We start from the raw sequence: 72089 nt of genomic DNA, 5'->3' as shown, positions 1-72089 counted from the left end.
GGTCTGTTCTATTACTATGATCCCGTAGGACATTACCTTTATCTTTCTAGACCCTTGCCATCTCAGCCTGCCATTGAGGTCTCGGTTCCATTATCCGTTGCTTGGGGCACCACCACTTATCATGGTGGCCAAGTATCGCCTGCACATCTTCAAGGACCACCTAATCAAGGCCAACCGTCTTACGTGCAAACCTCTCAAGGGCAGCAGTATTACGGGCAGTCTTATCCAAAGCAACCTGGGGGCCCATAAGGACAACCCTTTCAGGGACAACCTTCGTTCTCTAGTGGTACATCTTTTACCTATTTTTCTCAACCTTCTGGTAATCCGGGACAACCTTACATGCAACAAGGTCAGCCTGGTGTCTAGCAAGGTTATCCATCTGGGCAAGCTGGTCAACCTTACATTCAGCAAGGCCAACCCGCTTGTTATAGAAATTTTTGGGCACTGCAACCCCAAGCATGAAATGTCCATAAACCAAGGGCTCCTAAGTCCCTAAAAGTGTTGTTCTAACCCCTAAAGGAACAAGGTCAACTGATTACAACTTCTCCCAGAAGTTCTCCATGAAAAACTGCTCAAAACTGGTCAAAACAGGATCATTTCAGCTGCTCCATAGGCAAAGTGCGTTGCATCTCACCTAAGTACACTCTGTGGGTGCGTTACATTTCAAAAAGCCCTTCTATGGGGTGCGATGGGCGAGAAGTGACAAATGGCAGTGTTAATCCGCAAGGTGGAGAGGCATGGAATCTTCCAGAAACTTCTCCTGTGACACTTGCCTCTCTGAATTCGACCAAGGATGAGTAAGAGATCATCAATATCCAAGTGGAAGCAAGAACTATCAGAGGGAAGACACTAATCAAATCACAAGCTGACTCATCTCCCTTACAGATATCTATATATGGATCCCTCATCCTAGAGATCCAGAGGTTGGAATTTTGCATCTTGTAAGGAATTGCTGTTGGTTTCTTGAGACAACATCATAGTGTTGGGTGATCTAAGCTTTGTATGAGGTGAAGAAGGGCTTACTTGCTGAGAGGATGACGCTGGGTCAGAACAACTGGTTGTAACTCCCTTGGCTCTTTCTTGGTTATCAATAAAAGCTATTCAAGTTTTCCTCCATACTCTTGTGTCATTTATGTTTTATGCATTTGTATGGTCAATTTACATCTGATCCTAGATTGTTTATGATTATAGATCCATGTTCTTGTATAATGTTATGCTACTGTGATCCTACAGGTACTCTGTGAAGCTGGGCGTACAAGGGAGCAAGTAGCGAAAGACTATCAAGAGAGAGAGGAATCGAACTAGGAGATTAGCGCAAGACAGAGGTTGGTCTTCTTTGTTCTTCTCTCATCTATATTTCATAAAGGAAAAACGAAAGTAGCTTTACTTTGTTTGTTTCTAATGTAGCTACCACACCTTAGTGGGATAAGCAGTTCTGTGTAGACACTTTTCCCTGTAACAAAATGGTGACTCCACTGGGGACGAATTAGGTTGTTTGTTTATCTTCCTTGTTGTTTATTTTATAAACTTACAGACGGAGCCTGAAGTCGAGCCATGTAGCTTTCGAACTGCATTTTCTATGCAAATGAAAAGTAGATAAATGCCGCTTCAGTCAATCTCCGGGATTTGTTTATGACTTAAACAACTGATTCACAAACTCTCTAATTGCCCTCGTGGTAGCTCTTAGAACCTCCTTAGATCTACCCCTGATTGTTGCATTATTGATTACCATTTGCTCAGCCAAAACCCCTGAACCGAACTGCAAGCTGTGACCCGGAACCCAAGCAAAGTCTCGTCTCTAGCCCAGCATAGGCTCTGTTCTGTGAATCTGAAATTCAGCGCACTTCTCGAGTGTAGTAGGTGCGCTGCATTTCAAGTTCACTGTGTTACAGGTGCACTGATCAGACTAGGCATTGTTCAGTTTTGGTTTCTGTGATTCATTCTTTTCAGTTCTATTCATGAATTTTGCTGCCTATAATCATTATATCTCTGTTTGAAACCCCTTTTCCTTGCTGTTATTCCGCCTCCATTGTGCAAAAGAACTGTAAATGTTTTTGTGTATTTGTTGAGTCATTTTCAGTTCTCCTTTGCAAAAAGTAACGTAATTGTACTGTCGTCCCTTGATTTGAAAGTGTCGCAAGTGTCGTTTTCAGTCATAGGAAAGAGTTTGGTTGCTATTGATAGTCGATTACCCTGTTACTATTGTATTTGGTCTGAATTTGTAGTTTTTCTAGTGTCGAAAGCAAGTATTCATTTTCAAATCGTAAAGCGTTGTGATTGTCTCCATTTTGATTTTGAAAAGAAACTTGTTAGTAATTGTCACTTGAAAAGTAATTCAGATTTGCGCATTAGCTTTCTTTTTACCATTCACATACTAAGAAAGCAAAAAACAAATACATGCATGTGCATTTGCATTTAGACTGTTTGATTGGTTTGATTTAGGACAGTGCATTTAGTGTGTGCTCTTTGCTCTTTGTGAAAGAATACTGTCTCTCTTTCCTTAGTAGCTAGGATTTTCATTGCACAAAGAAGATAAAACACTTTTTATCATCTTAGATTGCATTTTAGGAATTGTACATCTACATCTCACGGTGAACCTGAAAGGCAAATTTCTTAAGCAAGATCAACTATAAAATAAATTTAATGAATCTAACAACGCTTTGGAACCTAACGCACAACATCTAGAAGTCTAGGCTAGAGACGTATTTCGGCGTCGTAAAGCCTGGTAACTGTTGTTATCACTGATGGTTGGGTGATTCCTCCACTTTGAGACGATAAGTGCCAGTACAGACTTGTGCTCCCACGTACCGTCGAGTATATTTTGGGAGACCACAATAGGCTTAATCCTTTATCCATAGGAAGTTGTGTTTGCCGCCCTATCGATCACAATGCACTGAACACAACATTCGGGAAGATTGACTGCCGTACCGTAAAAAGTATTCTGTAGTTTTGCGATTGGTTAAGTAATCCCTCTACCTAGATTTCTAGAGCAGTCCCTTTCGTTCCTCTTCAGACTCCTTAACGGAAAAGGTCCATCTGAGCACTTGTCACTTCAGGCTCATTAAAAATCGAAGGCGACTACAGTCATCTTTTGTTTTTTCTCGACTCTTTAAAATTGAAAAAACAAGTTGTGTCAAAGCGTCTAAAATTCATCTAATTCAGAAACATACTTCCCCTTGATTTTTAGTTGATCGAGTAATCCGCAATCGTGGAAGAAAGTCAATTGAAACCCTGTCGTTTGCAGAGGCTTACGAGTCAACCGTCTTTGTCTCCGGAATCGAAGCTATTACAGGCAAAGCGAACTCGTTTAACCAGTTCCAAATCTCCTGGTAAAGTTAGAACAAGTGTTCCGACAACATCAGAGACTCTGGTTACTCCAAACATTTCTGGTATCCCTGCCTTTACAGAAGAAGTTCAGCAGCCACCGAAGGACAGTAGTACTGATCCTAGTCTGAGGGTAAACACTTGTATCACTGAACTAGTTCCATCTACAACCGGTTTGGAGAGTGTTGTTCCCCAAACATCTGTTGCCGCAGATTCCATACCTTCTTCGGCACCAGAAATATTCTACGGACTTGACGGTCTACCCCTTCCACCTGGTCTGATTGCTATAGAAGATATTGTTGAAGATCCTCCATCTAGTACTCCATCGCAATTTGGAGTCGGGATCACTCTGTATCCTTCTTCATCAAAAATTAGTCTACCGCCAGCGGAAGCTCCTGTAGAATCACTAGGTAATCTTTTGGATAGACTAGAAATGTTTGAACAACCGTCAACATCTAGGACTGTGTCGTTTGACACAGCGACGACAGAACTTCCTGCTATCACTCCAACAATGTTCGCTGGTATACCATCTGTCCCAACTAGCTCTCAATCGCTAGAAGGAGCCCACTCAGGGGCTATTTCGACGGTATGGTCTGTTCCTGTTTGTTCATCCAGAATAATATCCGGAAACTCTTATGTTGAGTCTCAACAAATTGATCCATTTGGAGGTCAATTTGGGCAGTCCGGCCCTCAAGGGCAAACCATTCCCTTAAGTACCGGATTACCGCCGTATGGGGGGCAGTATACCCTTTCATTGTCCCCTCCGGGAGGACAGCCATATGGGAGTTCACAACAAAATTCGGGTTATGCTGGAATTACGTCAAGTGGTTGGGTACCGATACTATCGCAAAAACCAAGAGTTGTATATTTGATGCAACAATGCTTACCTATGTCAAGTATACCAACTACGCCAGCTATTGTGACGGTGTCGCAAGTTCAAGCGCTACCTGTTGTATGCCAACCTCAAGTTTCTCAGGTTGTAATGCAACAGCCTCTTGACCCTGCAACTCAACCACAATCACCGACTAGTGGAATGACACAGGTTCAAACGGGTACAATCACCCCTCATCTTGGTCAAACAGTTAGTATCGGGCAACAACACATGGCTTCAAAACCATGGCTAGTGCAATACCAACAACCGCAGTTCCAACAAGTATGCCAAGGTTCTGAGCAACAAATCTTTGCAAATAGTGGGCAACCGTATATTCAAAACGGTCAAAATCAACCATTCTACAATGGTCATACCCACCAACCTTACCAAAGTTACCATCATCAAATGCATTATGCTGGTATGCAAAGACCAACTGCTCAGGCAATCCCATCTTATCCTGGGCATGCTTCACCTAACCTGAATCAACAGTTACCCTTCGTGGTGACTTTAGAGTTACCTGATTTAAATCGGTTAACAAACGATCCAATCGCTTACGCCCCTTGGTGGCCAGCGATTCCGCATAAACTTCCATCAGATATTCCTAAATTTAATGGAAATCCAGGTGAAGATCCGTCAAATCATGTAATGACCTTTCATTTGTGGTGTTCATCAAACACCTTAAATGACGATTCGATTAGGCTTCACCTTTTTCAGAGGATGTTAACTGGTCTGGCAGCAAAATGGTATATCGAATTGCCCAGAGCTTCATTTGACAACTTCAGTACCCTAGCCACAACCTTTTTAACCCATTTTCAGTTACCGATACGGTATGAAACGGGAACGGAACTTCTTACCAATTTCAAACAAACAACGACCACTCACATATCTGATCATATACATGAGTGGCGACGTCGTCGTAGAATGGTAAAAACATATGTTCCCGATCAGCTTTTAGGTTAATGGTTTATTAAGTCATCATTGCCTTCCATCACGGAAGATGTGGCAAGAGGAGGATTCATCACCAAAGAGCAGGTTATCGCTCATGCGCAATATTTGGACTTGATTTACACTCAGTCTGGCATGCTCTATGATAAAATACCTGACGCTCCTAGACCAGAATTCTCAGTCCCTACTCCTCCTAAATCAAACAATGACTCTCATGCCGGCGATGGCGTGATTGGCACAACAGACACGAAATCGACAAAGGCTACATCTAAAAAGGCCCGTAAGATTTCCGGTCAAAATGCAAAAGAGGAACTTCTTGCCTCGGAAGTAAATGCCGTATCGACAAATAAAGGCAAAGAAACCAAGCAACCAGGAGGCAAGAAGAAAGGCAAAGGGAAGAAGAAGAAACAAGAAGAATCATCACCTGAAAAATATTCTGCAAACCCTCCTGGAAATAGGAAACCAAGAAATCCATGCTTTATATGCGATGAGGATCATTGGACCGCAGATTGTCCACACAGAGCTGAGCTTAAAAAATTCTTCAAGAATTCAAAAACCTCGGCAGTATTGACTGATCCGTTTCCAAATCCAGGAACAAATCTGGTTGACAGTGGAAATGCTTCCCCGTCTCAAGTGCTGATGTTGTCGGTTTCCAAACAACAAAATGATGCTTTGATAAGACAAGGAACAAAGATTATGGGAATCCACAGCTGTCGAACAACAAGGATAAAGATCAACCTAGTAGTTCGACAACAACTTCGACAGAAGTTGCGCCACCCATCATTCCTGAGTTGACAATAAAACCACCAAAGGGAGTAGTACACAAGTCGACGTTTAATCCTCGTGCTAGAGCAACACAACATTATAATATAGTGGAAGATTTGGCCCAATCGCCATCCGCTATATCGACTCTTGAGGTACTACAAAATTGCCCATCCCAAAAGCAAGCTTTATTATCAGCCATCGGTGGGATAGACCCAAAGGATTCCAATCTTGTATCCTTTGATCATAAAGGATACAATCCTCAGTTACTAGCTCAACTAGCTTTCCTCATTCAAGTGAAATCCCTCAACAAAACTGTTCATCGAACGATTATTGATGAGGGGGCATCTACATGTATTATGTCGATGAGTTGCTGGAAAACTTTAGGATCTCCAACCTTGTCGCGATCTTCGACAACATTAAAAGCATTTGACGAACGAACATATACCCCTTATGGTATTCTAAGTAACTTGAAGGTGGAACTAGGAGGGAAAACAGTGGAAATAGATGTGGAAGTAATCGACGGAAATCTCGATTACAACATCCTACTGGGAAGACCATGGATATATGCAATGGCTGCTTTTGTGTCGACCTATTTTAGGAAGATTGCATTTCCCTTTCAAGGAGGGATTACAATCGTCGATCAACAAGACTTCCTCCCCAATGGTTCTCAAGTTACGGGAAGCATTCCAATGATCCATGGAAGCCCCCATTCACTTCAAAATATCGGAGTAGGCCTACTAAAAGACCCTATATTAATGGGAACTTTTTCCCTTCCACCTCCAATCAATTTGGTGGAAGTAACGTCGGTAGGAACCTGCAATATGATATCTTCAATTAAAAAGATCTCAGGAAATGATATCAACATGGATCATGTGCAGGTATTGCCTCCAAGCCCAACAGAAATATTGTAGCAATCAATGTTCCTAGCATGGGAGGCAAACCCAAATCAACGCTCATCAAGCATTTGGATAGATAGGTCTAAGGAATATGGCACCCCTTCAGATCCTTGGTCGCGAGTGCATGTCACCGATGAAGGAATTGTTCAATCAATAATAATTGAAAGGGCACCATGGGAAGATTACCACCATCGTTCCCTTCTTTCGGATTGTGAAGAAAATACTCCTGATGACCTTTGCCATCCTTTAGTTTTTGATTTTCTATCAAATACTGTAAACATGGTGGATTCCGAGCGAAACTTGTCCAACATTGAAGAGACTATCGCCATAAATATCTCAACCAAAGCAGATGTTGTAGAGAATATTTATGTTGGCAAATTGTTCTCTTTCAGAACTGGAAATATATAACGCTCTTTTTCGCGAATTCAGAGATGTCTTTGCTTGGTCATGTTATCACTCAGGTTGTCCTTTTGGTCGACATCAAAAGGATACGACCGAGGTAACCACAGACCAATCTTGGACTGCAAGTTCTAGTCCACCTGCAATCAGAGAGGGCTCTCTCTTTTTTGATTTAGCTTTGTTGGTAATGTTTTTAGGCTAGTTATTGAGTTCAAGGGGTTTTGTTTTGTTTTTGGTGGGAAGGATGATGCTTTCAAGTAAAGAGGCAGGGACAACATGAAAGTTCGAGAACCATTGGGCGTGGAGTCAAAGAGTAGGACTGCTGGTGCGTTTTCTTGGTCACAAGAGGGAATATGGAGCAAGCTAGCTGCATATGAAACAATCATTCAAGGTAAAAGGGATGGATTAAGGGCTAAGGAATGAGGGGCAATTTAAGAATCTCTCATTCAGATTAGCAGAAAAAGACAAATGAGCCCTATCTAGGAGTAGTTAAGGATTCCTAGATAGCAGTCATTTATATATAAAAATATGTCAAACATGAGCCATAACAGAATTCATATTTATGCCTAATTCAAGAGGAAAACATTAAGAAGCCACAGAAACTGAGCATAGAGTGCAACCAAGAAAGGTCTGAGCCAATCCTTTGTTCTATGACTTGAGCATATGTGAAATTGAAATAACAGAGATAAGGAAAACTTATTGATTCATATAGCAGCACGAGAATTCCACATTCAATTCTTCAAACCATTAGACACAGAGCAGACAGTTGTTCCTCCAAAGCTTTTCAACAATCTTTGATTAAGTAAAACATCTCCGATATCCAGTGCGAGTCTCTAATGAGGATTATCAACCAACCAACCCTTTAAACAATACAGAGGGTCGGTATATATAGGGAAAATTATCAAAAACTAACTTATTACAGCCGACCTAAACAGGTCTGAAAGAAAATGATTACTTTAACCTAATCTTATCCAGAAATAAATGCATGAAAATATCTTTGGGCTGTGCTGAGGGTAGCTGTATCAAAACTTAGTTAATGTCTGTCCTGGGTAGCCCAGTGCAGTCCTTCTGTAATAACTGTGATTTTTCCTTTATCTCCACCTCTAACTTGGTTTTGCTGCTGTTTTGTTGGCATTAATGTGCACTAATCCCGACCAGATAGGCTTTTAAATGGCCTTAACTGCTTTGCTGACTTTGATGAAGGTTTTTAATTTTCACCTGATTTGATGTTGTTAAACTGATACTCTCTGCCGCTTCCTGATACTCTTTGGCGCTGATCCTGGAGTCTTTTAAAATCTTCTGAATGGTTTAGACTGTCCCATCAATCCTTCATGGTAGATGCTCGACCTTCTGTTGCTTCAAAAGGTGTGTTTGCCCCTTTCTGAATGCTTCGCGAAGAAAAACGGGTCATTCTGCGCCTTTCGGGCTTGCTGGGGGCTGTGCGATGAGGGGCTTTCCATTTTGGCCCATTTCCCATAGCCATTAGTGCTAGGCGCTAATCGCGCATGAAAAACTGCCTTAGAATCTGAATCCGGGCTTCCTAAGCACGATTTTCGCCTTTCGCGCCTTTTTGAGTGATGACGTCAGCATGACGTCAGTGGGTGGGACCCAGTACGACGGGTGACGTGGCAGGATGACGTTAGCTGTACGGCGGGTGACGTGGCAGTACACAGTGGCAGTGACGTGGCGGTACATAGTGGCAGTGACGTGGCGGGAGGCCGACGCAGGCATATGACGCAGTGGGATGATGTCACTTGGCGGAGGACGTGGCGCTGACGTCACCCAAGGGAGGGCGGTTTGGCGGTTTCGGGTGCACCGCCTTTGTACTGAAGCGATTTGGGAGGAGGGGGCTCCGCCACGCCTGGGAGGATGACGCGTGGCAGGAGTACGAAGGGAAAACCGCCGAACTCTCGGACGCTAACCCTCGACGCTTTTGGCGTGTGCAAAGACCCGCCCACCGTAGATCTTGGGCGGGCCAGATCTAACGGCCGACGGGATGGGTAAGTCGGTGGAAGATTAGGGCGGGGACCCGCCCACTATTTTATTTAATTATTCATAAGGCGGGGGGGGTTTAAACATTAATAAAGTGGGTTTTGGGTTTATATCGAGCGGGGGTTAAATAAAAGTTTAACGTTTAACATAACATTTAAACATTTAACTTTTGGGAATGATGACTGCGGAGGGTAGAGATATGAGGCTTTGATGAGTGAGGGATTAGGTACATGTTATTAGCCCAACGAGAGGTTAGGTTAATTGCAAGGTTGGGAGACAGAAGGGTTAATAGGAGCCCCAAACGGACTGCTATTTCCCGGACCTAAAGAGATATGGCTATAGTGCCAAGGGAAGGGGATATTACTATTTTTGGGATTTTATATAATTTTTGTAGTAAGTGGGGATGGGGAATAGTTAGGGAGCTACATAGTAGAATTAGGAATTAATGTGAATTTATGAAGTGAAAGTAGAGCAGAAGGCTAAGTTTCAAAAGTAAAACTTAGACATAGGGATAAATGAGGGTGAGAAGTGATTTTACACAAGAAATGTGGCTTCTTTTCATTAAAGAAAGCCAACATTTACCTTGATGTTTCACATAAATGAAGTTAGGACTTGTTGGGCAGATCCCAAGGTCCTTTAGGGGATGTTAGTAAGAAACTTTTAGGGGGAGTGAAGGGAAGTTAGACATGCTTCTAGAATTCTGCCACCAAAACACTGCTTTGCTACCTCTAGCACTGATGAGATGAGCTTTCCTTGTCGAGGCCAACACTGAAGGTGATCTTGCTTCTGCAACCCCAGGCTACCTACCCAGCCTAATACACCTAGCATTTTTTGTTACTTCAGGAAGGGTGCACTTAGACTTGCAGACCCTGCTTTACAATTTTTCTTTTTTGACTGCCCTCCTATATAAATCTATCCTTATTTCTTCCAAGGGCCTAGATTAAGCATTTGGTGTCCTTTGTTTCTCTACCTGTCTACAAATCTGCCAAGATTAAGCTGTTTGGACAGATATCACTTCTTTATATTCTAAAACAAGAAATTGAAACCTAGGGAAGCCAAGATTAAGCTGTCTGGAATTCCCTTAACAAAACGTTCTTCAAAAATGGTTAATTCATCAAAATTGGAATACAGCAGTGGCATTTGGACTGACACACTTTCATGGCCTCTTCTTTGGCCTTTTTCTGGAAATATGGAGCATTGCAGGATGCAAAGTATGACATATTTGGTATGTAAAACTGTCAATCATGAAAGATGAACACCTGTTGCAACAGGAGGCTAACAGGTCATATAATGAAATGCCAGGCATTGACTCGAGTATCGTTGAACACGAAATCAAGATGTATCCAGATGTCAAACCAGTATGACAACGGCTACGGCAGGTGCACCCCAAGAAATCCGCCGCCATCAAGGCAGAAGTTGAAAAACTTCTCCATGTTGGTTTCATTTACCCGGTTCCTCTAACCGATTGGGTATTGAATATTGTCCCTGTTATGAAAAAACAAGGAACAATTAGAGTGTGCGTCGATTATAGGGATGTAAATCAAGCTTGTCCAAAAGACAACTACCCTACACCCTTCATCGACCAGATAATTGATGAATGCGCCAGATGTGAAATCTTTTCATTTATGGATGGATTCTCTGGGTATAATCAAATAAATATCCGCCCACAGGACTAGTCAAAGACTGCATTTATTTGTCCGTGGGGCACATTCGCATATCGAAAATTACCCTTTGGTTTAAAGAATGCAGGGGAAAAATTTTAGAGGGTAATGAATTATGCCTTCCATGACATCAAAAACATCGTTCAACCATACCTCGACGACCTTCCGGCTCATTCGCGAAAGCGGACTGATCATCCGCAACATTTAAGAGCGATATTTCTATGTTGCCGACACTACAAGATACGACTCAATTCACACAAATGTGTATTTTGTGTCAGTTCTGGTCGTTTACTTGGCTTTGTAGTCTCGAAAGACGGGATTCGTCTTGACCCATGTAAGGTTCAGGAAATCATAAATTTGCCTCCACCTTCGAATTTGCTTCAGATTCAAAAACTCCAAGGGAAAGCAAACTTTCTGAGGAGGTTCATTCCAAATTACGCCGAACTTGCTAAAGGTTATACGTGTCTTTTGAAAAAGGAGGTACCCTTTGTCTGGGATCAGGTCGCGCAAGCTTCCTTTGATGCTTTAAAAGAATCCCTAATGAAAGCATCATTAATGTACGCTCCTGATTATCAAAAAGACTTTAACCTATATCTGGCTGCAGCGGATACAACCATCGCAATGGTTTTAGTTCAAGAAGACAATGGAATTGAACATCCTATATATTATTTAAGTAAGAACTTAAATGATACAGAAAGCAAATATTCTTATGTTGAAAAGCCAGCGCTCGCAGCTGTTCAAGCGATACAGAGATTTCGACACTATGTCCTCTTTCGAAAAACTACCATTCTGTCAGATTGCAACCCCATGACTTATATATTGTCGCGACAGTTGCTGGGGGGCAAATATTCAAAATGGATAGCAATTCTACAAGAGTTTGATATGGAATTTGTAAAATCCAAGTCAAAGAAAGATTTGGTTTTCGCAGAATTATTATGCGATCTCCCATCGTCGTCCAATGATGAAACATCCAAAGAAACGATCGTGGACGAAAATTTGTTTCTGATATCTTCAAGCAATCTGTGGTAGTGGGATATAATCATTTATCTCCAAACCCAAAAATATAGGCCAAATACCTCTCGCTCCGAACAAAAACGTATTCGATACCAAGCAAAAGACTACATGATCGTCGGTGATACACTTTACCGTCGTGGTATCGATACAGTTCTGAGAGGTGCCTCACCCATGAGGAGGCCGAAAAAGTCCTGAATGATTTCCATTCAGGCGCATGTGGGGGGCATCAATCCGGTTATACTACAGCGCAAATTTTTTTACGAGCAGGATACTTCTGTCCAACAATGTTCATGATTGCATAACCGCAGTCAGAAGTTGCCATGCTTGTCAAATTTTCGATAGAAAAACCAGAAGACCACCCGCACCTCTGCAACCAATAGTTGCTATCGGGCCATTCGCCAAATGGGGCATCGATTTCATGACATGTAACCCCACCTCGACCGAGGGCCATGGGTATATCATAGTCGCAGTTGACTATTTTACCAAATGGGCCGAGGCGATGCCTACATTAGATAATATTGGTGAAACAACCGCCCTCTTCTTTTTCAATCATGTAGTCGCTAGATTCGGCGTCCTATAGTCACAGATCATGGATCACATTTTCGCAATCACATGATGGTCGAATTAGCTGCCAAATTAGGGTTGTCTCACGACAGCTCTACTCCATATTACCCACAAGCCAACGAAGAAGTTGAAGCAATCAACAAAGTCCTGAAGCGCATGCTGCAAAGGATGATTGGAGTTCGCAAAAGAAGTTGGCACCTAATCCTGTACTCAGCCTTGTGGGCTTACCGAACATCGATAAGGAATGCAATCGGGTTTACACCTTTCCAACTGGTATATGGCCTAGAAGCAGTCTTACCAATCCAGTGTGAAATCTCATCCCTCAAACTCGCAATTGACCTTCTCCCCGGGACTTCAGAAGAGGAGGCTCGTTTCTTGGAACTAATCCAATTGGATGAAACCCGTCATGATGCCGCTTTGGCTAACGAAGCCCATAAGAAACGAGTCAAGGCACAATTCGACAAGAATGTCAAACCCCGTGTCTTCTCAGAAGGTGACTTGGTCTTGCTTTATGACCAAGAATCCGATAAATTGTGGGCAGGTAAATTCAAGTCTTTATGGAGTTAAGCGAGTTTTAGCAAAAGGAGCCTACGAGTTAATGGATTATGACGGGATTCCACTGGCACAACCTCGTAATGGGTTGTACCTCAAGCGTTACTATGCGCGATTCAATATAGTAACCTATATGCTTTTGTTATGTTTTTATTTTCACTAAAGTATTTGTTTTGGTCAAGTAATCCACTTTTTACATTTATTGCAGATGTCAAACCTATTAGAGTCATGTGTTGGATATGTCGACGGAGCGAGTCGTAGTTCGCGGAACCTATCTTCCGTGGCCTAGGCCATTTTTGATCCAAGCGGCGAGTTAGTAAGTTTCAGAGGGGTATGTATTGGTCGATCAACAAATAACATCGCTGAATATAGCGCGTTGATAGAACTTCTCTCTGATTCCATCACACATGGTATACGCCGACTGATTGTCAGGCTAGACTCACAACTCGTCATACTACAACTCACTGGTATCTACTCTGTCCGAAATCCAACTATTTATCGCATGTTCCTAAGGGTTAAGATTTTGGAAAGGCAATTTGATTTTATTCAATATAAGCATATTTCCAGAACCTTAAACACATTAACTGACTCATTGTCAAATTATGTGTTAGATAGACATTTGCAACATTTATAAAAAGAAGCATACCATCAATATTTTCATTTGGATCATGTAAGTTAACCAAAATAAAACTTCGAAAAAAAAAAAAAAAAAAAAATATATATATATATATATATATATATATATATATATATATATATATAACTGTTTATGGTTTACACATAATGTTCTGTAACCAAGACAAAATTGGTCAAATGACCCAAAACTCAAAACGCTAGGGGGCACCCTAGTCTAATGATGCTCGTGATAGCAAGTCACAGCCTGTGCGATCATGCGTAAGAGCCAAGTCCATCGTCTTGGCACACCAGTAGTATGCCGCTGCAACCTCAAGGGCAGCTTGTCAGCCCTCACATCTGGAATACCGAGAGTGAGGCCCTCGACTTGGTCTTGTAATGCTGTGAGAGTCTCGGCCACATCGAGGTCGCGAAGGATAGCCCTTCCAACAACCTCTCCTGCTGGGGCGGCAGCTGGAACTCTCAGGTGTACTACTGGCCGAACGGGACCGACATCTGCATGAACACATGAGTTTGATTAGTCTTGATAGAATAAAGCACAAGGACATTATAAAAAAAAAACGATAAACAAGAATATGGTCAAAGAATTTACCAATGGCACCCCACTGTTCGCCAACTGGCAGTACTAAATCTAGGTCACCCCGGAAGTCCATACCAACATATGGATACTCGGAATAAACCATCTCCTGCTGATCGAACCACCCGAAGAAGGTATCCGAAAAGAAAATCTGAGACTGACTAGCATGCCTAGACATATGGTCGACCCATCTCTGCATACGTGGTTCAGTCGGTGAAGGTAAATCGAGTGCAATATACTGCGGCTGCAACAGTGGTATCTTTTCTAAGGAAAAGGTAGTCAAAATAGAACCATACCCAAAGTTCTTCAACCTCCCACTCTTCACCTTGGTCAACTGTTCTTTCATCACAAGAAGTACTGCGTCGCACCAGTTGAACACCTTCGGTTGGAGACATTCCAAGGCATACTGTGTTGTGGGGAAAAATGCCTATGCAGGACGATCCTATCCACCTAAGGTGTGACAGTGCCTTAGCAACAAACAGAGACAACTATTCTAGTATTCTTCCTTTATGAATTAAGAATGAAGAGAGAGATGGATGGACTAACCGGTTTCTCTTCTCTTGGAGAGTTCCCAGCTACTTGCCTTCTCGCTCGCCCAGCTTCAAGAGGTTTCTGCAAGATCACAAGAAGAGAACACTACACAAGACATGGATTCATATTCATAACTAGTTCAGGATTAGAAATAAACTAAACATACTAATGCAATCATACATCAAAAATACATCAGTATATAGGAGGAACCAAGATAGCTTTATTGATGAATAACAAGGTTCAGGAAGAGATACAACCCAGAGGGCTCCAATCCAGCATCTCCTTCCCAGAAAATGGAATTCCTATCTTCACCCCCTTCAAAGCATTAAGCACCCAATGATTCCAATCTCAAACCAACAACAATTCTTTGCAATAACAAAATTCCAGCCTCTAGATCTCATGAAGGAGAGATCTATATATAGATGTTTGGAGAGAGGATGAGTCAGCTTGAGATCTGACTAGTGTCCTCTCCCTCTGTCAGTTCTTGATTCCACTTGGAGGTTCTTGCTTCCACTTGGAGATTTGGAACCTCTTACTCATCACCAGTCGAATTCCCTGAGGCAAGTGTCATTGAGGAAGATTTTGGAAGCTTCCTGGGTTTTGACACCTCGTGGAATGAACTTGCCACATGTCAACTCTCGCTCAGCGTAGGTAGTCAGTGTTGGCTTTGACATTCAGCGCAGGTAGCCAGTGTTGGCTTTGACATTCAGCGCAGACAACTAGTGGAGCCACTGAAATGATCCTGAATTGACTTGTTTTTGAGCAGTTTCTGGTGGAGAACTTCTGTGAATTGCTGTGGTTTGTTAGCCTTGTTCCTCTAGGGGTAGGAAAAACATGTTTAGGGACTTTGGATCCCTTAGATTATGGACATTTCATGCTCAATGCTGTAAGGCACAAAAATGTCTATAACAGTTGCCCCCCTAAAGTATGAGGCCGTTTATCGGGTGAAATGCTTTATCAGGGGGATCCGAAGTTCATCCAATGCTGGGAGGAGACCTGTAATAAGATACAATACAATACATTATTTTTCATACTGCTTTCATGATCTAGCTGAGGCGGGAATTCCCATGCTCAGCTTTATAAATTCATTTTTCTGTACATAGAACAGACAATCGTCTGGTGGTAAACTGATAATTTTGATGAAATTATCATCCTTTGAGTAGGATGATTATCTGCTGCAATGATGTGCATGTCAATGTCTTTATCTTTCCTGAATATATATCGCAGCCCGGATGGATGAAACTAGATCCGGGGTCTTCAAACTCGTTCGATCTTCACTCTAAGTACAAGTCGATCCATGTGAGAAATGTTCTGAAGTCGAACATGGAAAGACATCGCTTGATTACCGGTCAATGAGGTAAACCGTTAACAAGCATGAGAGGAATCACCGATAATGATAATGACACTCAAGGTACTGCAGTACAATTCACGTAATGTGAATAGAGGACTTGGCGTCGAACACCACGCAAAATCTTTCGGTCGAAGGTCATTGATGTATACCTGTCGCCGGAAGTGAGAAACTTGCCATTGAGGCATGCAAGCTTCAAAGTACTGAAGGGGTTGTTCCTAGATCAACTTCTTGGATAATGAGCTGATGTCGACAAGAAGCGATCCGCCAAAGGAGGGCCTTAATGAATCCCACATCAATGACACGGAACGGAGCTAATGATTTTAATGGAGGTGAAAACGATCTGAGACATATGAGTCAGGGTGGCGGTCATGAAAGGATGAAGGATAATGTATGGCAGTGGATGGGACACGGTTGACTTTTCTGAACGACTTCTCTTGAACATATGGCGACACTGATGCGATGGATCGGTAGCATTACCCCAAATATGGATGGTATGGCGAGGCCATGGTGATGTGACCGGTGAATGAAACAACCCAACTCGATTGTGGTACGGAGGAAAAGTGTCATGTTCAAGAGCGACTTGCTACCATCAAAGTTTTCTTGAGTTTCTCCCAATTTTTCCCCAGTCATTGCTGACCAGTACCTATTTATTTTTGTCAAGCTTGAGGAGGATAACATATGCTTGTTCTATAACCTGCCCTTCGGGCAAGCCCATCGCTATGTTTTAACGAGCCTAGCGATAGTGAAACTCGTTCTCGTCTAAAGACAAGTTTGTCGCTATTTAATGATTTTAACGAGTCTAACGACAAAGACAACTCGGTCCTTTTCATTTTTAGAGAGTCTGAAAAGGTACATAAAGTTAACTCCAAAAGTCCTTTTTCGTCATCTAATCCCTTAAGTCCGAAAAAGTATAAAACAATACAGAAGGGATGAGTTTTCGATAGTTTTAACGAGCCGAACAAAACAAGCGCTCGATCTTTTTGTGCAATAATCCCTCAGGTCCAAAAAGATTAAAACCTAGAGGAGGGATAGCACTTCCGGTCGCTTTAACGAGCTGGAAGGCCAAAACTCAGCAATCTTTTCATATTTTACGAGTCAGATGAAAAGAGCTTAAAGAAGACTCGTCTTTTGAGGAACGAGTGATAAACAGGGTTAGCAGCTGATTCCAGGTACAGGTTGGAATTTTCCAATCATGGCAGTGTCACAAGGATGGCTAGGTGAAATCACTCTTCGCAGCTGTTCCTCAAAATGGGTAAACAATCATATGGAGGTGAACGATCGACCAAATGAAAAGTGGAGGTGACGGTGCAAACACGACCAAGGCTTTAATGGCTGATAATGTTACATTCATAGTGGTTATTTACCGGGAATTTGGTTCATTTTTTATTTTAAAATGAGCTTAAACGCTGGTGGAAACACTTGCTCATTGCTTATGTTTATTTTTTAACGAGCATGAAGTCCGCGTTAAAACTGCTCAGATCTTGCGTTTATTTTTTAACGAGCATGAACTGTGTGCTAAAACTGCTCGATTACCCAGTCATATGATAAGAGTGTCTCATCAAGATTCTATTTTTTATGGAGCTTCATCTCACTAAGCTTTGCTCCGGATCCTTTCGTTATGCAAGTTCGGAAACGACTAATCCTACGAGTTTAAAGGGTTAGACCTACAGGTTTAAAGGGAGGACCTAAAAATTTAAAAAATAAATAGCCGCCCCTTGCTTGCACTCCAAAAGGTTTGCATGCCCCCAGGCATAAAGTACGATTTCAAGGTTACCTCTACTTCATTTCCGTCAAAACATTCGTTTCACCGAGAGAGGCCTACCTCTTTCAGGTTACCCAAAGATTGTCTCGTTAATCTTTCAAACAAAACACTTCCTCGGCAATGTCTACCGAAGTAGACAAAGGTGAGCGACGTAGCCCGCCAAATCACATAACTTTGACAAAAGAATCTTATTCTAGAATAACCCTCTTCCTAGATGGACGGGGTACAGTATGTTGCTCCTGCAGGTCAAGTTGGTAATCAATGGGGTGCTAGGGGGCAAATCCAGGGTCAGCCGTCCAGTTATTCTTATAACCCCTATGGGCAAAATCCCTACGGACAAAACCCTTCGGGGCCAAATCCGTCTGGATAAAATCAATGGGGGCAACCAACAATTGGTTGGAACCCTGGTGCTACTCCTTACCCGCGGCCACAGATGTCCTTCAATCCTCAGTTACCTTTCTTAGCAACATTGGAACTGCCAGATGTGTCCAAATTAACTAATGATCCTATCCTTCATAATCCATTCTGGCCTCCAGTTCCAACCAAGGTTCCCGGTGATTGTCCCAAATTCCATGGCAAAGCTGGAGAAGACCCCCAAGCCCATGTTATGACTTATCATCTTTGGTGTTCGTCAAATTTGTGGCTTTAAGATTCAGTCCGGCTCCGCCTCTTTCAAAGGACTCTCACTAGCTCTACTGCTAAGTGGTATATTGAGCTAGCTCATGGATCCTTTCAAGATTTTAACTCATTGGCAATGGCATTTTTAACTCATTTTCAGTTGCCAATCCGGTATGAGACGGGAACGCATCTCCTCACGTCTCTTAAACAGGACACGACCATGCACATCTTCGATCATATACATGAATGGAGATGGCGTCATCATTTGATTAAGTTTTGGATTCTTGATCAGCTCCCGACCGATTGGTTTACAACCTCCTTTGTCCCTGCAATTGCATGGGACATCGCTATGGGTGCATGTGTAACTGAAGAGAAGGCTATTGCACGTGCTCAGTACCTTGAATTGGTTTATTCCCAGTTCGGTACCCTATATGATTATTTGCCTAATTCCTCGAGGCTCAGAACTTCCAAAGCTCCGCCAAAGCCATCTTTTGACGGTGTCATTGGATCTGTAAATCCGTCCTCTAAGAAATCTTCTGCGAACCCTGGGAAGCAACAGTTGAATGCTTCGAATGAAAATAATTCTCAGGCTGTGTCTAATTCTGGTAATACTTCCGAGGTCAACGCCGTCCAGTCCAACATGGCAGACAAGGCCTCGAAAGGAAAGAAGAAGGGAAAAGGAAACAATAAAGCGGATCAACCTAAGCAGGATTTCCCTAAACCTCCACCTGAGGAAGGCACCAAACGCAAGCCCAAGTACCCTTGTCTTATCTGTGATGAGGATCACTATACCAAAGACTGCCCGAGGCGGTTTGAAGTTAGTCGTTTGTTGAAGGGTGCTCCCCTGACTCCTGCTGTGCTCAAAGAGCCTTTTCCCTCACAGCAAACATAAATGGTGGCTGATCCATCTCAACCCTCTTCTTCCTTTGGCTCTCAAGTATTTATGGTTGGGACGATCCCCGTCCACATCAGTACTCAGGCAAAAGAGTATCCGTCATCTGCCGGGAAAGAGCCTGAGGTCCCCTCCAGCGCTCCTTCGTCCAGTTCTGGTCCGCTCCATATCGAGAGACCTAGCACTGAGATGCCCATCTGACCCCCTCCAAAAGGTGTACTCCAGAAATCTTCTTACAACCCTAATGCTCGTGCTGCCCAGCACTACATCATCGTTGAGGATTTAGCTCAAGCTCCGTCTACTATGTCCGCCTTAGAAGTACTCCAGAGTTGCCCCTCTCAGAGGAAGTCCTTGCTATCAGCTATCGGTGGCATAGACCCGACCGACTCAGATCTGATTACTTTTGACCTGGAAAGCCATACACTGAGACTGCCTCACCAAATCGCCTTCCTCATACAGGTCATTATCAACACCAAAACGATTCATCGTACAGTCATTGATGAAGGTGCTTCAACTTGCATCATGTCTGTTGCCTATTGGAAGGCTATTGGTTCTCCGACGCTGAGCCAATCTCCTACAACCTTGGAAGCCTTTGATGGGAGAGAGTCTCGCCCTTATGGTATACTCCAACGTTTGCCCATTTCTTTGGAAGGGAAGATGGTCGAAGTGGAAGTTGAAGTTGTTGATGCTAATCTTACCTACAACCTCCTCCTCGGACGTAGCTAGACATACGCCATGCAATCCGTGGCTTCGTCTCTTTTTCGTGTCATTCGTTTCCCTCATCAGGGGAAGATTGTCACTGTAGACCAGCTCTCCTTCTACGCCTCCTCTTCCGAAGGCAACATGCCTTTTGTGGAGCATACCTCCAAACCATATGAGAGTGTGGGAGCTGGACTTTCTAAAGATCCTGCCCTGATGGGTGTTTTTTCACTCCCACCTCCTAACCTCGCTCCTATTAATATGATCTCCGTTCGCTCTAATCCGTGGGTTCTTCCCCCCACTGATTAGATAGAATCTTGGGGCGATAAGATGCCGTTGAGTCCTACAAAGCTCAACTACATCGAAATCGTTGCTGCATTGGCTCCCCCTCCTGAACCTGCTCCTTTGAGCAGGGCTTCCGACTCGTACGTTCATTCCCCTTGGCTTGGAGATGACGCTTCTTCAGATCCTTTAAAGGAAACATTTCCTTTTGATGAAGCCATTGTCAAGACCATGTCTCTCGAGGAACCTCCTTGGTATGATCATCACCATCATTCCTCGTTTCTCCCTGCCCATCGGGAAATGCTTACCTGTCTCGAGTGGTTTGCTCCTTGTCTCCCATCTCAACCCCTTCAAATACCTATTGAAGTTTATCAAGTGTCCTCTGAAGAAAATATGGGAAACATCACGCAGACCCAACCCATCGACATCTCTGTGAAACCAGGGATTGTTGAGCATATTCATATTGGAGTCACTTGCACTCCGGAGGAAATTCAGCTCTATACCGATCTTTTTCGCGAATTTCGTGATGTCTTTGCTTGGTCCTACGAAGAAATGCCCGGCATTGACCCTAGCATAGTGGTGCATGAGATACCTATGTATCCAGGTGCTAAGCCTGTTCGCCAACGTCTACGCCCCGTGCACCCCCGAAAGGCTGCAGCCATTAAAGCGGAAGTTGAAAAGCTTCTTAAGGCTGGTTTTATTTACCCCATCCCACTCATAGATTGGGTCTCCAATATCGTCCCTATGAATAAAAAACAGGGTACAATTCGAGTATGTGTTGATTACCGTGACATTAACCGGGCCTATCCTAAAGATAACTTCACCACACCCTTCATTGGTCAGCTCATTGATGAATGTGCCGGGAGCGAAATGTATTCATTCATGGACGGTTTTTCTGGGTATAACTAGATCAATATTGTGCCCGCCGATCAGCACAAGACTGCCTTTATCTGTCCCTGGGGCACTTTTGCCTACAAAAAGCTCCCTTTCGGTTTGAAGAACGCCGGTGCTACCTTCCAACGTGCAATGTCCTATGCTTTCCATGACATCTGTCACATTATACAACCGTACCTAGATGATCTACCAGTTCATTCAGTCAAATGCCATGACCACCCTAATCATCTTCGCGAAATCTTTCTCCACTGTCAACACTACCGCATCAGGCTTAATCCTCACAAGTGTGTCTTCTGCGTTGAGTCAGGCAGACTGCTCGGGTTTATCGTCTCCCGAGAGGGCATCCGTTTGGATCCCCTTAAAGTCGAGGCTATTCTGAATCTTCCTCCCCCTGCTTCTTTGCAGCAATTGTAGAGCTTGCAGGGCAAAGCAAATTTTTTAAGACGATTCGTTCCGAACTATGCCGAAGTGGCTAAAGGCTTTACACGGTTATTGAAGCGAGATACCCCTTTTCATTGGGATACCATCGCTCAAGAGTCCTTCGAGCATCTCAAGGGTCTCCTTGTTTCTGCTCCATTGTTGCGTCCTCCGAATTATCATCGCGACTATACTTTGTATTTGGCCGTTGCCGATACCACTATCAGCATGGTTCTCGTTCAAGATGACGATGATGACACTGAGCATGTCATATATTACCTCAGCCGCAATCTTTTAGATACGGAAACTCGATATGCTTACGTCGAGAAGTTGGCATTGGCCACCGTCTGTGCCATCCAACGTTTCCGCCATTATATCTTGTTGCGTACTACAACCGTGGTTTCTAATTGCAACCCGATGACGTACATTTTGTCACTTCAGTTGCTGGGGGGCAAGTACTCGAAGTGGATCGTCATCCTCCAAGAGTTTGACTTGGAATTCACCACTGCCAAGTCTAAGAAATCCCTTGTCTTTGTTGAGTTACTTTGCTCTTTGCCATCTCCTACCGTGCCCTCTCGGTCAGAGGACCATATCCCGGACGAAACTCTGTTCCTAATTAGCACCCTCGATCCCTGGTATGGGGATATCATTGTATATCTGCAGACATCCTCCTTTCGTCCCGCTGTGTCCAAGGATGCTCGGCGATAGATCCGTCATCAGTCTCAGCCCTACCATATCATTGGGGACACCCTGTACCGTCTCGGCGCTGACTCCATTCTCCACCGATGTCTAACTTTCGAGGAAGCTGAGCGAGTTTTGAATGACTACCATTCTGGCGCCTGTGGTGGTCACATGTCTGGTTATGCTACTGCTCAAAAAATCCTTCGCGCCGGTTATTTTTGACCCTCCATCTTTAAGGATTTCATTCTTGCCTTCCACTCCTGTCACGAGTGCCAGATATACCAGCGGAAGATGCGTGCGCCTACCACTCCATTGCACCCTGTTTTCACCGTCGACCCTTTTACAAAATGGGGCATTGATTATACGACCTGTAACCCTCGCTCGGCCGGGGGGCATGGGTATATTATCGTTGACGTCGATTACTTCACCAAATGGGCTGAGGCGATGCCCACATTAACTGAAGACGGTCACACAGCGACGCAATTTTGTTCAACCATGTTATTTCACGGTTCGGAGTCCCTCAGGCCATCGTCACGGATCACGGGAAGCATTTCCGTAATCACATGATGACCAAACTAACAACCCAGCTAGGCTTACGGCATGATAGTTCGACTCCATACTATCCTCAGTCCAATGGCCAAGTTGAAGCCGTCAACAAGGTTCTGGTTACGATGCTTCAATGTATCGTTGGCATGCATAAGTCTAATTGGCACTTGATGTTGTTCCCCGCCTTGTGGGCCTACCGAACCTCTGTGAAGGATGCCACCGGTTTCACTCCATTTCAATTAGTTTATGGATTGGAGGCTACCCTTCCCATCGAGTGCAAGATCCCTTCGTTGAAGTTGGCCGTCGAGTTACTTCCCAACACTACTTTGGTAGAAGAACGCCTTCTTTACCTAGAACGGCTGGACAAGACCCGTCGGCTAGCCTCTCTAGCTATCGAAGCACAGAAGAAGAGAGTGAAAACTCACTTTGATCATACTATCCATCCTCGTTCTTTTGTTGAGAGAGATTTAGTCCTGCTATATGATCAAGCAAATGATAAGCTGGGGGCAGGCAAACTCGAGCCCATGTGGCTAGGGCCTTATATTGTAAAGAGGGTTTTGCAGAAAGGGGCATATGAGCTAATTGACTACGAAGGGAATCCTCTCGATAAGCCCCGAAACGGGCTGTACTTGAAAAAGTACTACGCTTGAATTCCATGCACTTCGGTTTGTACATACGTGTGTTTTAGCAGGTGTGTGTGTGTGTGTTTTCATGTTTTGGCTTGGTGTGAAGCCGTGATTGCCGCTTATTGTCTCTTTTTGCTTCTTGTGTAGATGTCTGGTGCACCTTACGTTGGTTTCCCTGATGGTGCCTGCCGCAGCACCCGCAACTTGTCTTCTATAGCGTGGGTGGTCGACGATCCTCACGGTGAGTTGATAGATCTTCAAGCTGTGTGTTTAGGCTGTACCACAAACAATGTCACTGAATATAGTGCTGTGATTGAATTACTGGCCAAGGCAATTAATCTCGATATTCGTACATTGGTTGTGAACTTGGACTCTCAACTTGTCATCCACCAGCTCAATGGGCGATATTCCGTCAGAGACCATCGCATTTTAAGGTTGTATTTACGTGTTAAATTGTTAGAGAAGAATTTTGATTTCATTACATATCAGCATATTCCACGACAATTGAACACGTTATCTGATGCATTGGATAATTATGTATTAGACAGACATTTACGTAACATATAATCAAAACATCATACAAGAAAGCATATAAAAGCACAATAATAGACCATAGAAATATGTATATATATATATATATATATATCGTGTGGCACATCGAGGCACTCAAAAATAAGTGTACATGTCTAAATAGAGTCTGTGTTCTCTATACATCTGAGACACATGTCTCTCAAAAAATCACTAGCAGGAAATAAAAACCTAGGTGTCTATTGCGGCGGGTTGTGCTCCCTATAGTGCATAGCCGCTCGTGCCACCCGCCTCAACAGGCGGTGCATCCTGGGTTCCACTCCTACTGTGTGGATTTGGGACGCTCTGGGGACCTCCTCGATCCCCATGTAATTCGGAATCCCTGCTAGCAGGCCCTCAAGGTTCTGGATCACTGTCTCCATCGTGTCATCCTCCGGAGGAGCCAGGGTTAGAGCTCCAACATGCTGTGCGTCTCTCCGTGCCTCTGGAGCCAGTCCAAGGGGTCTCACCGGTCCTACATCTACATACCATAGCATTCGTCATTAGGAAATGTACATGAAAAATAAAAAACATCATAAAAATCAAAAATAAAAAAATGTGATCAAGTGTCTTACCACCGTCATCCCACTGCTCTCCAGCAGGCAGTTGCATGTCAGGATCTCCACGGAAGTCCATGCCGGCATACGGCCAATCCTCCACGAAGATCGTCTGTCGCTCCAACCACTCTCGGAAAAATGTCCCCCATGCCACTAGTCGGCCGCCACCTCCTCATGGCATGACGTGAGCCCATCGCGTGGCCCTCGTCGTGCGTGGCCTCGGTGCGTCCAAAGCCATGTCTTGCAACTGTAGTGCCGGCACCCGCTCCAGCATGAGCGGGAGTAAGATCGATCCATAACCAAACTGTTTCGTCTCTCCTCGACGACAGTTGGTCAGTTGCCTCTTCATGCTTGCTGTTACTGCCCCTGCCCAGTTAAACATGGTGGGATTTAGACATTCGAGGGCCAGTCGGAGATGGGTCTTCGAGGCCTCATGTTGGGCTTGAGAGCCCGCTACCCGTGTCACCATGAAAAGCATCGCACGAAGGATTATGTCCTCCACCATTGGGATTGCCACCTTTCCACTCCTTGACTTGCGTGCCTGTGGGCACACCTGAGCCATCAGCATATCTAAGGTATCACCCCCAGGTCGCTGCCCCTCCAGAATGGGCATCTCACCTCGACGAAAAAGCCCGGTCAAAAAATAGATGTTTGTAGAATCGAACTCGATATCTCGGCCTCGGATGACAAATTTCCCATCTATGGGATTCCAAGCCCTGATGAGTAGCTCCAGCAGGTCAGGTTGTGCCTGTAAGTGTGGAGTTAGGAAAAATTTGAGTAATCCGTATCCCCGCAATGCGTTTCGGCACCCAGCATCGGTAAAAGCCACTATATCATCGTTATCATGCACGTGTTCTTGCTAGACGAATGCCATTATAACCCTGCATGACGAAAAATTCCATTAGTGCCCTGTTTGCAAAGTTTGAAACGTGAATTTTATTAAAAAATTGTCGCACGGCATCATCGCGACTGTTTCTAAAATAGACGCGATGATAATGGGCGCTTGTGTTATTTTTCCCGGGTCAGTGCGGAAGTACATCACTTTTCCGCGCTGATCCGGGCGCGGCATGTGTAAATTTTTATCGGTCATCGCGGACCCGATAGTGAAACCCACGATGATCAAGAGCGGAATTTTAATTGAAAATTCGCCGAAATGGACACATACCACCGTAAAAAACAGCTAAAAAAACATTAAATCATAGCGCAGGGAAATATGTGTCTACCTGGAACTGGTTTCAGGACGAATGATGCACGTACGGGGCCGAATTTCGTTCGCCAACCTCGATGCTCCAAGTCGCTCCACAATGGCTGAATGGTAACAATGGTAAAAAAATATGGTTTAACCTCCCTATTTATGGTAATTTTGTGAAATTAAATATTATATTTCATAAATGTTGGTTTTTCTCATGGTTTTTTGCTATATGCATGGTCAAAATGTGGTTTTTAACTATGTCCTTATACACATTGTTCATATTATCTTGAACGGGTTTACTTGTGCAGTGTTCTTTGTGCAGGGTGTCAGGTGATAGAATTACGACAGTTTTATATGCACTTGATCCCTAAAAGTCGTCTTTAAGCTCTTTTTCGACTTGACACATGAAAAGATGGCCGAGTTTTCCTCTTGACTTGTTAAAGGAAACGAGAGGCGGTCGCTTTTAAGCTCTTTTTTCGACTGTTTAAACATAAAAAGATCACTAGGTTTTTGTCGTTTTAGACTCGTTATTGGTTACGAAACGACGTGCTTCTAACCACTTTTTTACTTTTTCGGGTCGAAGTTACTACTTACGAAAAGTACTTCTCGATCATAATGGTCGAGCGGTTCTTTCGAGTATTGTTTTATACTTTTTTGGGCTCGAGAGACACAACTCTACGAAAAAGGACCCCCCTGGAGTTTTCTTTTCCGTGTCTTTTTCAAACTCTCTAAACATGAAAAAGACTCTGAGTTTCACCTATGTCGGACTTGTTAAACCCTGATGGCATTGGACTCATCACCATGACGAGACTCGAGCTTCTCCTTCCTAGGGCTCGTTAAAATATTACTAGGTTGGATTTAACAACAGGTTTATCATTGATTGTCTATGGCAGCTAGTCACTCTTGAACTTCGACACTTTTGCTTTTTGTCGGGTTGGGTCATCCATACATCGTCATTTGGCCTTCTGCGGGTTTGGGTTATCATTCTAGCCTCATTTCATGCGATTCATGCCATCTCCTTCGTGCCTCTGATCCGTCGATGCCTGAATGCTGCCACACCCCCTTTCGAAGTCGTGTCGCCGATGTTCAAGAGTATAATCCTTCTGCAGTTTACACCCTCGCCATCTCCTCTGGTACTCTACTCCGGCATCTACCACTTGTTCCTTATCTCATGTCGTTGATGGGGGAAACATTATGGCCCTCCTGCGACGGGTCGTCTCCTGTCAACATCAGCTCATTATCCAGGAGATTGACCTAGAGATCCCCTTTGGTACCTTAGTGTTATGCTCTTAACCTGCAAAATGATACCCAAATATAGAATATGCGAAGAAAAGATACCCAGAACACAGAATAGCAATGATTGTATTATTCAGAGAGTAATGTTCACTTGCCTCTTCGAGGGGGCAACCTCCAATAGAGTAGAGCTCGATTACAAAATAAGACACGATGCTCCTTGCAGGGAGTCTCTATCCTTTATATATGACTCATACATGCAATACCACAGACCAATACCGTGGGTTTTATTAATACCATCTATCTAATACTGCGGCCAATTTGCAACTAACTGTGGTCCCGTCATTAATTGCGGATTAACCACTTACAATTATTAATATGGGCTTTATTGACTCTTGACTATGACGTGATCCCATTACATAAATAAGGGGGTTAGGGTGGGACCCTAACATGCCCTCCCCCTTAAGACTAGCCTTGTCCTCAAGGTTGAAGCTGCGGAAACTGCTGAAGAATAGTGGCTGGTTCCCAAGTTGCATCTTCCGGAGAGGTTTCTTTCCATTTGACGAGGACTTCCTTAATCATGCGGTCGCGCAGTTGCTTGTCTCATGTGTCTAGGACCTGTTCGAGTTGAAGCCAGATGGACCCTTCTTCGTCCAATTCAGGTAGACTGGTCTGAATTCTGCAATTGTTCCCAATCACTTTCTTGAGGCATGAGACATGGAAAACTGGATGGATTTTTGCAGTAGGTGGCAAGGCCAACTTGTAAGCCACTTCTCCAATGCGCTGAAGTACTTGATATGGTCCGTAGAATTTGGGAGATAGTTTCTGACACCCCTTGTCTTTGAGTGATGTTTGCTTATATGGTTGTAGCCGTAAAAAGACCTGATCCCCTTCTTGAAATTGGCGCTCTGAGCGATGCTGGTCTACCTATTGCTTCATGCGGTTCTGAGCTTGATGAAGATTCTCTTGAAGATGGGCGAGCATGGTTGCGCGTTGTTGTAGGAGTTGATCCACTGCTTGTACTTTTGAGCACCCCTTGAGATACGAAGTAGGTGAAGGCGGGAGTTGACCATATACTGCTTCATAGGGAGTCATTTTGGTGGTGGCATGATAGTTGGTGTTATACCACCATTCAGCCAGAGGTAACCACTGTACCCAAAGGTGTTGCTTTTCTGAAGTGAAACACCTAAGGTAGGTTTCTAGACATTTGTTGACGGCTTCGGTTTGATCATCTATTTGCGGATGATAGGAAGTATTGAGTTTTAGTTTAGTGCCTTGTATCCCGAAGAGTTCCTGCCAAAAATTACTGGTGAAGATCGGGTCGCGGTCGGACACAATAGAAGTGGGCATGCCATGCAATTTGAAGATCTGATCCATGAAAGATTGAGCGACCAAAGTTGGTGTAAACGGGTGGGGTAGGGTTCAGAAATGAGCATACTTCGACAGTTGGTCCACAATCACCATGATGACTGACTTGTTTCCTGACTTTGGAAGTGTTATAGACATTTTTGTGCCTCGCAGCATGGAGCATGAAATGTCAATAATTACAGGGATCCTCAGTCCCTAAACATGTTGTTCTTACCCCTAGAGGAACAAGGTCAGCAAACCACAGCACTTCCTATCAGTTCTCCACCTGAAAACACTCAAAAACAGGCTATTTTTGGATCATGTCAGCTGCTCCACTGAGCATCTGCGCTGAATGTCAACTGCTCCTCCTTGTACCTGCGCTGAAAGTCAAAACTAATGAAGGCTACCTGCGCTGGGCGAGATTGGCCAAATGGCACAGTCATTCTGCAAGGTGTCAACTGCCCAGGAAGCTTCCAAACTGACACTTGGTTCAAGGGATTCGCCCTATGATGAGTAAGAAGGTCTTGATCTCCAAGTGGAAGCAAGATTCTCCAAGTGGACTCAAGAACTGAAGATTAACTAAAGTGGGAGAGGACACTAGTCAGCTTTATGCCAGCCTCAAGCTGACTCATCCTTTCTCCAAATCTCCTATATATAGAGCTCTTCTATGAGGTCTAGGGAGGCTGGAATTTTGTGTAAAGCAAGGAAGTGCTGTTGGTTTACAATTAGAGCTACTGGGTGATTGCTTTTATAGAGGAGAAGAGGAGATTTCTTGCTGCTGGGAAGGTGCTGCTGGATTGGAGCCATTTATGGTTGTAACCTTCTCAGAACCTTTTTCTTCTATCAATAAAGCTTTGATGTTCTCCTATATACTTGTATTGCAATGATGTATTGTTTTTATTTGTATATTTGATTCATTCTAATCCATGCATCAGTTATGAGTACATGTTTCTTGTAGTTTCCCTCTCTTGTTTTTGCAGGATCTTTGTGTAGCTGGGCCGGCAAAGGGAGCAAGGAGCTGGGAACAAGAGGCAAAGATAGAAGACAGGATCGACAAAAGCGAAAGACATCGGTTGGTCAATCTTTTCTTCCTTCTCTGTACTTTCATAAAGGAAAAATATCAAAGCTTTACTTTCAGTTGTTGCTAAGGAACTATCACCCTTAGAGTAGGGATAGGGTCATTCCAAGTCGGATACTTTTCCCCACAACAAACTGGCGACTCCGCTGGGGATCCTAGTATCTTGTTGGTTTATTGTGTTTCTTGCTATTCATCTCATAAACAAGGAGAGCACCAAATCGAACTGCAATTGAGTCCTTCAATTGCAAAGTAGAGGGCAGCTGCTCTGGCTCAGTTTCTGAGCAAGTTTATGATTTGAAGAGCTGATCCACAAGGACTCTTGTGCTCTTTGTGATAGCTTTTCATCCTCTTGATCATCCCTTAGCTTGTACTTGACCTATAGCTTTTTATTTCAGCAAAAACAGTGAATTTTTGAGCTTTTTATGACCCGGAAACCCTTGTAAACGTAACTCTCGTGTCTCAGTGCAGGCTGTCCAAAGGCAGTCTGCATTTCAGCGCAGGTACTCCCTTCGGGAACTGCGCTGAGAGTCAGTTTGACAGACCAGAGCCTGCGCTGAACCAGTTAGGCTGTGTCTTGCTGAGGTTTCCTACTGAGTCTTGGCCCTGTTTTCACTGTTATTTTTGCTGCTGATTGCTTGTCAGTTGTACTTGCTGTAAACCAACTTTCCTTGACATTATTCCGCCTCAGTTGTGTGATGAAACTGTGATTGTTCTTTCAGTATTTCTTGTTTCAGTTACAGTTTCCCATTGTGAAAAGCAAACCAGTATAGCTGTGGCCTCTTAGATCCTGAACTGTAAAAGTGTCGTAGTGGTCTTAAGAGCTAGTTTATTACTGTTCATGGCTGTTTGAGTTTGTTTGTTTTTCATTTTGTGGTTTGAATCTATACATTTCCGGTGTCTAAACAAGTCGATCTTAAGGTGTCTTTTGATTTTGGACAAGCTTGTTTACTTTCGCTTGAAATTAGATTCAAAGTTATACAACAGTTTCCTTTTTGTCTTACATCAACATTAAGGATAAAGAAAAGAAATATCTGCATTGTGCATGTGCATTATTGACAGTTTGCATGTTGATCTAGGAGAAAGTGCATTAGTTTGTGCTTTGTGCTCTGTGTGGAAAGATTATGTTTTTTCTCTCCCCTCAGTAGTTAGGATTTTCAAAGCTAAAAAGATTGTAAAGCTTGCTTATCATTTTAGCTGCATTTAGGAATTTGTACCAATACATCTCGTGGTGATCCTGAAAGACAAACTGCTAAACAAGATCAACTTAAAATATATTGAATGAATCTAAAAACGCTTTGTAACATAACGCTCACAATAGAGGTCTAGGTAGAGACGTGTTCCGGCGTCGTTAAACGTAGTGACTGTCGATCTCTACGAAGGTGGGTGATTCCTCCTGAGGGACGATAGCACTAATACGGACTTGTGCTCCCGCGTACCATCGCGTATATTGGGAGACCCCTATAGGCATTTATCCTTTATCCTTAGGAAGCCGTGTCGGCCGCCCTACTGATCGCGATGCAGTGAACACAGCATTCACGAAGATCGACCACCCGTACCGTAAAACGTATTCTGTGGTTTCGCGAAAGGTTTGGCACACCCTCTGCCTAGATCTCCAGAGCAGTTTCTTTTGGCCTTTTTCAAACTCTATAACTGAAAAAGTCCAACCGAGCATTTGTCACTTCGGGCTCGTTAATACATCGAAGGCGACTAGAGTCATCTTTAGCTTTTTCTCGACTCTTAAAACATGAAAAAGCAAAGTTGTGTCTAAAAGCGTCTAATAAAATTCATTCAATACGGAAACATAATTCCCCTTTTGGTATTTTAGTTGATCAAGTAATCCGCAACCGTGGAGGAAAGTCAATTAAAACTCCGTCGTTCGAGGAGACTCGCGAGTCAACCGTCTTTGTCTCCGGAACCGAGAGTAGTACGGACGAAGCGGACTCGCTTGACCGGGTCAAAATCTCCCATTAAAGTTAGAACAACAGTTCCAACAACATCTGAGATTCTGGTCACTCCTAGTATTTCTGGAAACCCTGCCCCTATTGAAGAAGTTCAACAGCAACAGAGGGACAGTTGTACTGATCCTAGTCTGAGGACAAGCACTTGCATAACTGAACCAGTTCCATCTGAAACCGGTCCACAGAGTCTTGTTGCTCAAACAACTGTCGCTATCGAAGCAACCCCTTCTTCGGCACCAGAAATCTTTTACGGACCTGACGGTCTTCCTCTTCCTCCTGGTCTGATTGCAATAGAGGAAATCGTAGAGGACCAACAAGCAAATACTCCAACTCATTTTGGAGTAGGCGCCACTCTTTTTCCTTCTGCATCAGAAGTTTGTCCATCGCCACTGGAAGTTCCTGTAGAATCGTTAGGCAGTTTATTGGATAGACTTAAAATGTCTGAGCAACCGTCGACATCTAGGACTGTGCCAAATGACACAGCGACAGCAGAAACTCCTGCTGTCACTCCAACGATGTTTGCCGGCATACCAGCTGTCCCGACTAGCTCTCATCAGCTAGAAGGAGTCCACCCAGGGACTATTACGACAACTTGGTCTGTTTCAGTTTGTTCTTCCGGTATAATACCCGGTAATTCTTATGTTGAAACTAGACAAATTGATCCCTTTAGAAATCAGTTTGGGCCATCCAGTCCTCAAAGGCAATCTATACCCTTGAGTTCCGGATTGTTACCATATGGGGGGCAATATGCCCTTTCACTTCCCCTTCCGGGGGGATACCCATACGGCAGTTTTCAACAACATTCAGGTTTGACTGAAATAACGACGAGCAGTTGGGTACCTATGTTACCCCAACAACCAAGAGTTGTATATTCCATGCAACAGTGTGTACCTATGTCTAGTATCCCTACGACGCCAGCAATTGTAACCGTGTCGCAAGTTCAATCGATGCCTGTTGTATGTCAACCCCAAGTTGTAATGCAACAGCCCATTGAACCTGCAACACAACCACAATCACCAACTGTCGGGACGACACAGACACAAACGGGAACCATAACCCCGCATCTTGGTCCGTCGGTTAGTATCGCACAGCAAAACATGGCTTCGCAACCATGGATGGTGCAATACCAACAACCTCAGTTTCAACAGGTGTACCAGGGATCTGAACAACAGATCTTTGCGAATAGTGGGCAGCCCTATATTCAGAACGGGTTAAATCAACCACTTTACAGTGGCCAAGCCCACCAGCCATATCAGTCATATCAACATCAGTTGCATTATGCTGGTATGCAAAGGCCTACTGCTCAGACGATTCCATCGTATCCTGGGTACGCCTCACCAAACCTGAATCAGCAGTTGCCATTCGTGGCAACTCTAGAATTACCAGATTTACATCGATTGACGAACGATCCAATCGCCTATGCCCATTGGTGGCCAGCGATTCCTCACAAACTTCCTTCGGACATTCCTAAATTCAATGGAAATCCTGGCGAAGACCCGTCGAATCATGTGATGACATTCCATCTGTGGTGTTCGTCGAATACCTTGAATGATGATTCGATAAGGCTTCGCCTTTTCCAGAGGACATTGACTGGTCTGGCGGCTAAATGGTATATTGAATTACCTAGAGCCTCTTTCGACAATTTTAGTTCCCTAGCCACGACTTTCTTAACACACTTTCAGTTACCTATAAGGTACGAAACTGGAACAGAGATCTTAACCAATTTCAAGCAGACAACGGCCACACATATATCAGATCATATACATGAGTGGCGTCGTCGTCGCAGAATGGTAAAGACCTATGTTCCAGATCAGCTATTAGCTGAGTGGTTTATAAAGTCGCTTCTTCCTGCTATAACAGAAGATGTGGCCAAGGGAGGCGTCGTAACAGAGGAGCAGGTTATTGCTCGTGCTCAATATTTGGACTTAGTATATACTCAGTCGGGCACGCTCTATGATAAGATACCTGACGCCCCCAGACCGGAATTTTCAATCCCTCCTCCTCCCGGATCGAATAGTGACTCTCATGCCGGTGATGGCGTGATTGGAACTGCAAACGCTAAGTCGACAAGGGATTCAAATAAGAAAGCCCATAAGACTTCGAATCAAAAAGCAAATCAAGAGATTCTTGCTTCGGAGGTAAATGCTGTATCTACGGATAAAGACAAAAACTCCAATCAACCAGGAAGCAAGAAGAAACAAAACAAAGGGAAGAAGAAGAAACAGGGTGAGTCATCCCCTCAGAAAACTTCTTCAGGATCTCCCGGAAAGAGGAAACCACCCCCGTCAGGGTGTCAGATATGTGAAGAGGATCATTGGATGAGAGATTGTCCATTCAAAGATGAGCTTAAAAGATTCGTAAAGAATTCGCAAACCCCAGCTGTTTTAAATGATCCGTTTCCAAATCCATGTCAAAATCTGGTTGATAGTAGGGATGCTTCTAGATGCGAAGTACTAATGTTGTCAACTTCTAAGCAACAAGACGATGCTTTGACTTCGACAAGAAGAAAAGATTGCGGGGATCCGCAGTCATCGAACAGCAAAGGAAAAGATCAACCAAGCAGTTCGACGACAACTTCGGCAGAAGTTGTGCAACCTCGCATCATGGGAAGCATTCCAATAATCCATGGGAACAATTGTTCTCTCCAAAATATCGGATTCATCTTCCTAAAGAACCCTCCATTGATGGGTACTTTCGCCTTACCGCCTCCAAGTAATCTGGCAGAAATGGCTACAGTGGAGTATGAAACTTTCTGTTTCTAATGGATCTAAAGTTTCGAGGATAGTTCCTGTCTCAGGTCAACCTCGTTAAAAAATGAAATAAGGATAGTTCTTTACCATGTCAACCTTGTTAAAAAATGAAATCACCCTATAAAGACTAGGGGGCATGTGCCTCGGTTGCATTATTATGCTGGGGGCATATCGAGCAGTTTTAGCACATAGTTCATGCTCGTTAAAAAATAAACGCAAGATCCGAGCAGTTTTAGCGCATAGTTCATGCTCGTTAAAAAATAAACATAAGTTTATGAGCAGGCTTTCCTTTAGAGTTCAAGCTCATTCAAAAAAAATGAACCGGTAAATACCCTTTTGAGATCGTAAATTCATCAGCCATAAAAGCCTTGGTCGTGTTTGTGCACCGTCACCTCCACCGTCATTTGGCCGATCATTCACTTCCATTTGTGTGTTTACCCATTTTGAGGAACATCTGCGAAGAGTGATTTCACCTAGCCATCCTTGTGACACTGCCGTGATTGGAAAATTCCAACTTGTACCTGGAATCAGTTGCTATCCCTGTTTATCACTCGTTCCTCAAAAGACGAGTCCTCTTTGAGCTCTTTTCAGACTCGTAAAATATGAAAAGTTTGCCGAGTTTTGGCCTTCCAGCTCGTTAAAGGGACCGGAAGAGCTATCCCTCTTTTAGACTTTAATCTTTTTGGACCTGAGGGATTATTACACAAAAAGATCGAGCGCTTGTCTTGTTCGGCTCGTTAAAAGTACCGAACACCCATCCCTTCTGTATTGTTTTATACTTTTTCGGACTTAAGGGATTAGATGACGAAAAAGGAATTTTGGAGTTAACTTTCTGTACCTTTTCAGACTCTCTAAAAATGAAAAGGACCGAGTTTTCCTTGTCGTTAGACTCGTTAAAATGATTAAATAGCGACAAACTTGTCTTTAGACGAGAACGAGTTTCCCTATCGCTAAGCTCGTTAAATCATAGCGATGGGCTTGCCCGAAGGGCAGGTTATAGAACAAGCATATGTTATCCTCCTCAAGCTTGACAAAAATAAAGAGGTACTGGTCAGAAATGACTGGGGACAAATTGGGAGAACATCGAAGCTTAATGGTAGCAAGTCGCTCTTGAACATGACACTTTTCTTCCGTACCACATCGGGTTGGGTTGTTTCATTCACCGGTCTCATCACCATGGTCTTCACCAAACCATCCACATTTTGGGGTAATGCTACCGATCCATCGCATCAGTGTCGTTATATGTTCAAGAGAGGTCATTCTGAAAGTGTCAACTGTGTCCCATCCACTGCCATACATTATCCTTCATCCATTCATGATCGCCACCCTGAATCATATATCACAGTTTGTTTTCACCTCCACTAAAATCATTAGCTCCGTTCCGTGTCATTGATGTGGGATTCATTAAGGCCCTCCTTTGACGGATCGCTTCTTGTCGACTTCAGCTCATTATCCAAGAAGTTGATCTAGGAACAACCCCATCAGTACTTTGAAGCTTGCATGCCTCAATGGCAAGTTTCTCACTTCCGGCGACAGGTATACATCAATGACCTTCGACCAGAAGACTTTGCGTGGCATTCGACGCCAAGTCCTTTATTCACGCCACATGAATTGTACTGCAGTACCTTGAGGGTCATTATCATTATCGGTGATTCCTCTCGCGCTTGTTAACGGTTTTCATCATTGACCGGTAATCAAGCGATGTCTTTCCATGTTCGACTTCAGCGAAATTCTCACATGGATCGACTTGTACTTAGAGTGAAGATCGAACGAGTTTGAAGACCCCGGATCTAGTTTCATCCATCCGGGCTGCGATACATATTCAGGAAATATAAAAGCATTTGTCATGTACATCATTGCAGCAGATGATCATCCTACTCAAAGGATGATAATTTCAGAAGAGAATTATCAGTCTACCATCAGACGATCGTCTGTTCTATGTACCAAAATGTATTTATAAAGCTGAGCATGGGAATGCCCGCCTCAGCTAGATCATGAAAACAGAATGAAAAATAATGTATTGTATTGTATTGTATTACAGGGCACCTCTCAGCACTTGAATGAACTTCGGACCCTCTGGATAAAGCATTTCACTCGATAAACGACCTCATACTTTAGGGGGCAACTGTTATAGACATTTTTGTGCCTCGCAGCATGGAGCATGAAATGTCAATAATTACAAGGATCCTCAGTCCCTAAACATGTTGTTCTTACCCCTAGAGGAACAAGGTCAGCAAACCACAGCACTTCCTATCAGTTCTCCACCTGAAAACACTCAAAAACAGGCTATTTTTGGATCATGTCAGCTGCTCCACTGAGCATCTGCGCTGAATGTCAACTGCTCCTCCTTGTACCTGCGCTGAAAGTCAAAACTAATGAAGGCTACCTGCGCTGGGCGAGATTGGCCAAATGGCACAGTCATTCTGCAAGGTGTCAACTGCCCAGGAAGCTTCCAAACTGACACTTGGTTCAAGGGATTCGCCCTATGATGAGTAAGAAGGTCTTGATCTCCAAGTGGAAGCAAGATTCTCCAAGTGGACTCAAGAACTGAAGATTAACTAAAGTGGGAGAGGACACTAGTCAGCTTTATGCCAGCCTCAAGCTGACTCATCCTTTCTCCAAATCTCCTATATATAGAGCTCTTCTATGAGGTCTAGGGAGGCTGGAATTTTGTGTAAAGCAAGGAAGTGCTGTTGGTTTACAATTAGAGCTACTGGGTGATTGCTTTTATAGAGGAGAAGAGGAGATTTCTTGCTGCTGGGAAGGTGCTGCTGGATTGGAGCCATTTATGGTTGTAACCTTCTCAGAACCTTTTTCTTCTATCAATAAAGCTTTGATGTTCTCCTATATACTTGTATTGCAATGATGTATTGTTTTTATTTGTATATTTGATTCATTCTAATCCATGCATCAGTTATGAGTACATGTTTCTTGTAGTTTCCCTCTCTTGTTTTTGCAGGATCTTTGTGTAGCTGGGCCGGCAAAGGGAGCAAGGAGCTGGGAACAAGAGGCAAAGATAGAAGACAGGATCGACAAAAGCGAAAGACATCGGTTGGTCAATCTTTTCTTCCTTCTCTGTACTTTCATAAAGGAAAAATATCAAAGCTTTACTTTCAGTTGTTGCTAAGGAACTATCACCCTTAGAGTAGGGATAGGGTCATTCCGAGTCGGATACTTTTCCCCACAACGGGAAGACCTGTAATGAAATCCATAGAAACCTCCGTCCAAATTGATGCCGGAATGGGCAATGGTTGTAATGTGCCTGGTGTGTTGACGGTTTCCCATTTGTGGCGTTGATAGACATCGCATTCTGCTACGAAAGTAAGGATGTCCTTTTTCATGCCTGTCCAAAAAAATGATCTTCTGGTGCGAGCATACGTCTTCTGAAAGCCCGAATGTCCTGCAATGGGAGATGAGTGCAATTCTTCCAAAATGCAACTTTTGAGGGTGGATGTTGGTGATATTACGACTCTGTCCTTGTAGCGAAGAATATCATCCTGCCATGAGTAGCCCTTGGTGGAATTTGGATCTATCTACAATTGAGAAATGAGTTGGGAGAGCCCGCGGTGTGAAAACCATTCCCTGCGAGCCTCTTCAATCCATTCTGGAATGGGGAGGGAAATTGCTAGCAGAGTACTTTCCTCCTCAAATTGGCGAGATAATGCATCTGCTACACTATTGTCTTTCCCTTTCTTGTAAATGATCTCATAATCATATCCCAACATTTTGGCTAGCCATTTTTTTTGTCGTGGGGAGGATAGGCATTGCTCCAAAAAATATTTAAGACTGTGATGATCTGTAAGGATTTGGAAACGTCGCCCCAATAAGTAAGGTCGCCAGGTCTCGACTACATGTAAGATGGCCATCCATTCCTTCTCGTAGGTAGATTGGCCCAGATTTCTCCCACTTAGTTGTTGGCTTGTGAAGGCCAAAGGTCGCCCTTCCTGTGTTAAGACCGCCCCAATACCTGTACCTGAAGCATCACATTCAATGACAAAAGATTTGGTGAAGTCAGGTAGTGCTAAGACTGGAGTGGAACACATGGCATTTTTTAGAGCTGTAAAGGCCTGTTGTGCTTCCTCATTCCAGAAGAATGAATTTTTCTTTAGGAGTTGGGTGAGGGGCTTCGCTATGCGACCATAGTTGCGGACAAATTTATGATAATAGCCCGTGAGACCCAAAAATTCTCTCAAGCTCTTCAAGGTCTTAGGTTGAGGCCATTCCTGCATTGCCTGGATCTTTTTGGGGTCCACCTTGACACCTTCAGGCCCCACAATGTGGCCCAAATACTCTACTTCTGCCATGCCAAACGAACACTTGGACATCTTGACAAATAATTTATGCTTGTGGAGCAGTTGCAAGAGTAGATCTTAATGCTGAAGATGTGCGGCCCAAGTGCAACTATAGATGAGGATGTCATCAAAGAAGACAAGGAAAAATTTCCTGAGATATGGTTTGAGAATGTGGTTCATAAGGCTCTGAAAAGTAGAGGGGGCATTACAAAGACCAAATGGCATGACCAGGAATTCATAATGGCCTTCATGAGTTCTGAAAGCAGTCTTGGGTATGTTGACTTCCTTCATGCGAATTTGGTGGTAGCCTGAGCGAAGATCCAGCTTAGTGAAGAATTGAGCCCCATTGAGTTCATCCAGCAAATCGTCAAACACCGGGATGGGAAATTTATCTTTGACTGTAAACTTATTGAGGGCCCTGAAGTTGGGACACATCCACCACTCCCCATCTTTCTTGAGCAGCATGACCACTGGGGATGAATAAGGACTAATGCTGGGACGAATGACACCTGCTTCCAAAAGTTCCTGGATTATTTTTTCTATTTCATTCTTTTGGGTGAATGGATATCTGTATGGGCGCACATTTGGGGGTTGGGCCCTTGGAACCAAGGTGATGCTATGATCATGTTCCCCTCGCGAGGGTGGAAGCTCATGAGGCTTGTCAAAGACCGGCAGATGGTTATTTAAAATCTGTTGCATCTCAGGATGAATTGGCAGAGGCTTGGTTTCGACTGCCTGGATGTCATTAAATTGAGCTACAACTACATGATTGCCCTTTTTTAACAATTTTTCCATCCTATGCGAGCTGATGATAGAGGGGGCTCCCGCCTGGAGTCCACGGAGGGTATGTGTGTAGTTGTTTTGCTTAAAACTCATATATAACTCCTGGAAATCCATTGTGATTGGCCCAAGAGTGCGGAGCCATTCAGCGCCGAGGGCAATGTCACAACCCCCCATGTGTATGGAAAACATGTGGGTTTTCAACTGATAATCCCCCATTTGAAGTTTGACATTTTCACAGCGGCCTTCACATTTCATTGTGCCTCCATCGGCAATTTGAACTTGGAAGTTAGAAACTGCTCATACAAAACAATGTACTGCTTCTGCAACTTTTTGATGGATGAAATTATGTGTACTTCCACTATCAATCAAGACTACTACTGGGCGATGTTTAAGAAAACCTCTGATTTTGAGAGTTTGAGGGGAAGAAATCCCTGCCAACGCATGTAGCGAAATAACTGGTTCGTTAGAGACATTGTCCTTTTGGTTGTCGTCTTCTAGCGCCTCATGTTCCTCAAGTGGTGGATCTTCCTCCGTTGAGCTGTAGTCAGTGGCATCTATTTGAAAAAATTTGGGCTCCTTGCATTTATGACCTGGGGAGTATTTTTCATCACAGTAGTAACATAGTCCTTGCTTTCTTCTGTCGGCCATTTCCGCAGGTGACACCTTTTGGACCTTAAGTGTTTGAGTCGTGTTGTGAGCCTGTGGGGGGCGACCTTTAGCAGAGAAATTTGGGCGACTATATTGGGCTGCTAATGCACGTTCCACGTTACGAGCTACCTTGCAAGCCTCCGTCCATGTGGGAGGGTGGTGCAATAGGACTTGAGCTTTGATGGCTTCTTTAAGACTGCTGATAAAACATTCCGTGTAGAACACATCTGAGAGACCCCAAGTGCGGAAGGCTAAGGCTTCAAAAGCTGTAATATATTCATCCACTGTACCAGTTTATCGGAGCTTAGTAAGATGACCCAAAAAAGATGATTCCTGGTCAAAGTTGTCTTGAAGAGCTTTGGTGAATTTGGTCCAAGTCCTAAAAGGTCCAGTGCAACGTTGATGCCATTCCCACCATTGCCACCTTTCATTGTCCAAGTACATGCTCCCCAACATAAGCTGAGTCTCATCATCTAAGATGTGATTCAGTTTGAAATACTGCTCCATTTGTGCTATCCATGCCGACGGGTGAGAACCGTCAAATTTATGCATATCTAACGGAGTTTTACTCCTTCTTTATCAATACTGTAGTCGCCAAATCCTCAAAATGTCAATGCGGCCAAAAGTCCTGCGAAAATTATACCTCGGTATAGGAACCCTTCACAACGACTCCGATATGGCAGATCTGATAGCTCTGGGTGGCGGAACAGACTGCTTCTACAGATCTGATGGATCTAATAGATCGGAATGGTTGATCTGCGAACTCGAGACTGCGGGACTGATGTCTGCTGCTGCTGCTGCTGCTACACCCCTTTGCACAAGCAGATCTGGAAGAGATGATGTGTGATCCCCCGATAGAAAAGGGAACTATGTTCTTGAGGAGTGTCAGGTGCTACAGATCGCAATATACATAAGGGTCTGGCAGTAGTACTCGGCCCAATGTTTCAGGGCTCTAACTAAGGAGGATCGACTGTACCCTTAGCCGTACAACTCGACTACCCTATCGTACGGGTAAGTAATCTCTCCGAGTGCTGTTCTCAGTGTACTGTAGCCGCAAGACGACCGACGGTTTATCTATGGCGAGGTTTCAAGGGAGCCTAGGGGGCTTCCGATATACCCAGAGGGTACATGGAAGACAGTCCGTGCACGGTTCTGTCTAATGTGCTACTACTCGAAGGGGTACCCACAGGGGTTACAAGAGAGTCCAACAGACGTGACCACCTCTTGTATTTCCTGCGTGCATGCCTCCCCAAATCCGCAGGTTTATGCGCTCAACGACAGATCCCGTGGTTTAAAGACGCCGGAACACGTCTCTAGCCAAATTTTTTTTTTTGCTAAGAAATGGAGATCCCACCGGCCCTGGAAAGTGCTCTTATATCACTTGTTATGCTCTTAACCTGCAAAATGATACCCAAATACAGAATATGCGAAGAAAAGATACCTAGAACATAGAATAGCAATGATTTTATTATTCAGAGAGTAATGTTCACTTGCCTCTTCGAGGGGGCAACCTCCGATAGAGTAGAGCTCGATTACAAAATAAGACACAATGCTCCTCGTAGGGAGTCTCTATCCTTTATATATGACTCATACATGCAATACCACGGACCAATACCGTGGGTTTTATTAATACCATCTATCTAATACTACGACCCATTTGCAACTAACTATGGTCCCATCATTAATTGCGGATTAACCACTTACAATTATTAATATGGGCTTTATTGACTCTTGACTATGACGTGATCCCATTACATAAATAAGGGGGTTAGGGTGGGACCCTAACACTTAGAGCTTGCATGCCTCAATGGAAAGTTCTTCGCACCTAACGATCGACTTTCATCATTGGTCTTCGATTGGGTGATTCCACGAGTGTTCGACTTCAGCTCCTTTTTCATACTTCGTGGATTGTGCTGGACAGTACCTTGAGAGCCATTGGAATTATTGGTGGTTTCTCTCACGCTTGTTAACGGTTTTCATCATTGACTGGTAATCAAGCGATATTCTATCATGCTCGACCTCAACACCTCTATTCGCATGCTAGGATTTGTACTATGATCGGATGGGTTCAAGACCCCGAACTCAACTTACACATGTTCGGGCTGCGTGGATTGGTTTTATGATTACATGACTCATTGATGGATGGCGGCGACCATACCTGAGTCTTCATGGATGGCTGCGACCATACCTTTATTATCATCATGGTCTCATTAGTTGGGTGGCTGCGTCCATACCACAGACCTATTTCGTATGTCTTTTGGATGGCTGCGTCCATGCCTAGACTACATGTAATTCATTATCAGAGATATCAGTTGTACTTGTGTGCAGGTTCTTCCAGATGGTGTTCCAGTTCAGTCAGTTTCGTAAAGCATTTCACCCCTCCCACTCTCTCGGGCTTCATACTTTAGGGGGCATCTGTTACACAGTAATTTGTCACTGCCTTCATCCCAGTCTTCCTACTGTGTCATGAGTCCAAATCATTCATTCTCATGCTCTCTGATGTTGCCAAATGACCCACTTTGCCAAAGTTTCTGCATCATCGTGACTGTTTTTCAAATAAACGCGCTGATGAGCACTCCAAAACAGACCATACACGCTGCCATCGCGGAAGTACACGTGATTCCTACGATGGTCGAATTTCATGAGACAACGCGACTGTTGCTTTTATTTTATCGCGATGACATGACCTTCTCCGTTATGCAGTAGCGATGTCAGCGCGCCAGAACAGTTATGTACCCGCGATGATCCAGTTTGGGCGAGTTTGTTCTAACAGTCGGCCTTCCAGATGACTCCAAACCTGGTTGTTGGCCTTGTTTATGTCGCCCTCCCTTCTCTAGCATGGCTGTTCCGTCATTTGTGCTACCTTCCTTGGAGATAAGCTCATCTTCCCACCATTCATGGAGACTCCTTCTCCTATTTAAGCTTTCACCATTGCTATGAGCTGCTAGTTTGGAATTCTTAGTCTTTGGAGTGTTGCTGATAGTGTTGTGAGCTTGATAGGTAGCTGGTGTGACAAGTGTGGGATTGTTTGAGAGCTTGAGGAAGGTTGTGAAGTGCTTTTGATCTTGTGTGAAACTTGTGAGTGAGAGAGACTTGTTTTGGGAGATCTATCTTCAAGGGTGAATGCTTGAGGAACATGCTGGCTGGACCCTCCTGAGAAGGCTTGTGACGTCAAGACCTGGGTTGTAAGCTTACTCTATTTCATATTTAATACAATCAATGATGTTTTCCTATGTCTCGTATGCAATGTACTAGATAGCTCATGATTTCTTGACTTTATGGGTAAATAGTTCTTTGTTGTATCCGGTTATGTGCTTTGTTGTATTTCCTTGCTTTGTTTCAGGTTGATTACTCATTAGGAGAAGGAAGTGAAAGCTGGAGCAGTGCAACGGAACTTCATCGACCACCAGTTGAGGTAGGCCTCTAACTTGAACTATTTAAGGAGAATTGTTGTTGGTTTGTCCTTGTTTGTGACTAGACCCACTCTAGGGCTAGAGGGGTTGCCTCTGTCCATAGAGGGAACACTTTCCTGCTTCACAATATCCTTTGTGATTAAAGGACACAAGATTAGAATCTTTTGGGTCAATCCCACCTATTGTTGATAATAAAGCCTGCTTTTGGGAGGGGCAATTTTGCAGTACCTCAAGTGTCGACATAGCGGATGGTGATTAGGCCAGATCTTCCACTAAATTACAATGCTGTGCTGCTCTGCCACGAGGATTAAATTTCAACTTGTGTACTACTCCCTTTGGCGGTTTTACTGTTAGCTCTGGAATGATGGGTGGCGCAACTTCTGTCGAAGTTGTTGTTGAACTACTAGGTTGATCTTTATCCTTGTTGTTCGACAGCTATGGATTCCCGTAATCTTTATTCCTTGTCATTATCAAAGCATCATTTTGCTGTTTCGAAACCGACAACATCAGCACTTGGGACGGGGAAGCATTATCACTGGCAACCAGATTTGTTCCTGGATTTGGAAACGGATCAGTTAATACCGCCGAGGTTTTCGAATTCTTGAAGAATTTTCTAAGCTCAGCTTTATATGGACAATCTCTTGTCCAATGATCCTCATCACATATAAGACATGGATGATTTGGTTTCTTATCTCCAGAAGGGTTTGTAGAAGATTTTTCAGGTGATGATTCCTCTTGTTTCTTCTTCTTCCCTTTGTTTTTCTTCTTGCCTCCTGGTTGCTTGGTTTCTTTGCCTTTGTCAGTTGAGACGACATTTACTTCTGAGGCGAGAAGTTCTTCTTTTGCATTTTGACTAGAAATCTTACGGGCCTTTTTAGATGTAGCCTTTGTTGATTTCATGTCTGTTGTACCAATCACGCCATCACCGGCATGAGAGTCATTGTTCGATTTAGGAGGAGGAGGAACGGAAAATTCCGGCCTAGGAGCGTCAAGGATTTTATCGTAGAGCGTGTCAGACTGAGTATAAATCAAGTCTAAATATTGCGCACAAGAAATTACTTGCTCTTCAGTGACAACTATTCCCTTTGCCACATCTTCTGTAATGGAAGGTAATAATGACTTAATAAACCATTCAACTAAAATCTGATCAGGAACATACGTTTTTACCATTCTACGGCGACGTCACCACTCATGAATATGATTGGTTATATGAGTGGTGTTATAGACATTTTTGGGCACTGCAACCCCAATCATAAATGTCCATAAACCAAGGGCTCTTAAGTCCCTAAAAGTGTTGTTCCAACCTCTAAAGGAACAAGGTCAACTGATTACATCTTCTCCCAGAAGTTCTCCATGAAAAACTACTCAGAACTAGTCAAAACTGGACCATCTCACCTACTCCATGGTCAAAGTGCGCTGCATCCCACCTAAATACACATGGGAGGTGCGATGCATACTGAAAAGACCTTCTATGGGGTGTGATGGGCAAGATTGGACAAATGGGAGGGTCAATCTGCAAGGTGGAGGATCATGGAATCTTCCAGAAACTTCTCCTGTGAAACTTGCTTCTCTGCATTCGCCCAGGGATGAGTAAGAGATCATCAATCTCCAAGTGGAATCAAGAACTATCAGAGAGAGGACACTAATCAAATCTCAAAAGTTGACTCAACCCCCTTGCAAACATCTATATATGGATCCCTCATCCTAGAGATCCAGGGGGCTGGAATTTTCTTTCTTGTAAGGAAGTGCTGCTGGTTTCTTGGTGTAACATCATAGTGTTGGGTGATCTAAGCTTTTCATGAGGTGAAGAAGGGCTTTATTGCTGAGAGGATGACGCTGGGTCAGAACAATTGGTTGTAATCCTCTTTGCTATTCTTGATTATTAATAAAGCTATTCAAGTTTTCCTCCACATTCTTGTATGATTGATGATATATGCATTTGTGTGGTCAATATATATCTAGTCCTATATTGTTTATGATAGTAGATCCATGTTCTTTGATAGTGTTATGTTGCTTTGATTCTATAGGTGCTCTTTGAAGCTGGGTAGACGAGGAAGCGAGTAGCAAAGATCTATCAGAAGGGAGAGGAATCAAGCAAGGAACCAAGCGCAAGACAGAGGTTGGTCTCCTTCTTTCCCCTCTTATCTACTTCTCATAAAGGAAAATGAAAGTGGTTTTAGTTTGTTTGTTTCTAAGGTAGCTACTAGCCTTAGTGGGACTAGCAGCTCTGCATAGACACTAGATTTCCTGATAACAAAATGGTGACTCCACTGGGGAGCGAATAGATTGTTTGTTTGTCTATATTTGTTTGCTTTATAAACTTACAGATGGAGCCTGAAGTCAATCCAGCTAGCCTTCGAACTGCATTTGCTATGCAAGTGCAAAGTAGATCAATGCTGCTTCAGTCTATCTCTAGGTTTTGTTTATAAACTGAACAATCGATTTACAAGCTCTCTAATTGCCCTTGTGGTGGCTCTAGTAATCTCTTTAGATCTACCCCTGTGATTAATTTACTGATTACCACTTGCTCGGCCTAAATCCCTGAATTGAGCTGCAAACTGTGACCCAGAACCCAGTTGAAGTCTCGTCCCTAGACCATCGCACTGTCTCTTCTTTGGAATATGGATGCATCACACTTCCCGTGTGTAGTAGGTGCGCTGCATCTCACTTTCCCTGTGTTACAGGTGCGCTGATCAGACAAGACCTCTTCTGCTCTTAGATTTTGGTTTCTGTGTTCACTCTTTTCAGCTCTATTCAGGAGTTTTGCTATCTGTAGTCAGTATACATCTGTTGGAACCCCCTTCCTTGCCCTTATTCCGCCTCCATTGTGCAAAGAACTGTAAATGTTTTTATGTATTTTGAGCCATTTTCAGTTCTCTTTTACAAAGAAGTAGCGTAATTGAACTGTCGTTTCTTGATTTGAAAGTGTCGCAAGTGCCGTTTTCAGTCATAGAAGAGAATCCAATTGTTCTTGATAGTCGATTACACTGTTACTCTTGTATTTGATTTGAATTAGTAGTTTTTCAAGTGTCGAAAGCAAGTTTTCAATTCCAAATCGCAAAGTGTTGTCATTGTCTTCATTTTGTCTTGAAAAGAAACCTGTTAGTAATGTCGCTTTGAAAAATAATTCAGATTTGTGCTTAGCTTTCTTTTTATCATTCACACATTAAGAAGGCTGAAAACAAATACATGCATGTGCATTTACATTTAGACCGTTTGTTGGTTTGATTTAGGATAGTGCATATAGTGTGTGCTCTCTGCTCTATGTTGAAAGAATATCATCTCTCTTTCCTTAGTAGCTAGGATTTTCATTGCAAAAAGAAGATTAAACGATTGTTTATCATCTTCGATTGCATTTTAGGAAATTGTATATCTACATCACGCGGTGAACTTGAAAGGAAAATTTCTTAAGCAAGATCAACTGTAAAATAAATTTAATGAATCTAAAAACGATTTCGAACCTAACACACAACATTTAGAAGTCTAGACTAGAGACATATTCCGGCGTCGTAAAGCCTGGTAACTGTTGTTTTCATTGTTGGTTGGGTGATTCCTCCACTTTGAGATGATAAGTGCCAGTACGGGCTTGTGCTCTCATGTACCGTCGAGTATTTATTGGGAGACCACAATAGGCTTTATCCTTTATCCATAGGAAGCCGTGTCTTCCGCCCTATCGATCACAATGCACTGAACACAACATTCGGGAAGATTGACTGCCGTACCGTAAAAAGTATTCTGCAGTTTTGCGATTGGTTTGGTAATCCCTCTTTCTAGATTTCCGGAGTAGTCTCTTTCGTTCCTTTTTAGATTCCTTAAAAGAAAAGGTCCACCTGAGCACTTGTCACTTCAGGCTCATTAAAAATCGAAGGCGACTACAGTCATCTTTTGTTTTTTATCGACTCTTAAAAATTGAAAAGACAAGTTGTGTCAAAGTGTCTAAAATTTATTTTAATCGGAATAAACATCACCTTTCCTACGTTGGTCTTAGGTTGAGAAAAATGGAGTCCACAAACCAAGGATTTCCCCTTGGAGGAAATCCTAGTCCTTTCTCCTCTTGGGGAGATGTTGGTGCACCCCATATGGCCACATTCTCTCTTCTAGGATTGACAATCGGCTTGCCCGTATGGATATTATCAACCTCCGTTGTTCAGAACATTGTGATTATTACACAAAAAGATCGAGCGCTTGTTTTGTTCGGCTCATTAAAAGTAACAAAAATTCATCCCTTTTGTATTGTTTTATACTTTTTTGGACTCAAGGGATTATATGACGAAAAAGGAATATTGGAGTTTTCTTTACGTCCCTTTTTCAGACTCTCTAAAATTGAAAAGGACCGAGTTATCTTTGTTGTTAAACTCCTTAAAATCGACTAGCGACAAACTTGTCCATATAGACAAGAACGAGTTTCACTATCGCTAGGCTCGTTAAAACATAGCTATGGGTTTGCCCGAAGGGAAAATTATAGAACAAACATATGTTATCCTCCTAAAGCTTGAAAAAAATAAAGAGGTACTGGTCAATAATGACTAGGGAAAAATTGGGAAGAAAACTTGAAGAAACTTTATTGGTAGCAAGTCGCTCTTGAACATGACACTTTCACTCCGCATCCGAGTCGGGTTGGGTTGTTCCGTTCACTGGTCATATCACCATGGGTCCATCACACCATCCATATTTGGGGTTAACGCTACCAATCCATCATGTCAGTGTCACCGATATGTTCAAGAGAAGTCGCTCAGAGAATTCACCTGTGTCTCATCCACTGCAATACATTTACGCTCCATCCTTTCATGACCGCCACCCTGAACCTTATATCATCAGATCGTTTTCACCTCCATTAAAATCATTTGCTCTATTCCGTGTCATTGATGTGGGATTCACTAAGGCCCTCCTATGACGGATCGCTTCTTGTCGACATCAACTCATTATCCAGGAAGTCGATCTAGGAACAACCCTTTCAGTACTTTGAAGCTTGCATGCCTCAATGGCAAGTTTCTCACTTTCGGCGACAGGTTTACATCAATGGCCTTCGACCGAAAGATTTTGCATGGTGTTCGATGCCAAGTCCCTTATTCACACCACGTGAATTGTGCTGTAGTCCCTTGAGAGTCATCATCATTATTGGTGATTCCTCTCGCGCCTATTAACAACTTACATCATTGGCTGGTAATCAGGCGATGTCTTTCCATGTTCGACTCTAGAACATCTCTCCCATGGATCGACTTGTAATTTGAGTGAAGATCGAATGAGATTGAAGACCCCGGATCTAGTTTCATCCATCCGTGATGCGATATATATTCAAGAAAATAAAGACATCAAATGTACATCATTACTGCACAGATAATCATACAATCCAAAGGATGATGGCTCTACCAGAATCATCAGTCTGCACTCAGACGATTTTCTATCTTATGTACATGAAAATGAATTTATAAAGCTGAGCATGGGAATGCTCGCCTCAGCTAGATCATGAAAATAATATGAAGATAATGTATTGTATTGTATCTTATTATAGGTCGCCTTCCAGCTTGAAAAACTTCAGATCCTCATGATAAAGCATTTCACCCAACATCAACAGATTAACGACCTCATGCTTTAGGGGGCAACTGTTATAGACATTTTTGGGCACGCAACCCCAATCATAAATGTCCATAAACCAAGGGCTCTTAAGTCCCTAAAAGTGTTGTTCCAACCTCTAAAAGAACAAGGTCAATTGATTACATCTTCTCCCAGAAGTTCTCCATGAAAAACTACTCAGAACTAGTCAAAACTGGACCATCTCACCTGCTCCATGGTCAAAGTGCACTGCATCCCACCTAAATACACACGAGAGGTGCGATGCATACAGAAAATCCCTTTTATGGGGTGCGATGGGTGAGAGTGGACAAATGGTAGGGTCAATCTGCAAGGTGGAGGATCATGGAATCTTCCAGAAACTTCTCCCGTGACACTTGCCTCTCTGCATTCGCCCAAGGATGAGTAAGAGATCATCAATCTCCAAGTGGAATCAAGAACTATCAGAGAGAGGACACTAATCAAATCTCAAAAGCTGACTCACCCCCCTTGCAAACATCTATATATGGATCCCTCATCCCAGAGATCCAGGGGGCTGGAATTTTGTATCTTGTAAGGAAGTGTTGCTGGTTTCTTGGTGTAACATTGTAGTGTTGGGTGATCTAAGCTTTTCATGAGGTGAAGAAGGGCTTTCTTGCTGAGAGGATGATGCTGGGTCAAAACAATTGGTTGTAATCCTCTTTGCTATTCTTGATTATTAATAAAGCTATTCAAGTTTTCCTCCACATTCTTGCATGATTGATGATATATGCATTTGTGTGGTCAATATATATCTGGTCCTATATTTTTTATGGTAGTAGATCCATGTTCTTGGATAGTGTTATGCTGCTTTGATTCTACAGGTGCTCTTTGAAGCTGGGTAAACGAGGAAGCGAGTGGCAAAGATTTATCAGAAGGGAGAGGAATCAAGCAAGGAACCAAGCGCAAGACAGAGGTTGGTCTCCTTCTTTCCCCTCTTATCTACTTCTCATAAAGGAAAATGAAAGTGGTTTTAGTTTGTTTGTGTCTAAGGTAGCTACCAGCATTAATGGGACTAGCAGCTCTGCATAGACACTAGATTTCCCGATAACAAGTGGCCGTCGTTTGTTTGAAATTGGTAAGAAGTTCTATTCCTGTTTCGTACCTTATGGGTAACTGAAAATGGGTTAAAAAGGTTGTGGCTAGGGTACTAAAGTTATCAAACGAAGCTCTAGGTAATTCGATATACCATTTTGCTGCCGGACCAGTTAACGTTCTCTAAAAAAGGCGAAGCCTAATCGAATCATCGTTTAGGGTGTTTGATGAACACCACAGATGAAATGTCATCACATGATTCAATGGATCTTCACCCGGATTCCCATTAAATTTAGGAATATCTGACGGAAGTTTATGCGGAATCACTGGCCACCAAGGGGCGTAAGCAATTAGATCGTTCGTTAGCCGATTTAGATCCAGTAACTCTAAAGTCGCCACGAAGGGTAACTGTTGATTCAAGTTTGGCGAAGCATACCCAGGATAAGATGGAATTGCCTGGGCGGTTGGTCTTTGCATACTAGCATAATGCATTTGATGCTGGTAAATTTGATAAGGTTGATGGGCATAACCATTGTAGAATGGTTGATTTTGACCGTTTTGAATATACAGCTGCCCATTATTTGCAAAGATTTGTTGCTCAGATCCTTGGTAAACTTGTTGGAATTGCGGTTGTTGATATTGTTCCAGCCATGGTTGTGAAGCCATGTGCTGTTGTCCAATACTGGATCTTTGACCAAGATGAGGGGTAATTGTACCCGTTTGGGCCTGTGTCATTCCACTAGTTGGCGATTGTGGTTGAGTCGCAGGGATAAGAGGCTGTTTCATTACAACCTGAGAAACCTGAGGTTGGCATACAACAGGCAATGCTTGTACTTGCGACACCATCACAATAGCCGGCGTAGTTGGTATATTTAACATAGGTAAACATTTTTGCATTGAGTATACAACTCTTGGTTGTTGAGGCAGTATTGGCACCCAATCGCTAGATGTAATTCCATCATAACCTGAATTTTGTTGTGAACTCTCGTATGGTTGTCCTCCTGGAGGAGACAATGAAAGGGTATATTGCCCCCCATACGGCGGTAATCCGGTACTTAAAGGAATGGTTTGCCCTTGAGGACTGGACTGCCCAAATTGACACCGTGAAGGATCAATTTTCTGAGACTCAACATAAGAGTTCTCGGATATTATTCCGGATGAACAAACGGGAATGGACCATACTGTCGAAATAGCCCTTGAGTGGGCCCCATCTAGTGATTGAGAGCTAGTGGGAACAGATGGTATGCCGATGAACATTGTTGGAGTGACAGCAGGAAGTTCTGTCGTCGTTGTGTCAGATGACACAGTCCTAGATGTCGACGGTTGTTCAGACATTTCTAGTCTATCCAAAAGATTTCCTAGCGATTCTATAGGAGCTTCCGATAACGGTAGACTAATTTCCGATTAAGAAGGATATAGGGTGATCCCGACTCCAAATTGCGATGGAGTACTAGATGGAGGATCCTCCACAATCTCTTCTATAACAATCAGATAGGTGGAAGAGGAAGACCGTTAGATCCGTAAAATATTTCTGGTGCCGAAGAAGGTATAGAATCTACAACGATAGATGTTTGGGGAATAACACCTTCCGATCAGCTGTAGATGGAGCTGGTTCAGTAATACAAGTGTTTACCTTCACACTAGGATCAGTTCTACTATCCTTTGGTGGCTGCGGAACTTCTTCTGTAAAGGCAGGGATACCAGAAATGGTTGGAGTAACCGGAGTCTCCGATGGTGTTGGAACACTTGTTCTAACTTTACCACGGGATTTGGAACCGGTTAAACGAGTTCGCTTTGTTCGTAACAGTTTTGATTCTGGAGACAAAGACGGTTGATTCGTAAGCCTCCGTGAATGACGGGGTTTCAATTGACTTTCTTCCACGATTGCGGATTACTCGATCAACTAAAAATCAAGGGGAAATATGTTTCTAAATTAAATGAATTTTAGATGCTTTGACACAACTTGTTTTTTCAATTTTTAAGAGTCGAGAAAAAAAAGATGACTCTAGTCGACTTCGATTTTTAATGAGCCTGAAGTGACAAGTGCTCAGATGGACCTTTTCCTTTAAGGAGTCTGAAAAGGAACGAAAGAGACTACTATGGAAATATAGAAAGAGGGATTACCAAACCAATCACAAAACTGCAGAATACTTTTTACGGTACGGCAGTCGATCTTCCCGAATGCCGTGTTCAGTGCATTGCGATCGATAGGGCGGTAGACATGGCTTCCTATGGATAAAGGATAAAGCCTATTGTGGTCTCCCAATATATACTCGATGGTACGTGGGAGCACAAGTCCGTACTGGCACTTATCGTCTTAAAGTGGAGGAATCACCCAACCAGCAATGAAAACAACAATTACCAGGCTTTACGACGCCGGAATACGTCTCTAGCCTAGACTTCTAAATGTTGTGAGTTAGGTTCCAAAGCATTTTAGATTCGTTAAATTTATTTTACAGTTGATCTTGCTTAAGAAATTTGCCTTTCAGGTTCACCGTGTGATGTAGATATACAATTCCTAAAATGCAATCTAAGATGATAAACAATCGTTTAATCTTCTGTTTTGCAATGAAAATCCTAGCTACTAAGGAAAGAGAGACGATATTCTTTCAACATAGAGCAGAGAACACACACTATATGCACTGTCCTAAATCAAACCAACAAACAGTCTAAATGCAAATGCACATGCATGTATTTGTTTTCAGCCTTATTAATGTGTGAATGATAAAAAGAAAGCTAAGCGCAAATCAGAATTATTTTTCAAAGCGACATTACTAACAAGTTTCTTTTCAAGACAAAATGAAGACAATGACGACACTTTGTTCTTTGGAATTGAAAACTTGCTTTAGACACTTGAAAAAACTACTAATTCAAATCAAATACAAGAGTAACAGTGTAATCGACTATCAAGAACAATCAGATTCTCTTCTATGACTGAAAACAACACTTGCGACACTTTTAAATCAAGAAACGACAGTTCAATTACGCTACTTCTTTATAAAAGAGAACTGAAAATGGCTCACAATACATAAAAACATTTACAGTTCTTTGCACAATGGAGGCGGAATAATGGCAAGGAAGGGGGTTTCCAATAGAGGTATACTGATTACAAACAATAAAACTCTTGAATAGAGCTGAAAAGAGTGAAAAAACCAAAGTCTGAAGGCAAAATTAGCCCTTTCTGATCAGTGCACCTGTTACACAGGGATTCCAGTATGCATCCCACCTATAGCACACGGGAAGTGCGATGCATACTGAGATCCTTGAAGAGAGGGTATGATGGTACAATGTGAGACTTTTGATCCAGTTCTTGATCACAGTTTGCAGCACAGTTCAGGAATTTAGGCCGAGCAAGTGGTAATCAGTAAATAAATCACAGGGGTAGATCTAAGGAGGTTACTGGAGCCACCACAAGGGCAATTAGAGAGCTTGTAAATTGATTGTTTAGTTTATAAACTAAACCCGGAGATAGACTGAAGCAACATTGATCTACTTTGCACTTGCATAGAAAATGCAGTTTGAAGGCTAGCTGGCTTGACTTCAGGCTCCGTCTGTAAGTTTATAAAGCAAACAAATATAGACAAACAAACAATCTATTCGTTCCCTAGCGAAGTCGCCATTTTGTTATCGGGAAATCTAGTGTCTATGAAGAGCTGCTAGTCCCACTAAGGCTGGTAGCTACCTTAGAAACAAACAAACTAAAACCACTTTCGTTTTCCTTTATGAGAAGTAGATAAGAGGGGAGCAAAGGAGACCAACCTCTATCTTGTGCTTGGTTCCTTGCTTGATTCCTCTCCCTTCTGATAGATCTTTGCCACTTGCTTCCTCGTCTACCCAGCTTCAAAGAGCACCTGTGAAATCAAAGTAGCATAATATTATCCAAGAACAGATATCTACTATCATAAACAATATAGGACCAGATATATATTGACCACACAAATGCATATATCATCAATTATACAAGAATGTGGAGGAAAGCTTGAATAGCTTTATTAATAATCAAGAAAAGCAAAGAGGATTACAACCAATTGTTCTGACCCAGCGTCATCCTCTCAACAATAAAGCCTTTCTTCACCTCATGAAAAGCTTAGATCACCCAACACTATGATGTTACACCAAGAAACCAACAACACTTTCTTACAAGATACAAAATTCCAGCCTCTGGATCTCTGGGATGAGGGATTCATATATAGATGTTTGCAAGGGGGGTGAGTCAGCTTTTGAGATTTGATTAGTGTCCTCTCTCTAATAGTTCTTGATTCCACTTGCAGATTGATGATCTCTTACTCATCCCTGGGCGAATGCAAAGAGGCAAGTGTTACGGGAGAAGTTTCTGGAAGATTCCATGATCCTCCACCTTGCAGATTGACCCTGCCATTTGTCCACTCTCGCCCATCGCACCCCATAGAAGGGCTTTTCAGTATGAATTGCACCTCCCGTGTGCATTTAGGTGGGATGCGGCGCTCTTTGACCATGGAGCAGGTGAGATGGTCCAGTTTTGACCAGTTCTGAGTAGTTTTTCATGGAGAACTTCTGGGAGATGATGTAATCAACTGACCTTGTTTTTTAGGGGTTGGAACAACACTTTTAGGGACTTAAGAGCCCTTGGTTTATGGACATTTATGATTGGGGTTGCAGTGCCCAAAAATGTCTATAACATGTAGCCACCACATCTATTCTCAAAGATAAGCTACCATCACCAAAGCTATCTTATTTCCATTCTATTTGTAAGCATTGTTCAATATTTTTCTATTAATGAAATGAAGTGTTTTTCTGTTGCATCTCTATGTTTATGATTATATCTATAAGTTGTTGCGTTCCTATTTAATTTTGGATCAGTGGTATTAGAGTGGTTTGCTCTTTCTCTGTTTTTATTTGCATGTCCCTAATGAAGTCAGGGTATAAGGAGTTAGGGCTTGATCTAGTTGAAACATTGGAGGATCAACCTCGAAAAACCCAATGACCTCCCATGGCAGAAGAAAAGAAAGACGAGGGGGTAGGAGATCCTTTCAAAATGTTGCTCAAGGAAGCCCTTGAGCGATAGAGGGACGCGATGATGGATAACTTTTCCCATATCCTTCGACGACTACCTACAAGTGATGCATCTTCATCCAACAACCACTCTGGAGGTGCCACTCCTTTTAAGGTACAAGTTAACTTCGATATTCCCATATTCAAAGGCCTAGTAGATGCAGACGCCGTAGATAAATGGTTAAATCTATTGGAAGGATATTTTTCAGTTCATGACTTTTACAATCGGGTAAAGATTACGTTTGCACTTCTCAAAGTTGCCCCACACGTTAAGGACTGGTGGGAAACCTACTGTGAACAAAAGGACGAGAGTGAACCTTCGTTTTTTTAAGCTGCACCCACTTCGAATTCTTTCCAAGATGCCATCAAGGAATAGTATTACCCTGTCGGGAGCTATGAAGATAAATACATAAAGTGGACCATGCTACGACAGGGAAGGGACCAGGATGTGCCAGAGTTTACAAATACTTTCCATACCCTTTGCACGATACTGGGTATCAAGGATACTGAGCGGAATTTGGTGCTCAAGTACCGCAAAAGTCTACACAAATACATCCAAGATGAGATGGAGTTCCTGGACATTTCCTCGCTCGGCATGATGTATCGGTACGCTGTAAACATTGAGTAGAATTTTAAACAGAACAAGCAGGACTTTGGATTTGCGAATCCAATGCAAGGAAAAGGCGACCCCAAACCATAGAACAAGGGACCAAGCAAAGGTGGGGCTACCCAGGACAACCTGCTGAAGCCGCAAGCAAAGAATAACACCATGAAGATGAAGAAGGACATGGGAAAATGGTGTGAATTCCATAAGAGCTCCACTCACATTACAAGTGAGTGTCGGGTCAAGAAGTCAATGGTGGATGAGCTGAAGGCTTCCAAATCAGATGTAGGTTGTGACTCTAAATCATAACCCGACAAGGGGACTGAAAAAGGGTAGCAGATCATTGATGTAGAGCCCAGTGCCACCATGGCCACCACAAAGATCCAGAAAATTGATCTTGAAGATCTAGAGGAGAGGGAACGCCTCTTCCACTCATAGATGTGGGTGAAGGGTTCTCCGTTGTAGTTCATTGTCGACAATGAGTGCCAAAAGAACCTCATTTTAGCAGAAGTCATGAAGCGGTTGGGCCTAAAGGCTACAACACATCCACAATCGTACACCACCAGGTGGATTCACCAAGGATGATATCTTCACGTCAGCCAGTAGTGCCGCCTTCCCTACAACATCAAGCCCTTCACGGATGAGGTATTGTGTGACATTTCTCCTCTTGAAGTTTCTGACGTATTGTTAGGACAACCATACTTGTGGAAGCGACATGCTGTATATGAGTCTAGACCTCACTCTGTGATTATTACTTTGTCTAATAAGTTGTACAGGACACTGGAGGTAGCCTTCCCTACTACCATCTCTTTGATCATTGCAAAGCAATGCAGTAAGATCATTTCCCAAACCAAGATTTTTTTTTCCTTATGATTCGCCCCCAAGGTAAGAAGAAGGTTGTGGCCACGGCTTCCAGGCAGGGCTCCTCTACAAAACAACAACAGATGGACAAGGTCCTGGAGGAGTACATGGATATTTTCACCTCACCCATAGGGGTACCTCTACACTATCATGTCAAGCACTCCATCGATTTGACCCTAGGTACACCGCTACCCAATGGACCGATCTATTGATGCTCTGTTATGGAGAACGATGAGATCAAGAGGCAAATTCGTGAACTACTATAGAAAGGGCACATCAGGCCAAGCTCATCACCCTGTGGGAGCCTGATTGTATTGGTACAAAAGAAGGATGGGACCTGGAGGCTCTATATTGACTATCGGGCACTAAACAAGATCACTATATGGAATAGGTACCCATCCCACAGATTGGTGACCTTCTGGACCAACTTAAGGGGGGAAAATATTTTAGCAAGATTGACTTGAGGTCAGGTTATCACCAGGTGCCTATTGAACCATCCGATGTGTGGAAGACTGCCTTCAAATCCAAGGAGGGCCTTTTCAAGTGGTTGGTCATGCCATTTAGATTGATGAACGTTCCTGCAACCTTCATGAGATTGATTGACGACATCTTGCATCGCTTCACCAATGCATTCGTGGTGGTGTATTTAGATGATATTTTGATCTTTAGCCAAAGTTGGGAAGAGCACCTCCACCATATTCGGCAGGTCCTTCAAACCCTTCGACAACACAAGTTGTGTGCTAACTTAGAGAAATCCACCTTTGGCCCGACCCAGGTTCAATATCTGGGGTACATCATTGATGAGCAAGGTGAACATGTGGACCCATCCAAGATACAAGTCATTTGGGATTGGCCAGCCCCAATCACTCTAACAAAGCTCCAAAACTTTTTGGGCCTTTCCAATTTCTATTGTAGGTTTGTGTTGGGGTTCTCTCATATCACATGGCCTTTAACTCAAGTCACCAAGGGTGGAGCGAAAGCAAAGTTCTTTTGGTCGGGAACCCAAAAATGAGCATTCTCTGAGTTGAAGAATTGCTTTTGTTCTACACCAGTGCTCACATTACCAGACCTGCAAAAACCATTTGAGATTGAGATAAATGCCTCTGACTATGCTATTGGTGTAGTTCTTACTCAACATGGGAATCTAGTGGCTTACCATAGTAAGACACAGTCCGAAAGTACCCCACTTATGACAAAGAAATGTATTCCATTGTGCAGGCATGCAGTCAATGGAAGCATTACATTCAGGGGAACGAAACGGTCATCCACATAGACCACAGGCCTTTATAGTTCATACAGACATAGGGGAGTTGCAAAATGATCGCCATCAGAAATGGTCCACTTATCTGCAACAGTTCCATTTGAACATTAAGTATAAGAAGGGAAACACTAATAATGTCACTAATTGCCTCAACTGACCACCGGTCATGGCACTAATCATTGTGCTCAACTCCTTTGGGCACAAGACATCGGGGTGGCTGCATCTTTACAAGAGCGATTTAGAATTCGAAAACATATACCAGACACTCTTGGAAGGGAAACAAGTTCCAAATTTTCACCTTCAAGATGCATTGTTATGCCACTTAGGACACATATGTGTTCCTTCAAGTGAGCTTGCCAAGATGATTTGGGAGGCGCACTACAGTCGGGTCACTGAACATTTCAGAGTAGAGAAAACAATGGCAGTATTGCAGAAGTATTTTTATTGGCTGAAATTTCATTAGGATTTTAGGAAGTACATTAGATCCTGCACTGCCTGCACCATTGCCAAACCAACCATCAAGAAGTAAGGGCTGTATACTCCTCTACCTACTCGTAATTAGCCTTGGGAATCTATCTCCATGTATTATATGTTGAGCCTTCCTTCTACTAAGCATGACAATGATTGTGTTTTCGTGGTCGTCGACAGATTCTCTAAGAAGAGTATCACATTAGAGGCCACTGCTAAGCTCTTCTTTGAGCGAGCGTGGGTAACTTTGGGATCCCATAGTCCATTATCTCAGATCAGGACAACAGATTCTTGAGTGCATTTTGGTTAAGTCTCTGGTTGATGTTGGATACAAAACTTACTAATTCCACGACTTTCCATCCCCAAACTGATGGCCAAACAGAGGTTGTGAACAAGATGATCATACACATTTTGTGCATGTACAACTCGAAGCATCCATGCACATGGGATGAAAGTCTCCCCTATGTACAACACAACTAAAACATAACTCTCCACATCTCAATAGGCCACAACTCCTTTTAGGTAGGGCTGGGATTTCAACCATTATGCGTCATTGATGTGGCCATACCATTTGTAGCCACTCAGGTAGATTCGGATCACGTGCAGTGCAAAGCAAAAAGGGCTAACAAATTCATTGAGCACATTCAACACATCCACCAATAGGTCCACAATATATTGGATAGAGCCAATGCTAAGTAAAATCAGCGCCATGGTCAGCATCGAGTGTTGCAAAAGTTCCAGGTGGGCGAAAAATTTTGGCTTCATTTGCAGAAGGAGAGCCTTGCTGGACCCCACTGCAAGCTTTTCCCACTTCAATATGGTCCATACACCATCACCAAGGCCATCGGTGACAATGCCTTCGAGCTCAGCATCTCACCGTTCCTTGGTCTGCACCTAGTGTTCAATGTAGATCGCTTTCGGCCTTACTTTCCACTATTGTTGGACACATCTAACATTGCAGAACAACTCACACCATCAGAGCTCAACCCAGACTGCATGGAACAATCCACAACCAATCAGATCATGGAAACACAGATAAAGAACACTCAACAAAAAAGGATACAACTATATCGAGTTGTCAAAGTAGGCCAACTCCTTCACCAGGGCAAGTGGTTCACCAGGTACCAGGTTCAACAGAAATTTCCTCACCTCATGGGGGTTCTGCACCCAATGGGGATTATTGCTTCCTAAGGGGGGAGGAATGATCTAGGTGGATATTGGTGTCCACCCACCTATTCCACCTATACCCCCAGTCAGTTTCATCCGTTTCCTTAATTGTAGTACAATTTACTATTTTTGGCAGTTTTTTTTCGGGTCCTGAACTTCCGAAGCTATTTTGAGGTCCTGAAAATTGCTCAACGATTTCTATGGAAATTGCATTAGCAGCCGTAGTCCTCAGAGAGATATTTCCAATGAGGTGTCATATGTGTCAAACATAGATAATATGACAAAGTTACGACCCTGGGAAGTTGGCTGCCCAAATAACCCCAATGGGGCCCATAAACTCTTGGCGTTACATCTCCTCGGGTTAGGGTTTTGGTTGTTTAGGGTTTTATCTTATTGTTCAATAATAAAAATGCCCTTGAACCTCATTGTAAATGAGTTCAAAGGCATGTAGCCACCACATATCTTCTCAAAGATAAGCTACCATCGCCCGAGCTAACTTATTTTCATTATGTTTGTAAGCATAGTTCAATATTTTTCTATTAGTGAAATGAAGTGTTTTTCTGTTGCATCTCTATGTTCATGATTATATCTATAAGTTGTTGCATTCTTGTTTAAGTTCATATCAACAAGTCAAGGGCTGTGACAAGGCCTGACTACTAACTGAAAATATGCAATGCACAGTGGAGGCATGACTACTAACTGAAAATATGCAATGCACAGTGGAGGCATGACTAAGCAAAAATTGCAGAGTGAGCAAGAGAAAGAGGTAGGGATTGGACACTGAGATTGCGCAATGTGAAATTCTTGGAGGCAGTGACTGTGTAGTGCATAGTTCTAGGAGGCAAGGATGGCTGACTAGGGCTTATGACTGCGTAGTGCATAGTTCAAGAAGGTAAGAAGATGGGTGGTTGGTTAGGCAAGTTGCAAACACAATAAAACTCAAGAATTGGTTGAATGTGGGATCAATAAAGTAGAAGGCTGAAACTGGAGCATGAACCAGACTTAAGCATGATCACTTACTCACAAAAAATCAACCACGTGACAATAAAACACTTAACACCCAAAATCAACATGTATCCATTGAGATGACAACAAAATGACACTTACCTCCAAGTGCGACACTTGAAATGTAGCTTTGCAACACTTGGAACACAAGACACAAGTGTCAACTACAACCAAAATGTACACTAAGATGTGGGAGAGTGTCTAGCACATATTCTTATGATATATAAGATTAATTGATGCAAAAGAGTGCATTAGATCTACCTCTAGTGGTGCACCAAAGTACGACACATGCAGGCATGAAAACAATCAAAAGTGACACTTGTGATAGTAAGAATAAGTGAAAATGACACTTGCAAAAGCTAAAGGAAGTGAAAGCGACATATGCGAGAGCTAAATAAAGAAAAATCAACACTTACGAAAGTGAAAGCAAGCAAAAATGACAATCATGAAAGTGAAAGCGACACTTGCAAAAGTAAAAGTACACAAAAGTGATAGTTGAGAAAATCCATGGAATGATGGTACACTTGCAACTAAGGGTGAGAGAAACAATCGACTAGAATTGTAGACTGACTGTCCATAGGGATTACACAGTGCATTGTCTTTATGAACTGCACAATCATTACCACCCAAGGTTGCGCAGTCACTATCATCAAGAGTTGCACAATCACTATCACCACACATTGTGTAGTCACTGCATCTAGGGAGTGTGCATGCACTACCTCCATAGACTACACAAGCACTATATTCAAGGGCTACACAATGCCTAACTTCAAAGGTAAACACTGATTGTTGAGCTTGCTAGGGAGAGGTGTGCTTATGAATGCATCAAAATCTAAGCATGTGTAAGCAAGTGACTTCAATAAAAAATCATCAACTGACCATGAAGCGACTCTGATAAAATTGGAACGACAAATCGTAAGATCATAAGGAGGCTCCAAAATTCAAGTGTAGTCAAAGTTTTGGAGGGTGTTTGTCGCAATGACAACACAATAATAGCCATAAAGAAAATGTAGAGTACTTATCTTTTGAAGAGGGTTAGCTCCCTCTTAATCTTGGACTTGTTCACCAACCTTGTTCCCAAATCACCATGATGTTATTCTTGTCATTTTTCAAGAGCTAGATCTTCTTCTTACATCAAAAACAATTAGTTAGGGTCTAATTCCTAGGGTTTTCTCAACTCAAAACTTTTTTAGGGTTTACAAACCCTATATTCTCCATTTACCATTTAAGAATTGAAAATTCTACAAGCACACCAAAGAGTTAGTTGCAAAACCCTAAAGACATTATTTACAAGCCTTCTATTTTAGATATTTCATTTCTTGACCATAAAAGCCTAGTCCTTAGGAAAAGGCTTCAAATGATATATCAACAAACTCTAACATATCTACATAGATATTTTTCATAATATGACACTAATTTTCAAAGGAGCATAAGATCATTTACTTTTTCCTCATTTGAGTTCAAAATGATATAGAAAACTTAACATTATACACACAATAGTTTTCAAGACAACTATAAAATGAACAAGAATGATACATACCTCTTTTGGCCTTACTTTATCTCTTCTTGCAAAGATACTATCCTTTGACTTGTTGGGTCCTTCATTTTGGGGATCGAAATTTTAGCAAATTTTGATTGGGTCTAATTGGAATTCGGTTGCTCAGAAGACTGCCAAAGAAAAGGAAAGGAATAAGTCAAGAACAACCAAATGTCAAAGATGATAGGAGAAAGGCATGCAAAAGGAAAATGAAAGAGAAGCTAAGGCAGAGTTCGCATAGACCTCTAAATATAGGAAAGTGCGTAAAACGAGCAGTTAAGGTCAAGTTTGTAGAAGCTGCCAAAGAAGAATGGACGTGTTATCTAAGGCGACAACCACCAAATCAAGTGAGAATGACTATTGAAGAGAATCTATAGAATCTAGAATGAAGATAACATAATGAGGATCTAAGAGTCCATGACGAGATGCTTTCTTTTTGTCAATTGAGACCCTTTCTATTCATCTCTCTCTCTCTGAGCTCTATCAAGTAATGTGGTCCAAGGGGATTGATTTTCTAGTTGTAATGACTATGCTGATATGATGTAATGATGAAATTATCTGTTATTTATGAAAGGAGAGTTTCGGGAATTCTCTGTGTCCATGAGATGTGATGAAATGATTTGGTCCCTTTAAAATTTTATTTTAGTATAAGTTAGAATGTTATTTTTTCTTTCTATTTAGCTACAAACCTATTCTCCTTGCATGATGTATATGTTTGTTAATAAGGATCATATGTTATGATTGCATGGAATGGGTTATTTATTATGTTGTTCTTTGATGCTTCTCCATGATCTCTTATTTTTCTGAGTCTTAGCACGCCTCAGGTGAGTTGCCTTACTTTCTTACTAAGTGAGATGAAAATGTCGGTGTACTACTAGACTACAACGAACCGTTTTGTTTGCACCCTCTGTTTGACCCTAGGGTCTTACTCCTTAAAATTTTGAGCCAACAAATGGTTCCATTGTTAGGACCTGAATATTTTAAAGAGATTTAGGCCATGATATCGAGGATCTTGAGAGGAGATCTTCAAGATTGGTTGCATGAGCAAGTTGATTGATTTATTCTCGAATAGGCACAATTATGTCAGAATAAGTTAGAGTGGGTAAAAGAGGAGGTTTTGTACATGGATATTGCCAACGACCAGTACAAAATATTTTGGTGTAAGTTTCCTAAAGAGCTTAATAATTGGTTGCGTCATCTGCAAATCAAGGGAGAGGCAGGGAATTGCTGTGGATCTCCTCGAAACTGGACTACAGTCAATCTAGTTGAGCTACATAGGGAAGATATAAAACTGAAAAGAGTTGTTGATTTTTGGGTATAAGAAACCCTAGAGATCTATGTTATTGAATTTGCTGCAGAAGATCATTTATCCTTTTCCAAGGCTAAGGTTGTGTTTAGGTATGGGTTGTAGGGAAGGTTGCTGAAGGAAATTCATCTTTGGATTAAATTTTTGGTGGAAGAAAAGTTACTGCCATTTTAGGGACAAAATATGGTAGCTTAAAACTTTAAGTACTTGGGGTATGATCTAGGGATGTGTTGTGGGAGACGATGATGTTGTTACGATGGATACAAATGAGTTATGGAGGGCTCGATATCTAAGAGCATAAAAGAGAGCCCTGATAGCTGACAAAGGGAGGGAGAAAAATTTACGTGACATCCAAAGGTGACAGAGGGAACTACGCCAAATGAGAGAGGCATGGAGTAGCCTAAGGGTGAGCATAGGAGGGCTAAGTATCTTGGAGTTGTGACAAATGGAGGGGAGTGATGGTGCAGGTTCTAGAAAAATAGGAGGTATTGTGGCCCCTGTAGTGTTCTAGCTAGGGTACTAGACTAGACCATATTTATTATCGACCAGGATGCGTAAGCTTAGAGGCATGCGTCTAAAGTATATAGACATAAAGGATTATTAGCTAAGTGGTTATGATGTAGGTCACAGAACTTCTTTACGGAAGATTGGGGTATGTTACCTATCATCCAAACACTCAGGTCACTCTGCTAATATACCTGATTACAATACTATCATTAAATTCATTCACCAAATTAAACACTGTGTATCACTGCAAACTGAGATTTCAATCTCCTTACAGAGACATTATACACAAAACCCTTGTTTAGCAAATACCCAACATTCACTAATATTTATACAAGATAAAAATATACAAAGATCATAAACAGATTTCGAAATGAAAACAAAGTTCATGACATTGCTTTAAAAGACAACACAGGGATCGAATCCCTTACACGACACGATTCATGATCTCAGCGATGGGCTATTCAAGCATTATCACAAACACAACCATATGCATTCGATTAAAGTCAATAACCAATCCTAACTATTGAAATCGGAAACCAATCTTAACTACTGTGCAAACCATATAATACCCTAAGTGCGAATAAAACGAAAAGGACAGTATACCAGTTTAACGCAGGGCCCGTCTACGTTCCAGAGGTATACTGGACTGTATTCAACCGGTTATCAAATCAACGCACAAGACAGGGGTCGTGACTGTAACTGGATTCTTAATATTAAGTTCAAAAACTCTGTTTCCAAATGATACAACGATTAACTATCGTTCATTACCCGAACTGTATTTACATATGTCTTTTTACAACACATTTCAAAAACGAATGTACATACATGATATGGCTATTGCCGCTTTTACTACATCGAGATTTTTAAAATGTTTCCATCCTAAACTGATTTCAAAAAGAACAAAAACTAAATCAAATTAGAATGCTCTGCTGTTGCTGCCTTTGCGACAGTGTGCCATGCTTTGACCTGTGTTGACCGCGCATGTAGGAGGGTCGATTCTGTTGTAGGATAGGTATTCGTCCATGCTTGGACATTCTACTTTTCATCCATACCTTTCGCTCTAGCCCAGCTGGTGTGCCACATGTCAAACAATGAGCTAATTACAGGATGTTGGAACTTCCTGTAACCATTTTACCAAAAACTTCTAATTCTTTAACATAAAACTCCTAAATCAATTTCAATGCATTTTAATAACTATAGGACTATTAACTAATCAATTTTCAAGGATTCTAAGAGATATATGATGAAAAGGAATAGGCAAATGATATGTTTTAGGAGGAAAAAGGAGGTCATAGGATGGTACCAACATCTCTCCCCGACTTAAGGAATTAGCATGTCCTCATGCTAACCCCGAAGTGCTTCCCTTGAACTCTGTCCCTGCCTGGATCTCTGCTGCCTTTAGCAATGTGTCCACATTCTTTTTCACCTGGGTATCTTTCTGACCCTTGAGCTCCTGCTTTAATCTTTTGTATTTTTCTTTGAGGGTCTTCTTCTGATTGTACCACTTAGTGGCCCAGTTAGAAATCTCCGTTTGCTTAGCCTCCAGTTCACTGATTCTCTCCCTTAAATTTTCATTCTTCTTTTGAGTTTCTTTACTCTGCGCTCGGAGCATTTCATTTTCTCTCTTGATAACTTTTTCTAGCATATTAGCCTCCATGAGCTCTTCCTTTAATTCTTCAATTTGTTTTTCCAATTTCTTCTGTCTCTTAATGGGAGGTGGTGAACATTTTTCCTTCCTGTTATTGCTTTCTACCTCTATATCAACTCTTGGCCCTGGTGGTGAGTGGTCACCACTCTCAACATCCATTTGTGCAGGTGCATTAGATTCAAGTTGGTCTTCTTGTAACTGGGCTTTTGGTGTCCTCCTTGTTCTTCGTGAGTAAGTGGTGAAAATTTTATCTTGTTCTGCCCTCTTAGCATCTTCCTTTCTCATGTTCCTAGTCCTGATGCTACCCACAGGTAGAGGTGCCTTGCTGGCTTTGGATACTGGGATTTCTTCATCAATATCCTTCATGATCCCTGAGTCCTCCTGCAATTCTTCTTTGTCTTCCTCATCTCTAATTTGGTTAGCAGCTAGGAACTCTTTCCATGGTTTCCCTCTTCTCTGCAATTCATGCTCAATAAGAATTTTAATTAAGCCAAAGTGATATAGGCTCTTGTCTTCATTTCCCTTCTGCTTCTGGATGGTCTTGGACATCTTGGTTAAGCTTTGTAATAGAAAATATGGTAGACTGATAACACATTGTTTCTTCAAGTGGAGCAGTAGTTTAATATGGTATAGATAAACAATACTGTAACGGCCTTCGCAGGTTATGAATTTTTGAAGGATATAGACCATCTCATCCCAGGGATGCATCAACCAACTTCTTGGAACACCTTTCTTCCAGTTAACTGATGAGACTCTGGATCTAGACATAAACTGTGTCCACGATTTATCTTTAAATTGCTTTGTTTTAAAGTACTTCTCCCCTTCTAGACTAATCCCTATTTACTGAGCTATAGTATCCTCTGAAACCCTGAATGAGAAGTTACCTATCAGGGCTTTTTCTCCATTGAATGTGAAAGCAAATTGTTTGGTAACCTCTTCATTACTTCCATGAAATTTTTCTAAAAATGGTAACCACTGTATCTCTCTAAGAATTGCAATGCAATCTTCATGATATTGAGAACTGTCGAACACACTCGGCTCGACCCTATTAGTCATAGTGGCAGAGGGTCGTGCTCTAACCCTTCTCTGTTTATGTCTTGCAATTTTAACAAAGAAATTTCAATTTGTTACCTGGTGTGTCGCTCCCTTAATATGATGCTCAGTCGGTCGACTGTCTTATGACTTTGGTGGGAGTCGAAACTGAGTGGTTATGTTTCCCTTTTTGTGGCGCTCACTGCTTCCAATCCTCACTGTGTAAGTCGAACCCAAAAGGTAATATTTCTTCGGCGCTCACTGCTTCCGGTTCTTGCTGTGGAAATCACGGGAAATCAAATGCCAACGTAAGATAACCAAAAATGATGGTGGGATACCCAGCTGTACTTACTTCATAGCGTATTCATTTTTTTAGAACAGAGGAGTGCTGTACGCTTGTATAGATGTCACCATAAGTGCGCTGGGAGCGTATATGCAATACTGGTTATGATTTCGGGGAGTCCCTTGAATCATTTGGCTACATCGGGTGGTGGAGTCATGATTTGGCCGTGTGGAATACAATGAATAGGCCGCTTTACATTTGTTTCTTTCCCCTTTTATTTAAAAACACAATCCACCACGTGTCCTGTTTCGGTTGGCATTCAGTCAAATGGAAGATGTTGGTATGGCTGTAGGATGCATTTAACATGACAAGGTTGATGTGTTGGTAATGGGTTCAGAGGTATTAATAGGTGAAGTATGAAAAAAATGATAAGAATCGGTGGGATAAGGGATGATGGAAAATGTATGTGTCCTTGAAATCGATCATAACAGTCACAGTCATCAAATTTACATTAAAAATTAATCTAAGAAATTAAATGTTAAGAATAAGAAACATATTACTCTTTTGTTGGTTGTTGTTGTATTGACATGCTGAGTAGGACTAGTCCCTTTTTGACTGTTCTTTTGCTTGTTGTAACAGGTCCCCTGAGAAAGATTGAATGCACAGGTCCCTTTAGAAAGATTTGAAGATGCAACAGGTCCCTTGAGAAAGATTGAATGCAACAGGTCCCTTGAGAAAGATTTGAAGATGTTCATGCAGCTCCTTATATGTATACAGGTTCATTGAACTTGGGCATTTGATGGAGTCTTGGTGCCCAAATCCTTGTAGAAACTTGATGAAACTCTTGTAGAAACTTGATGAAACTTTGTTGAAGTAGCCCTGGGTGTCAATCTCCTTAACAGGTCCCTTCTAGGTGTCTTAAACAGGTCCCATTACTGCTGATGTTGGTAGCATAGTCGTCTGGACAGAACAGGTCCCCCTGCATAATGTTTATAACCAGGTCCCTCTGAGATAAAACAATGACAAAACAACTTATTTATTGAAGTCTGGAATGCTGGAACAAGCTGCTTTGGAAATTTACAGTGAAGAGATAGGATAAGAAATCTTTAAAAATTTACAATGGAGAGATAAAAGAACAAAATGCTGATGCCTCTCTCCCCGACTAAAATTTTTGACTTGTCCTCAAGTCATGATTCAGTTGATAAATCAAACAGTGAACAAAAGAAAGAGAATTCTTACCCGCCAACGAATTGGTTTTCAAGTAGGAATTCGGGGTTAGAGTGTGCCAGAGGCTGGTTTTCACATCTAACCCATTATATATATATATATATATATTTTTTTTTTAATTTTATATATATATATATATTTTTTAGTTTTTGTTTTATATTATATATATATATATATATATATATATGTATATATATATATTTTTTTTTGACTCTGAAATTGAAAGGAAATGAACTAAGGCAGTGATACTACAGCTGAGGGCTGCAATACCTCAACCTCTCTTTGCTGAGATACTGTATGGAGAAAATCTTGCTTGCTGATGGGCTTGGTGTATAGTTTCAGGCGATGACCATTGACAGTAAAGGAGTGACCTTCTCCATCAATAGTTTTGAGCTTGACTGAACCATTGTCATAAGCCTGAATAATTTCATATGGGCCCATCCAATGGGTGGTGAACTTGGCTTTATGATCTCTGAATTTTGAGTCAAAAAGTAAAGCCCAGTCACCTTCCTTGAACTGCTTCTTCTTAATATGTGCATCATGCCACTGCTTCCTTTGTTTTTGCATGAGGATTGTGGTCTCCTCTGCTTGCTGCCTCATTTCATCCAGCTGGTTCAACTGCTGAATTCCTTCTTTTTGTGCTTGGTCCAAGTCAATTTGCAAATCTGCAGCCAGTTTAAAAGTATGTATTTGAAACTCAATAGGAAGCATTACCTCTTTGCCGTACACCAATTGATATGGTGTAAATCCGGTAGTATATTTCCACGTAATTCTGTAAGCCCAGAGTGCATCTTTGAGCTTCTCTTCTCAATTCTTCCTGTTCATTGCCACAGTTTTAGTAATGATCCCCTCCAAAGTTTTGTTTGTGGATTCCACCTGCCCATTGGCCTGTGGATGGTAAGGGGTACTTTTCCTATGCTTGATTTGGTATTTGTCTGTGATGTCCTTCACTAGCTTTGAGGTGAATTGAGTACCTTGATCAGTCACAATTTCCCTTGGTACTCCATACCTCACAAAAATCTCTTCAAAAAGGAAATTTACTACTGTGTGTTCGGTGGCTCTAACCAGTGCTTTTGCTTCAGCCCACTTTGTGACGTAATCAATACATACTAAGATGTACTTCTTACCATTGGAGGTTGGGTTAATGGGTCCTATAAAGTCTAGAGCCCATTTGTCAAATGGCTCTAGGTGAAATTGGGGCTGAAGGGGCATCTCATCGGTAGCTGTGGGCCTGCCCATTCTTTGGCAGCTGTCACAACTCTTTACATACTTCTTGGCATCCTTGAAAATGGATGGCCAGTAGTATCCAAGAGTAAGAACTTTGAATGCTGTCCGCTTAGCTGAAAAATGCCCACCACACGGTTCATCATGGAAATATTTTAAAATATCAATTACCTCATCATTTCTTACACATCTTCTAATGATCATATCATAACCAGTGTAAAATAAATCGCCATTAAGCCATGAATATCTAGCACTTTGTTTGACTAGTCTCTTCCTTTCCTTTGCGGTAAAGTGTGGAGGTGTCCTTCCTGTAGACAAATAATTGGCCAAATCAGCATACCAAGGAGTTACTATGGAAATTGCAAATAAGTTTTCATCTGGAAAAGAATCTTCAACTGGAACAACCTCACCTGGATTTTGTAGTCTAGAAAGAAAATCTGCCACCTGGTTCTCTTTACCTGGTCTATCTAACACTGTGATGTTAAATTCCTGTAACAATAATAACCATCTGGTAACTCTGCCACTAGTTATTGGTTTATTCATTAAATGTCGAATGGCAGAATGATCAGTATGTACAAAGACCTCATAACCAGTTATATAATGTCGGAATTTATTCACAGCATAAATGATGGCAAGTGTTTCCTTTTCTGTAACTGTGTAGTTTAACTCTGTAGGTGTTAGATTTTTGCTAATGAAATAAATGGCATAAGTACAAGATTCTTCTTTTTGGCCTAAGGATGCACCCACTGCAGTGTCAGATGCATCCGTGAAGATATGAAATGGTAGGCTCCAATTAGGCCCTCTCAAGACTGGTGCGGTTGATAGCTTCTTTTTGAGTTGTTCAAATGCTTGTTGACAGTTCTCATTCCAGTTGAAAAGTACATCTTTGGTTAGAAGTTTAAACAAAGGTAAAGCTATTTTACTAAAATGTTCAATAAATCTTCTGTAGTAGCTTGCATACCCAAGGAAACTTCTTACCTCTCTCTGATTCTGTGGAATTGGCAAATCAACAATGATATGGATCTTTGCTGGGTCAACCTTGATGCCTTGAAAAGAAATATAGTGGCCTAACACTATCCCTTCGTTTAACATCATAAAGCACTTTTCATTGCTGAGGGACAGGTTAGCTTCAATACATCTTTTCAAAACTCTCTTAAGGTTGTCTAATGCATGTTCAAATGAATTGCCATATACTGAAAAATCATCCATGTAAACTTCAACACAATCATGAATTAAATCAGCAAAAATAGCTAGCACAGCTCTATGAAATGTAGCTGGAGCGTTGCAAAGTCCAAATGGCAAAACATTGTAAGCATAAGTGCCCCAAGGACAGGTGAATGTGGTTTTGTCCTGGTCTTCTGAGGCGATCCTGATCTGGTTGTAGCCACTGAAACCATCAAGAAAAGAAAATGATGATTTGCCAGCTAGGGTGTCTAACACTTGGTCAATAAATGGTAGTGGGAAATAATCTGTGAGCGTTGCTTTGTTCAGCTGTCTGTAATCAACACAAATGCGCCACTTACCATTTTTCTTGGGCACTATAACCAATGGGGATACCCACTGACTGTCAGAAATAGGATATATAAAATTAACTCTCAAAAGTTTTTGCAATTCCTCTCTGACAATATCTTGGAGCATGGGGTTCATTATTCTCTGTGGTTGCCTCAATGGTTTAATGGTACTATCTGTATAGATATGGTGAGTGCATGTGTCGGGGTGAATCCCATGCATATCGGTGTAGTCCCAAGCAAAGGCTTTTTGGTATTTTCTCAAGAGTCTAATCAATCTCTCTTGCTGAGATGAGTCTAGGTGATTGCCTATGTTCAGAGTTTTCCCTGGACTAATCTCTATGATCTGACTCTGTGTGTTGGTGATGGATTGAACTGGAAAAATATCGTGAAATGTGGTTTGCAAAGATTGGATGGTGCATGTTTCTTGAAAGTTTTGGGCCAGAAGTACATCTGCAGCATGATATTGTTCATTTCTCAAATTTTCGGACATATCAGGTTGAGAAAGGAATAATTCTACCAAATCATTATTGTCTTGTTCTTGGAAATCATAGATTTGGTCAATGCTAAAAACAGATTGTACTTCTTCTTTATCATTAAATTTATCATCAAGCCACAAATTGTGTGTTACTGCTGGTGATTGTGCCGATGGATAAAGGGTGAGTTGTTTTCTTTCGGTCCCCCTTGAAATAATCATGTTGCCCGATCGACATCCTATAAATGCATCAGCAGTCGCTAACCATGGTCTACCAAGGATGATAGGGTGTCCTCCTAAATTGGATTTGGGTTGAAGGACTAAGAAATCCACTGGATACTCCCAAGAGTCCAATGAGACAATGATATCCTCCAAGATCCCCTCAGGAATCACTTTAGACCTATCAGCTAGTTCTAGAACAATTGTTGTATGTTGCAAATTTATGAGTTGGAGTGTTCTCATGGTTTCAAGAGTCATGACATTGATTGCGGCCCCAAGATCTATCAAAGTGTTTGGAATCCGGATGTTGTTAATGATGGTGGTCACTCTGGGGATGCCAGGATCAACATACTTCTCCATGGAGATGGTATTGGTCATAAGGCCTGCTAAATTTCCTAAAACATGAATGGTTTGAGGATCAATCCTTTTTCTAGCAGGCTTCTTGAGGCACATGTCTTTGATGGCTTTGGTATAGATAGGAATGTATTTTATAGCTTGCAGCAGTGGAATTTTTATGTAGACATTCTTGAGTTCATCTAAGACATCAAACTGTGGTATAGACAGTGGAGGTTTTATTTGGACCAATCGGTCTGGAAAAGGTGGATGCAGTGATTGCATCTGTTTATCATTGTTTGGTTTCCTTGGATTTGTCATTTCATTTTCATTTTCTGTGTTTTCTTCTTGCTTATCTGTTATTGGAGAATCTTTGTGGAGTACCCTACCAGACCTCAAGTTAATATTTTGCAAAGGCAGTGTGGAATATGAGGTTCCCTCTTCTACATTGTAGGCTGG

Source organism: Pinus tabuliformis, chromosome 2_2 (genome assembly GCF_031772625.1).
Source record: "Pinus tabuliformis cultivar Carrire ecotype Pingquan chromosome 2_2, CPIR1, whole genome shotgun sequence".
Lineage (NCBI taxonomy): Eukaryota > Viridiplantae > Streptophyta > Pinopsida > Pinales > Pinaceae > Pinus > Pinus tabuliformis.
Note: the sequence above shows the minus strand (reverse complement) of the source record.